Source organism: Loxodonta africana, chromosome 4 (genome assembly GCF_030014295.1).
Source record: "Loxodonta africana isolate mLoxAfr1 chromosome 4, mLoxAfr1.hap2, whole genome shotgun sequence".
Classification (NCBI taxonomy): Eukaryota; Metazoa; Chordata; class Mammalia; order Proboscidea; family Elephantidae; genus Loxodonta; species Loxodonta africana.
Window position 1 is genome coordinate 66895668 of NC_087345.1, and position 72089 is coordinate 66967756.

General features: G+C 39.5%; 4 protein-coding genes across 5 annotated transcripts; 1 reads left to right on the forward strand and 3 right to left on the reverse strand.

Moving 5' to 3' along the window:
* Window positions 1-7389: 7389 nt before the first annotated feature.
* Window positions 7390-16204, forward strand: LOC111753014 (pre-B lymphocyte protein 3-like). The gene is given in 2 exon segments (XM_064283902.1): window positions 7390-12926; window positions 12928-16204. Coding segments are annotated over 2 exon segments (402 nt in total). The 5' UTR covers window positions 7390-12602; the 3' UTR covers window positions 13006-16204.
* Window positions 16118-25272, reverse strand: LOC100666797 (lysozyme C-like). The gene is made up of 5 exons (XM_064283899.1): window positions 23526-25272; window positions 21241-21699; window positions 19149-19313; window positions 17459-17537; window positions 16118-16895 (listed from the first exon to the last, which is right to left on the reverse strand). Exons 2-5 carry the CDS (start codon window positions 21434-21436, stop codon window positions 16829-16831), a joined length of 507 nt encoding a protein of 168 aa, XP_064139969.1. The 5' UTR covers window positions 21437-21699; window positions 23526-25272; the 3' UTR covers window positions 16118-16828.
* A 121-nt stretch (window positions 25273-25393) lies between these two features.
* LOC111753013 (uncharacterized) lies at window positions 25394-37664 on the reverse strand. Its single transcript, XM_023558759.2, has 3 exons — window positions 29266-37664; window positions 28856-28974; window positions 25394-25663 (listed from the first exon to the last, which is right to left on the reverse strand). Exon 1 carries the CDS (start codon window positions 31910-31912, stop codon window positions 31274-31276), a length of 639 nt encoding a protein of 212 aa, XP_023414527.1. The 5' UTR covers window positions 31913-37664; the 3' UTR covers window positions 25394-25663; window positions 28856-28974; window positions 29266-31273.
* A 119-nt stretch (window positions 37665-37783) lies between these two features.
* Window positions 37784-42249, reverse strand: LOC135231189 (lysozyme C, kidney isozyme). 2 transcript variants are annotated; one of them, XM_064283900.1, is made up of 4 exons: window positions 42067-42247; window positions 40558-40722; window positions 38847-38925; window positions 37784-38343 (listed from the first exon to the last, which is right to left on the reverse strand). In XM_064283900.1, exons 1-4 carry the CDS (start codon window positions 42200-42202, stop codon window positions 38277-38279), a joined length of 447 nt encoding a protein of 148 aa, XP_064139970.1. In that variant the 5' UTR covers window positions 42203-42247; the 3' UTR covers window positions 37784-38276. The 2 variants fall into 2 exon arrangements, with proteins under 2 accessions (XP_064139970.1, XP_064139971.1); XM_064283901.1 differs by lacking the exon at window positions 38847-38925 and having other exon boundaries at window positions 42067-42249.
* Window positions 42250-72089: the final 29840 nt, after the last annotated feature.

The window sequence follows — 72089 nt, forward strand, 5'->3', positions numbered from 1 at the left end:
TCCTGGAGTCTTGGTTTTGCCAATGCCTTCAGTGCAGCTTGGACTCTTTTAATACCATCGGTCCTTGAACATATGCTACCTCCTGAAATGGTTGAATGTCGACCAATTCTTTTTGGTACAGGGACTCTGTGTATTCCTTCCATCTTCTTTTGATGCTTCCAGTGTTGTTCAATATTTTGCCTATAGAGTCCTTCAAAATTCCAACTCTAGGCTTGAATTTTTCCTTCAGCTCTTTCAGCTTTAGAAATGACTAGCATTTTCTTTTCTTTGGGTTTTCTAACTCCAGGTCTTTGCACATTTCATTATAATACTTTTCTTTGTCTTCTCAAGCCACCCTTTGAAATTTTCTATTCAGCTCTTTTACTTCACCATTTCTTTCATGTGCTTTAGCTACTCTACATTCAAGAGCAAGCTTCAGAGTCTCCTCTGACATCCATTTTGTTCTATTTGTTTCGTTCATGTCTTTTTAATGACCCCTTACTTTCTCCATGTATGATGTCCTTGATGTCATCCCACAACTCATCGGATATTTGGTTATTAGTGTTCAATGCATCAAATCTATTCTTTTTTTTTTTTTTTTGCATCGAATCCATTGTTTAGATGGTCTCCAGATTCAGGTGGAATATATTGAAGGTCATATTTTGGCTCTCATGGACTTGCTTTAATTTTGTTTAGCTTCAGTTAAAACTTGCATATGAGCAATTCATGGTCTGTTCCACAGTTGACCCCTGGCATTGTTCTGAATGATGATATTCAGCTGTTCCATGGTTTCTTTCTACATACGAAAGGAGGACACTATAAGTTAGTGAAGATCTTTCATTTTGTTCCTGGAGGAGAGGGTGAATAGAACTCTCTAAATGCTCAGGTACCTGGCGACAGTTGGCCAGATAGTGGGTTGTGTCACCATGCACCATGCCTTTTTCTAAGCCCATCACTTTGGCAAATAAGTAATATTTCAAATTTAAGAACAAGCTACTTTTGTGTAAACTTTGGCATAACTTTAAGTATGACTTCCTGGGTTAAGACCTGCACAGTAGCCAATGTAAAGATTAGGGATTAATTATTAGCCATGTTCGAACTTAATACCCAGCTCTGGTAGTTATTAGATTTAGCCTCCTGGACAAATTATTTAATCCTTTTAATTTTTAGTGGATATATCCCTCCTGAATTTAAAGGCCATCTTAAGAATAGATTTGATGCATTTAACAGTAATGACTGAGGGCCAGACAAGCTGTGGAATGACATCACGGACACAAGAAATGAAGAGAGCAAGAGGTCATTACAAAGACAGGAAAGAAAAAAAGAACAAAAGGGATGTCAGAAGAGACTTTGAAACATGCTCTTGAATGTAGAGTACCTAAAGCGAAAGGAAGATATGATGAAGTAAAAGAGCTGAACGGAAGATTTCAAAGGATGGCTCAAGAAGACAAAGTATTATAATGACATGTGCAAAGAACTAGAGATAAAAAACTTAAATGGAAGAACACCTTTGGCATTTCTCAAGCTGAAAGAACTGAAGAAAAATTTAAGCCTAGAATTGCAATACTGAAGGATTCCACAGGGAAAATATTAAAAGATGCAGGAGGCATCAAAGGAAGATGGAAGGAATACATAAAGATGCTATATTAAAAAGAATTGGTCGACATTCAACCATTTCAAGAGGTAGCAATGATCAGGAACAGGTGGTACTCAAGGAAGAATTCTAAGCTGCACTGAAGGCATTGGTGAAAGACAAGCCTCCAGGAATTGATGGAATACCAATTGAGGTGTTTCAACAAACAGATGCAGCACTGGAAGTGCTCACTCGTCTATGCCAAGAAATTTGGAAGGCAGCTTCCTGGCCAGTCGACTGGAAGAGATCCATATTTATGCCTATTTCCAAGAAAGGTGATCCAACAGAATGTGGAAATTATCAAACAGTATAATTAATATCACACGCAAGTAAAACTTTGCTGAAGATCATTCAAAAGTGGCGGCAGCAGTATACCGACAGGGAACTGCCAGAAATTCAAGCCAGATTCAGAAAAGAAAGTGGAACCAGGGATATCATGGCTCATGTCCAGTGGATCTACTGTACATAGCATTGCTCTGAGTAAGAATCTACTTGATAGCACCTAATGGCAACAACTTTTAGTTTCCTCAACTGAAAAACGGGATAGCAATAATCATACCTGTTTCTTAGGTTGATGAGAGAGTTCAGTGAGATAGTGTATGGAAAGTGCCTAACAGATTCTGCTATATAGTAAACATTTTATACATGTTCATTGTTATTTTCTGTCCACGTCTTTGCACATTTTTAAGTTCAAGTTAATTTCTTTTTAAATAATTTGTCACACATTTTCCCATATATTAAGGTTAATAGCCCTTCATCTGTGACATATTCGATAAACGTTTTTCCCAGTTTCTCATTTGCCTTTTAGTTTCGTTGATGTTCCTTTTTCAACATACAGTGTAAGTTCATGTCTGTGCGTGTGTTTAAATAAGGACCACATTTTTCCAAAAAAAAACAATCACCTGAGATCACCTTTTAGCTAAATAACAAATTGCTCATAAAATAAAGAATACTACCATTGAGTACTGCACACCAAATGGTCAACAATTACTCTAAAGCAAAGATAAAAGAGTAAGGGACCAGGGAAATTAGATAGCTGGAAACTTAAATAATGTTTTAATCACATGATCATTGACTTAAAATGTTAAGTGAGACAACTAAGATACAAGTCTACATACAGAATGCTCCCGAAGCATACACATACACACAGACTTATATTCACAGCTTGGGCAGAAAAATTTTATTAAAAAAATCAGTGAATTTAAGACTTTAAAAAAATTCATTCAACGTTTTTGCAAAATTTCTGCAACGGGTCAATTTTTAATCAAAAAGTTACTATAAAAGAATATTACAAACATTCTTCAAGCAAAACAAATTATAGCTTTGAAAATAATAGGGAAAAAATGCGTACCCCATTTCTATACTGTTTTACATATACTGTCCACTGATGGGTGTGCCCATCTTCCTCTCTTTTCTTTCCAAAGTATGGAGCAACAGTACTATAAACTATTGGTGTAACAACAGTAACTCCCTAATAGAAAAATAATTCCAAAGACAATAAATATTGTGCCAATACCCAAATCAACAGGATGAGAGCTCTGAAACTGTGTTTTAAGTAATGGATTACCCCCGCACTCTAAGAACCCAGAGTTTGGCTAGGCTGTAAAATAAAGTCAATTTCAGCCACTCATTCTTATTTCATGTTAATACAAATAATACAAGATTAATTAAAATTTCTCCTTTTGAAGATGTCTTTTTAAATTGCCTATGTAAGGTACTTTGAGGAATTTGTAAAAAGAAGCACAAAAGGTCTGTTACTTAAAAACATTAAAGCTAGCCTTTGGAAAAAAATTGCGACTTTGACTGCCATCACCAGCTGGTTATGTCAGTAGTTTGAGGACATTTTAGTCAATCATCTCCTCTTTAATGAGCCTATGGAGTATTTGGAGCCCTGGTGGTACAGTGTTTAAATACTCGGCTGCTAAGGAAAAGCTCAACAGTTCGAATCTACCAGCCACTCCGTGGAAACCCTATGGAGCAATTCTACTCTGTCCTATAGGATCACTATGAGTCGGAATTGATTCGAAGGCAATGGGTTACTGAGTGTTAACCAAAACACTGCCCAAATACCAAATGCAGTTTGTGTGAGGATGTTAGGTAGAACAAAGGCAGTTTTCATTTTAATACTTAATTGGTATTAGAAAGAACATACTACGAATAGTAAATAAAACCCCAAATTTAAAAATCTTAATGCTTAAGGTATTTTTAAAATTAAATTGATTTGAATAAAAATGTTAAAATAATATTATAGTTGGACTGAGATATGGCAAAAAATGGTAAAAGTGGCCCTTAGGTAACTGAAGCTTGGTAAACACTGGCCTATGGTATGCTAGCTTACATTCCGCGCTCAGTTCTGGGATGTAGATTACACATGTTTCTGATTACTTCTAACAAGCACAAAGGCAGTGTTGGGGGATTCTGATGGAAATGAAAAGATAAGAAATTTAAACTGAAAATACAAAATGTTCTACTTAAATCTGGGACAAGTTGTTCAATAGTAAGAATGTACCTGAAGGACAAAGAACAAGTTTTACCACACATGAAAAAGGTTCTGCCCATGTAATCAACAATATGAAATGTGGCAAAATAGTGAACAAAATAGAAAACGTTTTCATTGTGGATGGATATTCAACAACTAAATCTAACACCTGTTAGCCTAAAGTTAGTTTAGAAGAAGGAAACCGTTTGTACAAGAACTTAAATAAAGATAGTATGTGCTATTAATGAAACTTTGGGGGCAACCATAGCTAGGACCTCAGGTTCAAGGCCTGACTGAAGTACAAGGAGCGCTGACCTGACAGTGTGTATGTTACCTTCCATAGTTGCTATGGTATTGCTAAGAATTTGAAGTTTGTTAATGGTAAACAGGGCTCACCAGCCTACAGGTTTTCTACCTGGATGAAATTTACCTAATCCGGAAAAATATGCCTGAAAGAGCACGTAACAATGAGGAAGGAGGAGAAATCAATCTGTAATTTTCAAGCTTTCCAGGACTAACTCACACCCGTTTTTGCTGGAAAAGCATTTGGGGATTCAGGGTTAAACTCAAGTCATTTTGAATAACTTTTAGAACTTAACATGACTACAAGCAGAGAAAATCCCGTAACTTCTCCCTGAAAAATCAATGTTTTAACCCTTTGTTCTGCAGTAGTTCCCTATCAGTCCAAAACCTTCCCATAACTGCATGTATTTATAAAAAGTGTCTAATAATAAGAGATTCTGCTTGGATCTTTTCCCCATTCCATTAAATTTCACTGGTGTTTTAAATTTTAGAATTCCTACTTTACATGTGATATTAAAACACCTCATAAGATAGCTGTATATGTAAAAATGTGACATAGGTAAGGACTCTAAAAAAAAAACAACAACAACTGCAGATTAGCTAGATTGGTGCAATGTGTGATTTCTTTTTAAAGAATTTTCCTTTCACAATCAATAAAAATGAGAATCAACATTAGGGGGAGAGTGAATGGGAGTGTGTAGTGAGGTGTACATAAGGTTATATGTGACAGACTAACTTGATTTGTAAACTTTCACTTAAAGCACAATAAAAATTATTATTTTTAAAAAGTACATGATTAGGACTGTTCATGAAATTTGAAGAGATTAAAAACCAACCCCCCCCCCAAAAAAAACCCAAACTCACTGCCATCGAGTTGGTTCCAACTCAGAGGTGATAGTATTATGGCTCTATTAACTTTGCTATATTTGATAATTACATAGGCTTAAGAAAGTAAACATCCTTGGTCTTCCAAACCTGTTGCCATCAAGTTGATTCTGGCTCATAGCAACCCTATAGGACAGAGTAGAACTGTCCCATAGGATTTCCAAGGGGCAGCTAGTGGATTCAAACTGCCAGCCTTTTAGTTAGCAGCCATAGGTCTTAACCACTGCATCACCAGGACTCTATCCTTGGTTTTAGGAAATCCATATTGAAGTATGAAGAGACAAAGGAGCACAGTGTCTACAACTTATTCTCAAGTAGAAAAAAAGTGTACATATAAAATTTACCTGCCCTTAAAATTTTTTTTTTTTTTGATTTAGCCTGTCCAAAATTAATTCTATTATGAAAACATTCTGCATCCCACTTTGAAGTGTGGCGTCTGGGGTCTTAAATGCTAACAAGGGGCCATCTAAGATGCATCAATTGGTCTCAACCCACCTGGATCAAAGGAGAATGAAGAACACCAAGGTCACACGATAATTATGAGCCCAAGAGATAGAAAGGGCCACAGGAACCAGAGACTTACATCATCCTGAGACCACAAGAACTAGATGGTGCCCGGCCACAACCGATGACTGCCCTGACAGGGAGCACAACAGAGAACCCCTGAGGGAGCAGGAGAGCAGTGGGATGCAGACCCCAAATTCTCATAAAAAGACCAGACTTAACGGTCTGAGCCTAGAAGAATCCCGGCGGTCATGGTCCCCAAATCTGCTGGCCCAGGACAGGAACCATACCCCAAGACAACTCATCAGACATGGAAGGGACTGGACAATGGGTTGGAGAGAGATGCTCATGAAGAGCGAGCTACGTGTATCAGGTGGACACTTGAGACTGTGTTGCCACCTCCTGTCTGGAGAGGAGATGGGAGGGTAGAGAGGGTTAGAAACTAGCAACACGGTCACAAAACGAGAGACTGGAAGAAGGCAGCGGGCTGACTCATTAGGGGGAGAGTAAATGGGAGTATGTAGTAAGGTGGATATAAGCTTATATGTGACAGACTGACTTCATTTGTAAACTTTCACTTAAAGCACAAAAAAATTAAAAAAAAAAATCAGAATCAGTTGCTTCCGCCTTAAAAATTAGTCAACATGCCAGGGTCTGTGGGGAAGTGGAAGCAGAGTTAAGTGTTGCATGCTAGGCTATATCCTAACGTTCACTAAAAACAGCAGAAGTTAACATTTACTCAATGTTCCTTATGTACCAGGCACCGTGTCAGGATAACATGCCTTAATATCCTGGCTGTAGCTTTGTAAACACCATAAACTCGGGCAAGTTTCCAACTTTTCTAGCCCCTCGGTTTTGGCACTTGTAAATACCGCGGGTGATAGTGACTCTATACTGTTGTGGTGAGGATTAAACGAGAGCATCGGGTAGTGTTTAGCCTCTTTGGGCAGACGATAGGCGCTTATCGGGTATTTGCTGCCACTGTTATTATCCTCACAGCCAGGCGGCGGCATCCCCCGTTTGCGGATGACCTGGGCTGGAGCCGGTGAGCACCAAGCCGAGATTCCCCAGCCCGCTAAGTGGCCTGTTTCCTCTGCCACAACCTCCAGGTCATCAGTGATTACGTTTGCTTTTGGCGGGGAAGGGGGCTGTAGTGACGCGGTGACGTCGGCCTCTGACTCCCCGCCCGCCTTCAAGCCGCGATTCAAACCCGAGGAGAGAAGGCGCGAAAGAGAAACAAACCGGCCCACGCCGTGCCCCACCACGCTGGGAGGGGCCAGGCCATGACAGCCACCGCCGGAAGGGAGTCGCGGGCCGGCATTGACCATCACTCTCCCGCCGGAGTCAGGCCCAAATCCGGCCATTCTCTTGAACATTGTCCCACGGATGAAGCCGCCACCGCCGCTGCCGCCAGGGAAAGAGACCGGGGCCGGCGGGGTCGCCGCTCCCCTCAGAGGACCCGCTCCTCCCGCGCGGGCCCAGGCGGAGGGTTTGTGGTGGAGAAAGGCGTGGCACCTATGCCTACTGCAGCGAGTAACCGCCAAGTCTTCTTGGCGGCCGTCGTCCCTGAAGCCCATTCTGTTACGCGCCGGAGAGGATCCGGAAAGATGGAGGGGCGATGGCCACGCCCTGCGCAGGCGCGTTGGGATCACGCGCAGAGCGCGCACGCGCATCGCCCTTGGCCTGGTGCATGGTGGTCCAGGTGGCTGGCACTTGAGGATGGTGAATAATTACGTCACCTACGCAGACGATTTAGCTTCGTAATGATCGCGAAATTGCCGTTTGGAGGGAATACCTTGTCATCGACCAAGTGTTTCCTCAATGATAAAGTCAAAATCATGAAATCTTGCTGACCCAAACCTCCCCCCACAGCTTTTCGTTGTTCTCATCCAGACCTCCACCCCTGACCCCGCTGATTTCTTCCTATCAGCCCCCTTTTTCCTTTCTTGTCCTACTCCGTTGAAATTCCAAGTACTGTAACTTCTCCCAGTGCTCCCTTCCATTGCCCATTGTGCTTCTGTGGCACTATTGTGCTTCTGTGGCACTATTGTGCAGGTGAGTGCTGTACTGAATTTATGTTCTCCAGTTTAATTGAAGTCTTCGTAACCGGTCGTTGGTTCTCTCTTATTTTCTCTTCTCTAGTTATTTTAAAACTTCTGTAGTGTCAACCTCTGACACCAGTTCCCTCATTGTTATCATTTGACGTTGCATCCTACTTCGAAAAGATGTTACCTAATGAGGGTCCCTGCTCTGGAGCAGGGGAGCCAATAAAACATACTCCAAGTCAGAAAGAGTGAGAAAGTTTATTAAGGAGATGTATACATAACTGGGGACCCAGCAGAAACACAGGCTGTCTCTGTGGAATCCCAAAGAGCAGTTTTACATTAGAGCTTGTATAGACTCTTACAAGGGTTACAAGTGTGTTTGTAGTCCCCTGCCAGACATTTCTTTATTAGGCTAAAGATACACATATCTGATACCTGGGCTCCAACTTTCCTGTGGAGGTTGTATGCCACAGGTAGTCTGGACAGAACAAAAGGTTATTTGCATCAGTTTTAAAACAAAGAACAAAGTCATTAACATTGTCAAAACAAGGTCATTAACAGAGGTATGTGAAGAAGGCAGGCAGAGGAAGATCAACTTATAGGTTTATCATGGCCTTAGTTATGTTAAGCTCTGAGCTGCCCATTTTGAAAAAGGAGAAAACATGCTGGGTGGTATTGGGGTCACAAAGATAAAAGACTGTGTCACCAGACTGAAACAGAATCTTTGGCTTGCCCAACAGCCACCCTCCTTCTCTTCTCTTCTGTTAAGAGGAAATCTTTCCGTTTAAAAACAATCCCTTTATCTGTGTTCCCGGGACCCAGATGGCACAGAGATTAAAAGCTTGGCTGCTAAACAATGGGTCATCAGTTGAATCCCCCAGCAGCTACTTGGAAATCCAATTGGACAGTTCTGCTCTATTTTGTAGGGCTAGTGTAACTTGGAATCGACTTGACGTAATGGATTTATCTCTTTTTGACATCTTTTTTTTTTTTTTGCTTTCTCAAGAATTTTGCCCCATCAACCATCGCCACTCTGCCTTGCATTTTCAACTTTTTCTTTTCTTTTGGCTTTTTCTCCCAAGAAGATTCAAACAAGCTTACATCTTTCCTATTTAAAGCTAACCAAGCAAACGTTTAATCCCACGTAGCTGTGTGTTGTCCTTCATGGTTGAACTTAGAAAAGCTGTCAACATTTCCTGTTTCCATACCCTCTTCAATTCGTCACTTCTGACTTTCACCCTCACTGAAACCAAAGATACTGTCATCTGTATCAGTAAAGCCAATGGTATTTCTTTCGCTTGATCTCTTGGCAGTGTCCATGGCCTCCTTTAGAGACACCAGTTTCTTCTGGTTTTCCTCCTACTTCTATGGCATCTCTTCCATTGCCGGGGTAACCAGTTCCTCCACTATGTTCCCATAGTGCCTGAGGGATTGGAACATTTATCATGTTATATTTTAATTATTCACAAACTTCATGAGGGAAATAACATCCATCCAAATGCGGAAATTATCAAATTATATCGTTAATATAAGAGGCAAGTAAAATTTTTCTGAAGATCATTCAAAAGCGGCTGGAGCTGTGTATAAGCAGGGAACTGCCAGAAATTCAAGCCGGATTTAGAAAAGGACGTGGAACCAGCAATATAACTGATGTCAGATGGATGCTGACTGAAAGCAGAGAATCACCTGTGTCTTACTGACTATGCAAAGGCATTCGTCTGTGTGGATCATAACAAATTACGGATAACATTGCAAAGAATGAGAATTCCAGGACACTTAATTGTGCTTGTGAGGAACCTGTACATAGATCAAGAGGCGGTTGTTGAACAGAACAGCAGATACTTAGTGGTTTGAAGTCAGGAAAGCTGTGTATCAGGGTTCTATCCTTTCCCCATAGCTATTCAATGTGTATGCTGAGCATATCCAAGAAGCTGAACTGTATGAAGAAGAATGGGGCATCAGGATTGGAGGAAGACTTATGAACACCCTGCGATATGCAGATGACACAGCCTTGCTTGCTGAAAGTGAAGAGGACTTGAAGCACTTACTGATGAAGGTCAAAGACCACAGTCCTCAGTGTGGATTACACCTCAATATACAGAAAACAAAAAAGCTCAAAACTGGACCAATAAGCAACATCATGATAAACGGAGAAAAAATTGAAGTTGTCAAGGATTTCATTTTACTTGGATCCATAGTCAACACCCAGGGAAGCAGCAGTCAAGAAATCAAAAGACACATAGCATCGGGCAAATCTGCTGTAAAGCTGGTCTTTAAAGTGTTAAAAAGCAAAGTTGTCACCTTGAAGACCAAGGTGGGCCTGACCCAAGCCATGGTTTTTAGGATCACCTCATATGCATGCAAAAGCTGGATGATGAATAAGGAAGACCAAAGAGGAACTGGTGGTGCCTTTTAACTGTGGTGTGGCAAAGAATATTGAATACACCATGGACTGCCAAAAGAAACGAACAAATCTGTCCTGGAAGAAGTACAACAAAAATGCTTTGTTACCGTATTTTTAAGGTAAAATAAAATTTAATAAAATTAAACCAATACATAGAACACATTTGGATCTTTTCAGGAAAGACAATGGATTGAACACACATCTTTAGCTTCTTTCCCAAAGTCCTCTAAAGCAAGGAAAGGAGTTTTATAAAAGGCATCTTACTATCAGGATGGGGAAAATGGGAAAGAAACCAGCAACAAAAATTTGAAGTCTGGTATGCAAATAGCAGGTGGTAAAGGACAGACCTGAGAACTGAGCAGGCAGAGCTAATAACCAAATCAATTTACAGTGCAGCATCTTCCCCCTCTCCAGCCCAAGAGCCATACAGCCAAGCAATTGCCCCTTATCTACTCCAAAGCGAAAAACAGAGTCTATGCTCTGAGGAACACCAGAGTTGAGGTAGGATATTACCCAGAAAACAGATTTACCAAAATGTGCCTACAAGCTGCTGAAACCCTCACTGAGCTCTTTAAAATCCTGGCAATCAGGCCTTTTTTTTCTAGTAGGGTATAGATAGGGAGAGGCTTCTCGGGGGAATCTGACCAGCCTGAGAGGAGAGATCTAAGGATCTCCAGTGAAACTGACCCGACCCAGCTTGATCGTTCTACAGTGAATTATACACATAATGTTGAAATCCGGTTAGGCAGTGGGAACTTTAATTAACATTTAGTTGCCCACTGCTGTATTTAAGTAAGTGACCAAGGATTACCAGGCATCTGAGGAAAGCCTCTAAAATTAAAGAGATAATCCAGCAAGAACTGAACAGGAATGGCAAATTGGAGGAAACAGAGAAAACTAAAACAACACAAATCAAAACTATTATCATTACTCTGATAAAATGTCACAAATATGACAGAAAAACAGGGAAAAAAGAAATCCAGGAAACAAAAAGCTGTTAGAAATTAAAAATATGGTAGTAGAAATGAAACCTTACAAAAAATATTAGAAGCTTAAATTGAAGAAATCTCCCAGATACTAGAACAAAGTACAAAGAGGTGGAAAATAGGACAGGAAAGACAAGAACATCAGAGGATCAGTCTAGGAGTTCCCAAAAGACAGAATGAAGAAAATGGAAGGAAGCAAATCATTAATAAATGATTCAAGAAAGTTTTCCAAAACTAGAGGATATGTTTCTAAACTGAAAGATCCCACCAAGTGCCAGTAGGAAGATGAAAACAGACTTACATCAAGACACATCATTATGAGGTTTCAGAATGGGGGAGGGGATAAAGAGAAAATTTCACAAACGTCTGGGTCATCAAGATTCAGGAATCGTAATAGCTTCAGACTGCTTAATAAGAAGAGCAACGTTGGTTAGCAGTGGGCCCTAGTCCAGTGTGCCTGGCATCCTTGTAAGAGTAGGAAGGACAACTGGAGAGACACAGGGAGAAGGCAGCCACGTGAAGATAAAGGCAGATTGGAGTTATGCTATCACAAGCCAAGGCAAGCCTGGGGCCGCCACAGGATAGAAGAGGTAAGGAAGGATCCTTCCCTAGAGCCTTCAGAGAGACTGTTGGCCCCGTTGACACCTTGTTCTCAGACTTCTGGCCTCCAGAAAGGTGATAGAATAAATTTCTGTTGTTTTAAGTGATCTGTGGTACTTCGTTATGTCAGCCACAGGACACTCATATAGTAAGTATATGTTTAAGGACATTGGTGGTTTGGTGGTAGAATTCTCATCTTCCATGCAGGAGACCCATGTTCAATTCCTGGCCAGTGTACCACATGGCAAGCCACTACCCATCTGTTTTTGTGTACTGCTGTGATGAACAGGTTTTAGCTGAGCTTCCAGACTAAGATGGACTTGGAAGAAAGCACTGCCAATCTATATTCTCAAATCAGCTGGTGAAAACCCTGTGGATGACAAGGGTCTGAGTTGCAGCTGATTATAGGAATGGTGCAGAGCCAGGCAGCATTTTTTTATGTCATGCATGGGGTCACCATGACTTGGGGACTGACTCGCCAGCGGCTAACAATCGGTGCACTGCTTTGGACTTGGAGGCAGAGAGAAGACTGGGGCCTTCAGGCAGTTCTACCAGTGTCACACTGTACCCCGGACAAGCACTTTCCTTTGAAAGGCCTCAGTGTTTCCACTTGTAAAATGAGATGAGGAAACCAAGGCACAGAGAGGGGGAGTAACTTAGCTAAAATCATGCAGTCAGGAAGGGGAGGAGCTAGGATTCAAATCCAAGTTGAAAACCACCGTGGCTCACCTATTAATTCAAATTCTGTCAGTACCCTGCAGCAGCTGGAGCAGGGCCCAGCAGAATGACGCCCATCTGCCCCCTGCCTCTGCCCATGGCCACCCGATGCCTGTTCGTCCTCGTCGGGGCACTCTTGGCAGCCTCCCAGCCAGGTCTAGCCCAGCCAGATGCACTGCTGGTCTTCCCAGGCCAGACGGCCCAGCTCTCCTGCACACACAGCACCCTCCACGCTGCCATCAGGAGCTACGGTGTATCCTGGTACCAGCAGCGGGCAGGTAGCGCCCCCCGGTACCTCCTTTACTACCGCTCAGAGGATGAACGGCACCAGCCTGAAGATGTCCCAGCCCGCTTCTCAGCAACCAGGGATATGGCCCACAATGCCTGCATCCTGACTGACCATCAGCCCTGTGCAGCCCGAGGATGACACAGATTACTACTGCTCTGTGGGCTATGGCTCCAGCCCCTAGGGATGGAGCGTGGAGGAGTGCTCTTGTCTGCCTCCCACTCTGCCCGAACCTCCGGCTAGTCTCGAACTTTCTCTGAGCCTTGCTTTCCCTTCTCTGTAAAATAGGTTAATAAAATTCAACCTGTCAATCAAAAAAAAAAAAAAAGAAGAGCAACATTGGAATCTAGGGAGCAATGAGGTACTAAGTTGGCTAAATTTATAGGCAACTATCAGTCGAATGTGTGATTAGAATAAAGACAATTTTAGACATGCTAAGACTCAAAAACAAACAAAGCCTCTCATGCACCCTTCCTCAGAAAGTTTTGGAGATGTAATCCACCAAAATGAGGGAATAAGCCAAAAAGGAGGAAATCATGAAATACAGGAAGCACAGTAACTGTCAAACACGGAGAGAGAAGAAGAGAATCTCAAGATGACGCTGAAAGAAAGAGCCTAGGATGACAGCTATGTAGTAGGCATACACAGCATCCAGTCTAGATCAGATTTGGTCAGAAATCTTTGTGTGATACTGCTTCAGGAAGATGAAATTGATAAAAGTCCAGCTGTATCTAAGGAAATGAGAGGAGACTTAAATATAAGACTTAGAGTTTGGGAGTTGAATGAATGAGATACGCAGAAATCTAGGCAAAATTTAAAATCATGCATCTATTGACTCTGGGGAAAACAAAACCTTGTGTAAGAACTGTATTTACAGCTATGAAAACCCTGAGTATTGATCTAACAAAAAAAAAAGTATGTAATTGCATTGGAAAGATGGGCTTGGGGCAACAGTGTATGTGTGGTGGGGATGGGACAGGTGGCTAGAGCTTAATTCTTAACATCCATAGTGGGAAGTCAGTGTCCTAAAATGGAAAAATCAAGAAGGAGCAATATAATCCTAGTATTTAAAGTCATGGAGGTAAATATAAGAAGAGCTAAATATAAATAAGCTAAAAGAGGAGAAGGTGGTTGCATCTGAAGAGGGAGAGAAGCTTTGTAGGGTTATTTGTATAAACATTGAGGATTTATAACGTTATTAAAAATAAAAATTAAAAGCCATTTTAAGTGATTTTTATGATAGACATGCATCTAAAATCATTTTTGAAAAATATATTTTCTATTAATGACTACAGCTTCATGTGATTACAATTTTTAGTAATTCCATTGAGCAATTTATAAAAAATATTTTTAAAATGATTCCACTAAGTTGAAGCCTACAAAAACATGCTCAGAGCTTAGTTATAATTAGTGCACATGGAGAGCTCACTCACTGCATAGAATACCTCTCTGAATTTCAAATAGCATCCTGGGGTGAAACTAAGCAACACAGAAAGTGAGTTTCTTTTGACAATGATCAGACGCTGATACTGATTTTTATTCTGTTCTCAGCGTAAGAGTAGAAATTTGGTTTAGGATTTTGATTGTAGTAAAACAACAACAGATATTATCAAAATACATCGCTTTCCATTTTCAGCCAACTTCTGCTGTTTCCTCAGTCAGCCTGGCCTGTCTTAGATAAGTCTCACCTCTGTTTCTTAACTGTCACTCTTCAAGTCTCTATTCCCTACCTTCAAAGATGGTCAGACTATGTCTCACATACTTTGGACGTGTTATCGGCAAGGATCAGTCTCTGGAGGACATCATGCTTGTTATAGTTGAGGGTCATTGAAAAAGGGGAAGGCCGTCAACGGGATGGACTCACACAGTAGCTACAACAACGGGCTCAAGTACGATTGTGATGATAGTGCAGGAGCGGGCAGTGTTTCCTTTTGTTGTAGATAGGGTCACTATTAGTCAAAAAGGACTTGCCGGCAGCGAACAGCAACACCACCACCACCCCTACCTTGACCCATATGTCATACACCTCAGAGAATCCTGTGTCAGCTTCCTGAGTTTATTCATATCAAGATATGCCCAGAGCCTGAAGCTGTACCTGTGTTGGGGCCCTCTGCTGCCAACCCCCCACAGATGATTTATGCACTACATCCACATGGACTTGAGGCTGACTCTTGGGATACCAGAAGTTGTTGTAATGGAATGAAGTGGGCTTAAAACTATGAAGAGCTTTGCAAGACCAACTTTGAGGAACATACTAAAGAATGGACAAGAGGCTCATTGCATCAATCAGGGTTTATTGAGAATGTCCCTTATTCAAAGCAGTATTCTGTGTTTGGGATATGTTGTTGTTAGTTGCCGCTGAGTCAGTCCCGACTCATGGCAACCCAATATATTTGAAAATAGAACTGCTTCATAGAGTTTTCTTGGCTGTAATCTTTATAAAAGCAGTTCACTAAGTTTTTCCGCCATGGAGACACTGAGTGGGTTTGAACCGGCAACCTTTACATTAGAAACTGAAGGCAAACTGCTTGTGCCACCCAGGTGTGAGTGATCAGAATGATAAAAAAATAAGTTTTGCCCTCCTCCCCATGAGGAGAGTGTTTCAGCATGGTGTGTTGGAGCAGGGACACAGTAAGGAGGGGTGCAGGTGTGTGTGGGTGGCAGCCCAATGACAGGTATCAGAGCCTGAGTGGGGTGAAGAAGACAGCTATTCTCTCAGCATAATATGAGGCGAGTGGGGGCTCAGCGAAGTGGAGGACTGGGGGGAGGATACTGGGACTTTGGAGAGAGAGGAGAAGAAGTAAAATAGCAATACTTATTTTAGAGTGGGGACACCACAGGAAGGACTGCAGAGAAATAACTAAGATGGCCAGATAGGTTTGAGTGTTCATTTGAGATTCGTAGCAAAGAATTTAAAGTGAGAACTATCAGGATATTTGTGTGTTTTTCTGCAGCAACATGCAGCAGTTTGGGTGCAAGTGAGGATATAGGAAATATATTAAGAGTGCAAAATCATTTTTTTCAAATTTTTTTTTCTTCAAAGACTCTAGTCTTAAACAAACATACAAGGTACGAGTTGCAAAGCCTTTAATAACCATGTTTGCATTTTTTTTACAATATGCATAATTTCTTAGCTGTTGTTCATTAGCATTTCAGTACTTGCAAACACATCTGCCTTCTGGATTTAGTTTTCATGCATGAATTTACATTAATAAAATTAAAGAATAGCAACAGCTTATCTAATCTTTCCTTATCTTTCCTTCATGATCAGCAAGATGCATGTGACAGTTTTTTAATTAAATTTTTTTTTTTTATTGTGCTTTAAGTGGAAGTTTACAGCTCAAGATAGGACAGGTTTTTAAAGGACTAAAATAGATTGAAATTGTGAGTCTATTTGTAAAGCTGCATAAAAGCAATATTTTTCAGAAAAAATTTCAACCAAAGGTCACACACTTCATGAAAACAAAATTATTCATTCAGGCAATCTCCACTTTAGCCATTTGGCGTTCTGTACCTTTTTAAATTTGAGATTGTCCAACAAAGAGTGGCTGTCTCATTTGGAGATGACTGAACAGTTGGAGGCATTGTATGCCTACGCAGTTGGGATTCTGCCTGAGGTCAGTTTATTTTGAGAGATCTTCTATTACATTTTTATCTAATATTGTGGACTAACTGTATTATCCAGTTTAAGTCGGGGTTATTTCTTTGTTAACGAACTGAATATATCGGAGATGTATTTCTAACCAAGGCTTTAGATTCATTTCTACCAGCATTAGTTCTTTGACGCAAACTGAAAAATGCTGTAGGTGTAAAGTCAAATACCCATAATCAAATAGTACATGTTATTAATCACTAAGCCTTAGGAGAAAGGCAATATTTTGCTCCTGCTTCTGTAAAAAAAGTTCCTTGTTTGAAAGGGAAAGAAAAGTAGTGTGACCTTTTACTTATTTACTACTGCCTTAATATGAAAAGAGACAAAAGCGAGCTGAAGAACGAAAACTCTGCAGTTAAACCCCACAGCCTCGAACATACTGAGTGAGATCACGGTTCTGACAATGTTTTCTCCATGCTACCCTGTAGAGAAAGGTCAAACAAACCATAAAAAGGTTAAACTATCTTCATTGTATATACATACTTCAAATCTTCTGGGGGGAAGAAAGAATTTTACCAATAAATAAACTATAGACTATAGATAGAGTCAGGTATTATTTAATAAATGGAAATATACAAAGCACTCCACTCCTCCCCAAAGCCCCACTAAAGCTCAGAAGGCAGAATACAAACACTGAGTTACGTGCCTTCCACATCAGCAACTACAAAGGGCATCATTACACATTTCTTTGTTCTAAAAATAATTTCAAGATATTAGAAGCACAGCCAGTGTGGAGAATCATAAAAACCCTTAAAAAAAAAAAAAAAAAACAAACCCTGAATTGATGAGGCAGAGATTAAGAGTGTGAATTTAGGTAAGGTAGATTGTTTCTTCAAGAACTATATATTGCTGTACAATGTTCAGCATAAATCTAAAGACACAACTTCTAGTTCTCAGTAGCATACTTCGGCCTTTGAAACCCTGATCTCTGCACAAATCAATACCAGTGTAAAATAGTTTACCCCTTTAATGACTGAAAACATACCATGCTTTAATGCCTTGTGGATCCCTGACAACTCTCTTTGCACAAGCTACAGCTTGAGTGATATCACCTTGCAGTAAATCTGAAAAAAGAGGCAGTAAGGAATGAAAACAGCTTTCATAGAAATCTCGTTATAAGTTTAGGTTTAGCCAGCTTTAACTCTACTAGGCTGAGGAAGGAATACTAGGAAGTTATTTTCCAAGAGTCCATGTATCTGTGAATAGGAGAAAAATTTTCTCTTCATTCCATTCTATTTGGCATGAAACATTTTGTTTATCATTTACCAAGTTGTTGGGAGTTCTGAAATTTTAAACTAATATGGAAACCTTGGTGGTCTAGTGGTTAACAGGTACGGCTGCTAACCAAGAGATTGGCAGTTCAACCCACCAGGCATTCCTTAGAAACCGTATAGGGGCACTATAGTCCTATAGGGTCACTATGAGTCAGAATCAACCTGATGGCAGTGCGTTTGGTTTTAAGGTATTTTATGATCTTACGACCTGTTTGTACTTTCCGTTGTTGTTGTTAGTTGCTGTCCAGTCGATTTCGACTGCCAGCGACCCTATGTACAACAGAACGAAGCACTGCCCGGTCCTGCGCCATCCTCACAATCGTTATGTTTGAGCCCACTGTTGTAGCCACTGTGCCAATTCATCTCGTTGAGGGTGTTCCTCCTTTTCACTGACTCTATACTTTTTTTTTTTTTTTTATACTTTACCAGGGACTGGTCCCTCTTGATAACATGTCTAAAATAAGTGAGACTAAGTCTCACCATGTTTGCTTCTAATGAGCATTCTGGCTGTACTTGGTGGTCGTGTTTGTACTAGGCAATGTAAAAAAAAAAAAAAAAAAATTTGCCTATTAATTTTTTTACTTAGCAATTCCGCTTTTAGGAAATGAACCCAAAGATGTATGTACAAGGTTTTTCATAGTAATTTACAATCGGGAAAAGTGGAAACAACTTATGTGTTTCCAATAGGAGTTGAATCAATAAATTCTGCAATATTCATGTAACGGAATTCTATACGTCCTTTAAAAATGATAATACGGTTTTGTTTGTTGTCGTGGAAATAATTTTAAACAATAAAAAGTCATAAAGTAGTATAGGTAATACAATTTCATTTTTGTAAAAACATACATTGCTTACATGTTTGTATGTGGGTAAATGTGCATGAGATATAGCTTTACATTTGTATACATGATTGATATATAGTCTTGAAAAGTATTTTTCAAAAAGTTAACAATGGTTATAAACTTCTGAGTAGTAAAATTATGGGTGATTTTGTTTCTTAGTATTTTCTAATTTTTATTCAATGACCACAGATTATTATACACAACAAAATATTTTTTAAAGTTACATTAACTGGATTTTAAAAGAAGAATATTCTAAGACTAATCTTATTAGGGATTTAACATTTCAAAATTTAATAATATTAATTTCGCAATACTTATTCTTTTATGCACGAAAGATTCCATATGTTATTTTTATATTTATATGAGCTCAAATACAATATTTGTTTCACCCCAAATAAACAAATCCATAAAATAACTTATTAGGAGTATCTGGAAGTTGAGATGGAGTTTTTACAAGTCCCTGATGAAACTTTCAAAGCTTTTTAAAATTTGTATTGCATCTCTAATAAGTACAACCAGATGGGTCCTGTGCCATCACTTATATGTTATCTCGTCTTACCGTAGCAAGATATGCCACAGGCATTAACTGCGTTTGGGGTTTTGCCATCATTACACCAGTAGCGGCTATTGATCTGAAAAATCCCGTAATCAGTGCTTTTGTCTCCAGGATTATAGTTTGTAGTTCGGGTCTTGTAATTACTCTCATGTTTGGCCAAACACACCCCTGAAAAGTAATAAGTGAGCAACACCAAATCACTTATATTGTAAGTGTAAAGATATATTTGACTTGCAAAGTTATTTTAACATTTTAGTGTTAAAGGGCTCCTAAGAAAGTCCTTTTCACAATGCAAATAATTTTGTAATACTAATGAAACAAGATAACATACTTTTAAAAGTATATACAATATCCTTTTACCCTTCCCCTATACCTCAGGCAACATTCAGCCCAGAATGTTGAGTGGAGTTTTTTAATTCATAGGCGATACAGCAATAAACCAGTTGCCTTCCAGTCGACTGCAATTCATGGTGATCCCATGTGTATCAGAGTAGAACTGTGCTCCATAGGGTTTTCAGTGGAAGATTTTTCCAGAAGTAGATAGCCAGGCCTTTTTTCCAAGGTACCTCTGAGTGCACTCAAACCTCTAAGCTTTTGATTAACAGCTGAGTGCATTAATCCCTTGCACCACCCAGGAATTTCCAGACTGATGGAAAAATGCTTTTGATTAGAGAAAATAAGAATTTTCTGACACACAAAATTTTCTTAAAATCCTTAACAGGGTATTTGAATATAAAGTCAGACTCTGCAAGACAACAGCTATAGAATCGAAAGGAATATTTTTTCCATCAAATCATTCATTTAATTGTTTATTCAAAAATAGTTACTGAGGGGAAATACCTGAATTCAATCTGAAAAGTACAGTACTTATATTAGCAAATATGGACTAAAATAGAAAGTAAGTTTTACTCAGTGCACCTCTTGAATTGTGTGGAAGAAAATGAAAAATAGCCAATCAACCAGGTGAAGAAGAATTAAAACATTATTTCATGGCTGAGTTTCAGGGATTCTTATGTAGCACAGTTACTGAGGAGAAATAGTTTCCTACTGCCCTGGTATTAAGAGTTGAACATAATCTTTTTAATGTTAAAAATCCCACGTTGTGACAGGAGAATCTTTAAAACCATACTGCATCACTCTAGGCTCTCCCGAGTCACGTAAGGAGGAATTGGCAGCAATATCCCAGATCCTCAAATGTATCTTTTAGTCAGCCTACTTGCGCCATTGAGTTGGAGGCAACTGGCAAACCCAGTGGAACTGGAAGAGCACGAACAGGTTCCATTGTACTTAAAATGGTAGGAATTTTGCCCTCTCTTGTTCTAATTCCTGAATCTGGTATCTCTGATTTTAAAGGAACAAATTGGTGTTTTTAATCATTTTAAGTATGCAAACACCAATAAAATTTTAAAAAGTCCACTCTCTCAGAGCCCCTTTTTTTCTTTTGTGTTACTGCATCCCAGCAAATTTTCGTTTTTTAATTTTTATTGTGCTTTAACTGAAAGTTTACATATCAAGTCAGTCTCTCACACAAAAATTTATACACACCTTGCAACATACTCCCAATTGCTCTCCCCTTAAGGAGGCAGCCTGCTCCCTTCCTCCACTCTCTCTTTACATGTCCATTTCACCAGCTTCTAACCCCCTCTACCCTCTCATCTCCCCTCCATGCAGGAGATGCCAACATAGTCTCAAGTGTCCACCTGATCCAAGAAGCTCACACCTCACCAGCATCCCTCTCCAACCCATTGACCAGTCCAATCCCTGTCTGAGCAGTTGGCTTTGGGAATGGTTCCTGTCCTGGGCCAACAGAAGGTCTGGGGGCCATGACCACTGGGGTCCTTCTAGTCTCAGTCAGACCATTAAGTCTGGTCTTTTTAGGAGAATTTGGAGCCTACACCCAACTGCTCTCCTGCTCCCTCAGGCGTTCTCTGTTGTGTTCCTCCCAGGGCAGTCATAGTTTGTAGCCGGGCACCATCTAGTTCTTCTGGTCTCAGTCTGATGTAGTCTCTGGTTTATGTGGCCCTTTCTGTTTCTTGAGCCCCTTCTTATTATCATCCTCCCTGGGGTATCTCTGTGGAAAGGAGAGCAGACTTACAGTTTGCCAGGCTGATTCCCCTGTAGCCATCCAGTCCATGTCGCTTCAGAGTTCGGGCCAACTCGCACCTTTTAAAGACCTTACCGTGGACAGTGCCACAAAGGAAGAGAAGCCCCAGAATAAGGAGAGCCTTCATGTTGACTGGGAAGTCAGATGGCTCAGCTAACCAGGGTGAGCTGGTCCCAGTATTTAACATCTTGTAACTTCCTCCTTCTCCTAGTGGTTTGGTGGCTCCACTCTTTGAACTATGCGGAAAGGAGGAACTGTTTATCCACTGACATTAAAAGGTTTTTTGCTTTTTATGTTTGAACATACAGATCCTGATGACCTAAGAATTATCTATGAAGGAAGTTACATTTTTTAAGACAGGAGGGAACAGGAACACCTGGTTCAGGAAGAACTGAGAAGTTGCATTTGTCCAAAATGGAAATGTCCTCCTTATTTTGAATTTGAGCAACTCTAAAGAAAAAAAAAAAACAAACTAATGAACATTATACATATCTCAAAGTTAGCCCTATTCTTTAATTAACACTCGTTTCCACGAAATCATTTTGTGTACATTCACTATTTCATTTTCATTTAAAATTAACTTATATGTGCTTTTCCACAAATAGACACAAACACATGTGCCTGTCATTTTAGTGGTATATAGGTTTATATCCTGTTGTTCAGCCATTTCCCTATTCTAAACATTTTTTGTTACTATTATACATTTTTTACTATTATAAATCTAATTTTTAATTGTTATAAATAAGGCTGCTGTTAACAACGTTCCCAACTCTTTTTGTACAAGGCCTTGCCTCCATTTCCATGTTAGAGCATAAAGAGTTATTATAAAGCACTGAAACTTTCAAAATCAAATACACCCAAATAGATATATTCAACTAAGTGCTCCCTTTAAAATAATCAGCTCAGGATGTGCACTTTTTTTTTTTAATTGTACATTTTAGATGAAGGTTTATAGAATGAACTAGTTTTTCATTAAACAGTTAGTACAAGTATTGTTTTATGACATTGGTTAACAACCCCCTGACATGTCAAAACTCTCTCATCTTGACCTTGAGTTCGTTATTACCAGCGTTCCTATTCCCTCCTGCCTTCTAGTACTTGCCCCTGGGCTGGTATGTCCCTTCAGTCTCATTTTCTTCCATGGGCCTGTCCACTCTTTGGCTGAAGGGTAAACCTCAGGAGTGACTTCATTACTGAGCTGAACGGGTGTCCGGGGCCATCCTCTTGGGGTTTCTCCAGTCTCTGTCAGGCCAGCAAGTCTGCTCTTTCTTTTTGAATTATAATTTTGTTCTACATTTTTCTCCAGCTCTGTCCTGTACCCTCTATTCTGTGCACATTTTTAAGAACAATGCTGTGTGTGTGTGTGTGTGTGTGTGTGTGTGTGTATATATATATTTATATATATATATATCGGCCATAGCTCAAAAGGAACTGTCCTTCTGGACCTGCCTATGAAGACAAATTCTGAGCCACACAAAATGTCATCACTTTGTAGTACTCCTAATTTTCATCAATGGCAATCTCTCCCTGTTTGTCCTCTAAGATTATTCTCCAGCTTTGTCTCTAAATTACTGGTTGGAGACCTTGTCTAAGAAAATCAAAATAATTCCATTTTTGAAGCTAGGTCTAATTTTGTTAATTCACAATAAATATAGAGACAGATTTTCAGGACTCAAAGAGACAGAAGTGAATGTAAAATGCTAGTCTTTAAAATTAGTCCCCTTTATATTCTCTCCGACTCAATGCTAACGTGCATCTAGTTATTATCCACACTATCTCAGCCTTCTGCTGGCGAGATTAACTTTTCCTTTTAAATATCTGAATAGTTCTGGGCTTCCACTTTCTTGGGATGGGATAAGGAAATATTTGCATGACATCCCAAACCAAAATGATAGCATGATAATGTGAACACTTAAACAGAAGAGATGTTTTGGTCCTTTATCTCTCCTGGGGCAGAAGCGACGATCAGTGATAACATCTTATCAAAACGCTATTATTTCATTTGAGGTGAGTTAGCAAGCTCTTTAAAAATAAAATAAGAAGTAAGCATACTTTTGGGGCACAGATATTTTTCCCCAGAAGTTTTGTACGTATTGCATATTTGGTGCAATGTATGTATTTTATTCTCTTGGGAAAGGTGTCTATAGATTCCAGATTATTTTATTACGTTATAATACCCAGTGTTACTGTTGTTAGGTGCCCTCAAGTCAATTTCAACTCATAGCAACACTATGTGCAACAGAACAAAACACTCTCTGGTCCTGCCACATACTCACAATCATAGCTATGTTTGAGCCCATTGTTGCATCTACTGTGCCCATCCATCTCACTGAGGGTCTTTCTCTTTTTCACTGATGCTCTGCCTTACAAAGCATGATGTCCTTCTCCAGGGACTGATCCCTTCTGATAACATGTTCAAAGCAAGGGAGATGAAGTCGTGCCATCGTTACTTGCAAGGAGCACTCTGGCTGTACTTCTTTCGAGATGGAGTTTTTGCTTTTTTTGGCAGTCCATAGTATATTCAATATTCTTTGCCAACAGCATAATTCAAAGGCATCAATTCTTCTTTGGTCTTCCTTATTCATTGTCCAGCTTTTGCATACATATGAAGCAACTGAAAGTATCATGGCTTGGGTCAGGCGTACCTTAGTCCTCAATGTAACATCTTTACTTCTCAACACTTTAAAGAGGTCTTTTGCAGCAGATTTGTCCAATGCAATATGCCGTTTGATTTCTTGACTGCTGCTTCCATGGGTGTTGGCTGTGGTTCCAAGTAAAATGAAATCCTTGAGAATTTCAATATTTCTTTTCATTTATTATGATGTCGTTTATTGGTCCAGTTGTGAGGATTTTTGTTTTCTTTACGTTGAGATGTTAATGCATAAGGAAGGCTGTAGTCTTTGATCTCCATCAGTAACTGCTTCGAGTCCTCTTTGCTTTCAGCAAGGAAAGTAGTGTCATCTGCATATAGCAGTTGATAATGGGTCTTCCTCCAGTCTTGATGGCTGGTTCTTCTTCATATAGTCCACTCTTGGGTTATTTGCTCAGGATACAGATTGAGTAAGTACGGTGAAAGGATACAACCCTGACGCACACCTATCTTGATTTCAAACCACAGAGTATCCCCTTACTCTGTTCAGATGACTCACTCTTGGTTTACATTCAGGTTCCTCATGAGCACAATTAAGTTTTCTGCAATTCCCCGTCTTCCCAATGTTATCCATAATTTGTTATGATCCACACAGACAAATGACTTTCCATAGTCAATAAAATACAGGTAAACATCTTTCTGGCATTCTCTGCTTTCAGCCAAGATCCATCTGACATCAGCAGTGATACCCCTAATTCCATGTCCTCTTCTGAATTTGGCTTGAATTTCTGGCAGTTCCTTGCTGGTGTACTGCTGCAACTGCTTTGGAATGACTTGCATGTGATATTAATGATATTGTTCAATAATTTCCACCTTCTATTGGATTGCCTTTCTTTGGAATGGGAACAGACATGGATTTCATCCACTTGGTTGACCAGGTAGCTGTATTCCAAATTTTTGGGCATGGACAAGTGAGCACTTCCAGCATTGCATCTGTTTGTTAAAACATCTCCATTGGTGTTCCTTCAATTCCTGGAGTCTTGGTTTTGCCAATGCCTTCAGTGAAGCTTGGACTTCTTGCTTTAATACCATCAGTCCCTGATCATATGCTACCTCCTGAAATGGTTGAATGTCGACCAATTCTTTTTAGTAGAGTGACTGTGTATTCCTTCCACCTTCTTTTGATGCTTCCAGTGTCATTCAATATTTTGCCTATAAAGTCCTTCAAAATTGCAACTCAAGGCTTGAATTTTTCCTTCAGCTTTAGAAATGACCAGTATTTTCTTTTCTAACTCCAGATCTTTGCACATTTCATTATAATACTTTATTTTGTGTTCTCGAGCCACCCTTTGAAATCTTGTGTTCAGCTCTTTTATGTCACCATTTCTTCCATTTGCTATAGTTACTCTACATTTAAGACCTAGTTGCAGAGTCTCTTCTGACATCCATTTTTTTCTTTCCTGTCTTTTTAACGACCCTTTGCTTTCTTCATGTATGATGTCCTTGATGTCATCCCACAACTCTTCAGATATTTGGTTATTAGTGTTCAATGCATTATATCTTCTTTTTTTTTTTTTTGCATCAAATCCATTCTTTAGATGGTCTCCAGATTCGGGTGGAATATATTCAAGGTCATAGTTTGGTTCTCATGGAATGGCTGTAATTTTGTCCAGCTTCAATTTAAACTTGCATATGGGCAACTGATGGTCTGTTCCACAGTCGACCCCGGCAGTGTTCTGAATGATGATACTGAGCTTCTCCATGGACTCTTTCCACAGGTGAAAGAAGGACACTATTACTTGGTGAAGATCTTTCATTTTGTTCCTGAAGGGGAGGGTGAATAGAACTCTGTAAATGTTCAGGTGCCTGGTGACAGTTGGCCTGATAGCGGCTTTAGTCATCATGCACAATGCCTTTTTCTAAGCCTACCACTTTGGCAAATAAGTGACTTTTCAATTTGAAGAACAAGCTACTTTTGTGTAAACTTTGGCATAATTTTAAGTATGACTTCCTGGGTTGGGACCTGCACAGGAGCCAGTGTCAATATTAGCCATGTTCGACCTTAACACTCAGCTCCAGCAGTTATTAGATTTAGACACCTGGGCAAATTATTTAATCCTTTTATGTTTTACTCGATATATCACACCTGAATTGAAAGACCATCTTAAGAGCAGATTTCATGCATTTAACACTAATAACTGAAGGCCAGACAAGTTGTGGAATGACATCACAGACATGAGACATGAAGAGAGCAAGAGGTCGTTAAAAAGACAGGAAAGAAAGAAAAGAACAAAATGGATGTCAGAAGAGACTCTGAAACTTGCTCTTGAATGTAGAGCACCTAAAGTGAAAGGAAGAAATGATAAAGTAGAAGAGCTGAACGGAAGATTTCAAAGGATGGCTCGAGAAGACAAAGTATTATAATGACAGCTGCAAAGACCTGGAGATAGAAAACTAAGAGGGAAGAACGCCCTCGGCATTTCTCAAGCTGAAAGAACTGAAGAAAAGTTTAAGCCTAGAATTGCAATACTGAGGGACTCCACAGGGAAAATATTAAAACATGCAGGAAGCATCAAAAGAAGATGGAAGGAATACACAGAGTCACTATATTAAAAAGAATTGGTCGACATTCAACCATTTCAAGAGGTGGCAATGATCAGGAACCAATGGTACTGAAGGAAGACGTCCAAGCTACACTTAAGGCACTGGTGAAAGACAAATCTCCAGGAATTGACGGAATACCAATTGAGATGTTTCAACAAACAGATGCAACCCTGGAAGTGCTCACTCATCTATGCCAAAAAACTTGGAAGACAGCTTCCTGGCCAACTGACTGGAAGAGATTCATATTTATGCCTATTTCCAAGAAAGGTGATCCAACAGAATGTAGAAATTATCAAACAATATCATCAATATCTTATTCAAGGAAAATGTTGCTGAAAACCATTCAAAAGTGGCTGCAGCAATATATCAACAGGGAACTGCCAGAAATTCAAGCCAGATTCAGAAGAGAACGTGGAACCAGGGGTATCATTGCTCATGCCCAGAGGCTCCTGGGTGAAAGCAGAAAATACCAAAAAGATGCTTGCCTGTGCTTTATTGACTATTCAAAGGCATTCGACTGTATGGATCATAACAAAATATGGATAAGATTGTAAAGATTGGGAATTCCAGAACATTTCCTTGTGGTCATGAGGAGTCAGTACATAGATCAAAAGGCAGTTTGAACAGAACAGGGGATACTGCGTGGTTTAAAGGCAGGAAAGGTGTGCATCATGGTTGTATCTTTTCACCACACTTCTTTAATCTGTATGCCAAGCAAATAATCTGAGAAGCTGGACTATATGAAGAATGGGGCATCAGGATTGGAGGAAGACTTATTAACAACCTGCAATATGCAGATGACACAACCTTGCTTGCTGCAAGTGAAGAGGTCTTGAAGCACTTACTGATGAAGATCAAAGACCATAGCCTTTAGTGTAGATTACACTTCAACATAAAACAGAAATCCTCACAACTGGACCAATAAGCAACATCATAATAAACGGAGAAAAGTTGTCAAGGATTTCATTTTACTTGGATCCACAATCAATAGAGAAGCAACAGTCAAGAAATCAAAAGACGCATTGCATTGGGCAAATCTGCTGCAAAATGCTTCTTTAAAGTGTTAAGAAGCAAAGACGTCACCTCGAAGACTAAGGTGCGCCTGACCCAAGTAAGGGTGTTTATGATTGCCTCATATGCATGTGAAAGCTGGACAATGAATAAAGAAGACCAAAGAAAAATTTACGCTTTTGAACTGTGGTGTTGGTGACGAATATTGAATATACCAGGGACTGCCAAAACAATGAACAAATCTGTCTTGGGAGAAGTACAATCAGAATGCTTCTTAGAGGCAAGATGACATATTTTGGACATTTTATCAGGAGAAAAAATTTTTTTTTTTTTTTTTTTATCAGGAGGGATCAGTCCTTGGAGAAAGACATCCTACTTGGTAAAGGAGAGGCAGAGTGAAAAAGAGGAAGCCCCTCAATGAGATGGATTGACGCAGTGGCTGCATCAATGGGCTCAAGCATAACAACGATTGTGAGAATGGCGCGGGATTAGGCAGTGTTTCGTTCTATTGTACATAGGATCGCTCTGAGTCAGAATCGACTTGATGGCACCTAACAACAACAAGTTTTAGTTTCTTCAACTGAAAAATGGGATAACAATAATAATACCTGTTTCTTAGGTTGATGAGAGAGTTCAGTGAAATAGTGTTTGGATAGTGCCTAACAGATTCTGCTATATAATAAACGTTTTATACATGTTCATTGTTGTTACTCATTTTCTGTCCACGTTTTTGCACATTTTGAAATTCAAGTTAATTTCTTTCTAAATTTGTAACACATTTTCCCGTATATTAAGGGTATTAACCCTTCATCTGTGACACATTCGGTAAATGGTTCTCTTAGTTTCTCATTTGCCTTTTAGTTCTGTTGATGTTCCTTTTTCAACATATAAGTTCATGACTGTGTACGTGTTTAAATAAGGACTGAATTTTTCCAAAAAAAAACCTAACAAAACTATCTCCTGAGAACACCTTTTAGCTAAATAACAGATTTCTCATAAAGTAAAGAATATTACCCTTGAGTACAGCACACCAAATGGTCAATAATTACTCTAAAGCAAAGATGAAAGGGTAAGGGAACAGGGAAATTAGATAGCTGGAAACTTAACATTTAATTACATGATCATTGACTTAAAATGTTAACTGGGACAACTAAGATACAAGTCTATATACAGTATGCTCCCAAAGCATACACACACACAGTTATATTCACAGCTTGGATGGAAAAACTATTAAAAATATTAGTGAAATTTAAGACTTTAAAAAAATTCATTCAACTCTTTTTGCAAAATTACTGTAATGGGTCAATTTTTAATCAGAAAGTTACTATAAAAGAATATTATAATCTTTCTTCAAGCAAAACAAATTATAGCTTTGAAAAATTATAGGGAAAAAATGCCTACCTCATTTCTGTGTGGTTTTACATATACTATCCACTGATGGGTGTGTCCATCTTTCTCTCTTTTCTTTCCAAAGTATCGGCAACATTACCATGAACTATTCGTGTAACAATAGTAACCCCCTAAAAGAAAAATAATTTCAAAGACAACAAATACTGTGTCAATACCCAAATAAACAGAAAGAGAGCTCTGAATGTGTATTTTAAGTAATGGATTACCCCGGCACTCTAAGAACCTAGAGTTTGGCTAGGCTATAAAATAAAATCAATTTCAGCCACTCATTCTTATTTCATGTTAACACAAATAATACCAGATTAATTAAAATTTCCCCTTTTGAAGACCTCTTTTTAAATCACCCATCTAAAGCACTTTGAGGATTTTGTAAAAAGAAGCACAAAAGGTCTGTTACTTACAAACTTTAAAGCTAGCCTTTGGAAAAAATTTTCCAACGTTGACTGCCATCACCAGCTGGTTATGTCAGTAGTTTGAGGACATTAGACAATCATTTCCTCCTTAATCAGCCTGTGGAGTATTCGGAGCCCTGGTGGTGCAGTGTTTAAATGCTCGGCTGCTAACCAAAAGGTCAGCAGTTCAAATCTACCAGCCACGCCTTGGAAACCCTATGGAGCAGTTCTACTCTGTCGTATAGGGTCATTAGGAGTCTGTATCCACTCGAAGGCAACAGGTGATTGAGTGTTGACCAAAACTGTACAAATACCAAACAAAGGCATTTTGTGTGAGGATGTTAGGAGAACAAAGGTAAACAGTTTTCATTTTAATACTTTATCAGTATTAGAAAAAACATACTACAAATAATAAATAAAACCCCAAATTTAAAAATCTTCATGCTTAAGGTATTTTTAAAATTGAATTGATTTAAGTAACAATGTTGAAATGATATTACAGTTGGACTGAGATATGGCAAAAAATGGTAAACTGGCCCTTAGACTGAAGCTTGGTAAACACTGGCCAGTGGCATGCTTGCTTACATTCTGTGCTCAGTTCTGGGATGTACATTCAATATGTTTCTCATCACTTCTAACAAGCATAAACGCAGTGTTTGGGGATTATGATGGAAATGATAAGAAATTTAAACTGAAAATACAAAATGTACATGAATCTGGGACAAACTGTTCAATAGTTAGAATTTGTCTGAAGGACAAACAGCAGGTTGTACCACACGTGAAAAAGGTTGTGCCAATATAACCAGCAATATGAAATGTGGAAAAATAGTGAACAAAATAGAAAACCTTTTCATTCTGGTTGGATAATCAAAAACGAAATCTAATACCTATTAGCCTAAAATTAGTTCAGAAGAAGAGAAACTGTACAAGAACTTAACTAAGCATAGTGTGTGCTATTGATGAAACTTTTGGGGCAACCATAGATGGGACCTCAGGTTCAAGGCCTGACTGAAGAACAAGGATCGCTGATGTGACAGTGTGTGCATAACCTTCCATAGCTGCTATGGTATGCTAAGAATGTGCAGTTTGTTAATGGTAAAAAGGGCTCACCAGCCTACAGGTTTTCTACCTGGATGAAATTTACGAAACCTGGAAAAATATGCCTGAAAGAGCATGTAACAATGAGGAAGGAGAAGAAATCAATCTGTAATTTTCAAGCTTTCCAGGACTAACTCACACCCATTTTTGCTGGAAAAGCATTTGGGGACTGCAGGGTTAAACTCAAGTCATTTTGGACTTAAACTTACAAACTTTTAGAACCAAACATGATTACAAGCAGAGAAAATTCCGTAACTTCTCCCTCAAAAAAATCAATGTTTTAACGCTTTGTTCTGCAGTAGTTCCCTAGCAGTCCATAACTTTCCCATAACTGCATGTATTTATAATGTGTCTAATAATAAGAGATTTTACCTGGATCTTTTTCCCATTCCATTAAATTTCACCGGTGTTTTAAATTTTAGAATGTTACTTTACATGTAATATTGAAACACTTCATAACATAGCTCTATATGTGAAAATGTGACATAGTAAGGTCTATCTAAAAAAAAAAAAAGCAACAACAATTGCAGGTTGACTGGATCGGTGCAATAATGCATGATTTTCTTTTTAAAGAATTTTCCTTTCACAATAAATAAAAATCAGAAGCAATTGGTCCCGCCTTAAAAAAATCGTTAACATGCCAGGGTCTGTGGGGAAGTGGAAGCAAAGTAAATAAGTGTCACACGCTAGGCTGTATCCTAACGTTCACTAAAAACAGCAGAAAAAAAAAATTAACATTTACTCAATGTTCCTTATGTACCAGGCACCGTGTCAGGATAACGTGCCTTGATTAATATCCTGGCCGTAGCTTTGTAAACACCATAAACTCGGGCAAGTTTCCAATTTTCTACTCCTCGGTTTTGGCACTTGTAGATACCGCGGGTGATAGTGACTCTATACTGTTGTGGTGAGGATTAAATCAGAGCATCGGGGAGTGTTTAGCCTCTTTGGGCAGACGATAGGCGCTTAGCCGGTATTTGCTGCCACCGTTATTATCCTCACAGCCAGGCGGCGGCATCCCCCGTTTGCGGATGACCTGGGCTGGAGCCGGTGAGCACCAAGCCAAGATTCCCCAGCCCGCTAAGTGGCCTGTTTCCTCTGCCACAACCTCCAGGTCATCGGTGATTACGTTTGCTTTTGGCGGGGCAGGAGGCTGTAGTGACGCGGTGACGTCGGCCTCTGACTCTCCGCCCGCCTTCAAGCCGCGATTCAAACCCGAGGAGAGAAGGCGCGAAAGAGACACAAACCGGCCCACGCTGCGCCGCACCACGCTGGGAGGGGCCAGGCCGTGACAGCCACCGCCGGAAGGGAGTCGCGGGCCGGCACTGACCGTAACTCTCCGGCCGGTGTCAGGCCCAAATCCGGCCATTCTCTTGAACATATTGTCCCAGGGGGGAAGCCGGCACCGCCGCCGCCGCCAGGGAAAGAGACCGGGGCCGGCGGGGTCGCCGCTCCCCTCAGAGGACCCGCTCCTCCCGCGCGGGCCCAGGCGGAGGGTTTCTGGTCGAGGGAAGGCGTGGCACCTGTGCTCACGGCACCGGGTAATTTTCAGACTCATTCAGTTACGCGCTGGAGAAGATCGGGAAGGAAAGAGAGGCGACGGCGACGTCCTGCTCGGGCGCGGCGGGATCGCGCTCACAGCGCGCATGCGTCTCGCCGCTGCCCCGGTGCAGGGCGGGTTAGGTGGCTGGCACTTGAGGATCCTGAATAATCGTGTCACCTGCCCACACGATTTAGCTTCGGGATGACCGAGAAGTTGCTGTTTGGAGGGAATACCTTGTCATCGACCAAGTGTTTCCTCAATGATGAAGTCAAAATGATGAAATCTTGCTGACACAAACCGCCTCCCACAGCTTTTCGTTGTTCTCATCCAGACCTCCACCCCTGACCCCGCTGATTTCTTCCTATCGGCCCCCTTCTTCCTTTCTTTTCCTGCTCCGTTTAAATTCCAAGTTCTATGACTTCTCACAATGCTCCCTTGTATTGCCCATTGCCCTTCTGTGGCACTCTTGTGAATGTGAGTGCTGTACTAAATTTATGTTCTCCAGTTTAATTGAACTTTTCGTTATTGGTCTTTGGTTCTCTCTTACTTTCTCTTCAGTAATTATTTTGAAATTTCTGTAGTCTCAACTTCTGACACCAATTCCCTCTTTGTTATCAGATGACTTTGCTTCCTACTTCGCGAAGGTAACAGACCCCATGCCGCCAGACTGAAACAATCTTTGCCTTACCCAGCAGCCACCCTCCTTTCCTTCTCTTCTGTTAAGAGGGAAACCTTTCAGTTTAAAAACAATCCCTTTCTCTATGTTCTTGGAACCCAGATGGCGCAGTGATTAATAGCCTGGCTGCTAACCAAAGGGCTGGCAGTTGAATCTACCTGTGGCTACGTGTAAACCCAATGGGACGGTTCTACTCCATCCTGTAAGGTCAATATAAGTCGGAATCGACTTGAGGGTAATGGATTTGTCTGTGTTCTTGATATCTTTTTTTTTTTTTTTTGCTTTCTCAAGAATTTTGCCCAATCAACCATCCTCACTCTGCCTTGTATTTTCAACTTTTTCTTTTGTTTTGGCTTTTTCTCCTAAGAGAGTCAAACAAGCTTACGTCTTTCCTATTTAAAGTTAACCAAGCAAACCTTTAATCCCACGTAGCTCTGTGTTGTCCTTCAAAGTAGAGCTTGGAAAATCTGTCAACATTTCCTGTTTCCATACCCTCTTCAGCCCATCACTTCTGACTTTCACCCTCACTGAAACGAAAGATACTTTCATCTATATCGCTAAATCCAATGTTATTTGCTTCGCTTAACCTCTTGGCAGTATCCACGGGCTCCCTTAGTGACACCAATTTCTTTTGGTTTTCCTCCTACTTCTGTGGTATCTCCTCGATTTCCAGAGTAATCACTCTCTCCTCCACGTTCCCGTAGTGCCTGAGGGATTGAAACATTTACCATATTATACTTTAATGCTTGACAAACTTCATGAGGGCACTAACTGATCCAACCAAATGTGGAAATTATCAAACAATATTATTAGTAACACAGGCAAATAAAGTTTTCCTGAAGAACATTCAAAAGCAGTTGCATCAGTATATCAGCAGGGAATTGCCAGAAATTCAAGCCAGATTCAAAAGAGGATGTGGAACCACGGCTATCGTAACTGATGTCAGATGGGTGCTGGCTGAAAGCAGAGAACACCAGAAAGATGTTTACCTGCATTTTATTCACTATGCAAAGGCATTCGACTGTGTGGATCATAAGAAATTATAGATAACATTGCAAAGAATGGGAATTCCAGAACACTCAGTTGTGCTCATGAGGAACCTGTACATAGATCAAGAAGCAGTTGTTTGAACAGAACAGCAGATACTTCGCGGTTTAAAGTCAGGAAAGGTGTGTGTCAGGACTGTATTCTTTCACCATACCTATTCAATCTGTATGCTGAGCAAATAATCCGAGAAGCTGGACTATATGAAGAAGAATGGGGCATCAGGATTGGAGGAAGACTCGTTAACAACCTGCGATATGCGGATGACACAGCCTTACTTGCTGAGAATGAAGAGGACTTGAAGCACTTACTGATGAAGGTCAAAGACCACAGCCCTCAGCCTGGATTACACCTCAACATAAAGAAAAGAAAAATCCTCACAACTGGACCAATAAGCAACATCATGCTAAATAGAGGAAAGATTGAAGTTGTCAAGGGTGTCATTTTACTTGGATCCACAGTCAAGACCCAGGGAAGTAGCAGTCAAGAAATCAAAAGATGCATCGTATTGGGGAAATCTGGTGTAAAAGAGCTCTTTAAAGTGTTAAAAAGCAAAGATATCACATTGAAAACTAAGGTGCCCCTGACCCAAGCCATGGTGTTTAGGATCACCACATGTGCATGCGAAAGCTGGATGATGAATAAGGAAGACCAAAGAACTGATGCCTTTGTGTTGTCTTGTTGGCAAAGAATATTGAATATACCATGGACTGCCAAAAGAAAATGAACAAATCTGTCCTGAAAGAAGTGCAACAAAAATGCTCCTTAAAAGCAAAGATGGCGAGACTACATCTCACATACTTTGACATGTTATCAGGAGGGACTAGTCCCTGGGGAAGAACATCATGCTTGGTAAAGCAGAGGGTCAGTGAAAAAAGAGGGAGACCCTCAATGGGATGGATTGACACAGTGGCTGCAACAATGGGCTCAGTCATAACAATGATTGTGAGGATGGTGCAAGATCCGGCAGGGTTTTGTTCTGTTGTACACAGGGTGGCTATGAGTAGGAACCGACTGGACAGCACCTAACAACAGCAACGACATTCAGCTTAGTAGCCTCAGCCTCTGGTGATCATTTGCTGTGACTTATAATCATTGTCTGTTCAATAGATGAATTAATGAAGAACAGAGACATCAAGAAAACTTGAGGCTATTCTTCGAAAGGTAATTGAAATCAGTCAGATCTGTTAAAGCAGTCTGTCCTACAAGGTCTTCCACACACAATATAGGGTTTTTCTTCCCGTACCCTTTCGTGACTTTCACTTTTTTCTAAAAGTGCTTTCAGAATTGGATACCTGGACCGCCTTTTTTTGTTGTTGTTGTTGTAATTATTCTCCAGTTTTCCTGATTTTTTCTTCCTCTTTATTTCTACTTGGATTTTGTTTTTTCCTGAAAATGTTACTGTAAGTATTTTTAAGGTAAAATAATATTAAATTAAACAAATACATATAACACATTTGGATCTTTTGGGGAAAGACAATGAATTGAACACACATCTTTTGCTTCTTCCCCAGACTCCTCTAAAGCAAGTAAAGGATTCTTATGAAAGGCAAAATCCTGTTAGAATGGGGAAAATGGGAGAGAAAGCTGCAACAAAAAATTGAAATCTGGTATGCAAATGGAAAGTGGTAAAGGACAGACCTGAGAACTGAGCCGGCAGAGCTAATAACCAACTCAATTTACACTGCAGCATCTCACCCATCTCTGCCCCAAGAGCCATACAGCCAAGCAACTGCCCCTTATCTACTCCAAAGCATAAAACAGGGTCTCTGCACTGAGGAACACCAAACAGAGTTAAGGGAGGATATCATCCAGAAAATGGGTAGATTAACGAAACATTTGCCTATTAGCTGCTGAGACCCTCACTCAGCTCTTTAAAATGCTGGCAATCATACCTTTGTTTTCTAGTAGGCTATAGGGAGAGGCTTCTCTGGGGAATCTGACCAGCCTAAGAGGAGAGATTTAAGGATGTCCAGTGAAACCGACCCAACCCAGCTTGATCACCCTACAGTGAAGTACATAATGTTTAAACCCAGTTAGGGGCTGGGAACTTCAAATTAACATTTAGTTGCCCACTTCTGTATTTAAGTAAATGTCCAAGGATTAGCAGACATCTGAGGAAAGCCTCTATTATGAAAGAGATAATCCAAGAAGAATCAAAGAAAAATGGCAAATTGGAGGAAACAGAAAACTAAAACAACACAAATTAAAACTATGATCACTACTCTGATAAAATAAGATGTCACACGCAAATATGACACAAAAACAGGGAAAAAGGAACATTCAGGAAATAAAAACAAGCTGTTAGAAATTAAAAATATGGTAGTAGAAATGAAAAACTCAATAAAAATATTAGAAGCTTAAACTGAAGAAATCTTCCAGATACGAGAACAAAAGATTAAAAATAGGACAGGAAAGACAAGAACATCAGAGGATCAAAGTAGGAGTTCCAGAAAGACAGAACAAAGAAAATGGAAGGAAGCAAATCATCAATAAATGATTCAAGAAAGTTTTCCAAAACTAGAGGATATGTTTCCAAATTGAAAGATCCCACCAAGTACCAGGAGAAAGATGAAAACAGACCTACAACAAGACACATCATTATGAACTTTCAAAGCGTGGGGATAAAGAGATGATTTCACAAACGTCTGGGTCATAAAGATTCATGTTATCAGGAAGGATCAGTGCCTGGAGAAGGACATCATGCTTGGCATAGTTGAGGGTCATCGAAAAAGAGGAAGACCCTCAACGAGATGGACTCACACAGTGGCTACAACAATGGGCTCAAGCATAACAATGATTGTGATGATGGTGCAGGAGCGGGCCGTGTTTCCTTCTGTTGTAGATAGGGTCACTGTGTGTCAAAAACGACTTGCCGAACAGCAACAACAACATCCCTACGTTGACCCATACGTCGTACACCTCAGAGAATCCCTTGTCAGCTTTCTGAGTATGTTCATATCAAGATAGGCCCAGAGCCTGAAGCTGCACCTGTGCTGGGGCCCTCTGCTGCCCACCCCCAACGGATGCTTTACGCACTACATTCACATAGACCTGAAGCTGATGCTTGGAATATCAGGAGCTGTTGTAATGGGATGAAGTGGGCTTAAAACTGTGAAAAGCTTTGCAAGGACAAACATGGAAGAATATACCAAAGAATGGACAAGAGATTCATTCGGTCAACCAACCAGTGTTTATTGAGAATGTCCCTTAGTCAAAAAGCATTATTCTAAGTGTTTGGGATATGTTGTTAGCTGCTGCTGAGTCAGCCCCGACTCATGGCAACCCCATATGTTACACAATAAAAAAAAAAAAATAGAACTGCTCAATTGGGTTTTCCTGGCTGTAATCTTTATGAAAGCTGTTCACTAGGTTTTTCTTCCGTGGAGCCACTGAGTGGGTTTGAACTGCCAACCTTTACGTGAAAAGTGTACGGTTAAGTGTCTGTGCCAGCCAAGCGCGAGTGAACAAACCCAAACCAAACCACTGCCATCAAGTCAATTCCAACTTATAGCGACCCTATAGTGCAGAGTAGAACTGCACCATAGAGTTTCCAAGGAGCGCCTGGTGGATTCAAAATGCCGACCTCTTGGTTAGCAGCTGTAGTACTTAACCACTACTCCACTAAGGTTTCCGCGAGTGAACAGAAAGGTAAAAAAGAAGTTCTGCCCTCCTTCCTATGAGGAGAGTGGTTCAGCATGGTGTGTCAGAGCAGTAAGGAGGGGTCCAGGTGTGTGTGGGTGGCAGCCCAATGAGAGGTATCAGAGCCTGAGTGAGGTGAAGAAAACAGCTATTCTCTCGGTATAATATGAGGCGAGTTGGGGCTCAGCGAAGTGGAGGACTGGGGGGAGGATACTGGGACTTTGGAGAGAGAGGAGAAGAAGTAAAATAGCAATAGTTATTTTAGAGTGGGGACACCAACAGGGAAGGACTGCAGAGAAATAACTAAGATGGCCAGACAAGTTTGAGGGTTCATTTGAGATTTGTAGTGATGAATTTAAAATGAGAACTATCAGGATGCTTGTGTATTTTTCTGCAGCAACATCCAGCAGTTTGGGTGCAAGTGAGGATATAGGAAATGTATTAAGAGTGTGAAAACATTTTTTTTTCAAAATTTTTTTTTCTTCAAAGACTGTAGATAGTCTTACACAAAAACAGACAAGGCATGAGTTGCGAAGCCTTTAATAACCGTGGTTGCATTTTTTTACAATGCGCATAATTTCTTAGCTGTTGTTCATTAGCATTTCAAAATACTTGCAAACTCATCTGCCTTCTGGATTTAGTTTTGATGCATGAATCTATAGAAATAAAATTAAAGAATAGCAACAGCTTATCTAATCTTTCCTTATGTTTAGCTCATTTCTACCAGCATTAGTTCTTTTAAGCAAACTGAAAAATGTTGTAGGTGTAATATCAAAGAGTACACATGTTATTAATTACTAAGTCTTAAGAGAAAGGCGATCTTTTGCTCCTAAAATATCAGAGTACACACGTTATTAATTACTAAGTCTTAGGAGAAAGGCAATATTTTGCTCCTGCTTCTGTAAAAAAAAGTTCCTTGTTTGAATGGGAAAGAAAAGTAGTGTGACCTTTCACTTATTTACTACTCCCTTATATGAAAAAGAGGCAAAAGCGAGTTGAAGAACAAAAGCTCTGCAGTTAGACTCCACAGCCTTGAATGTACTGAGTGACATCGTGGTTCTGACAATGGTTTCTCCATGCCACCCTGTGGAGAAAGGTCAAAGAAACCATAAAACGGTTAAAATATCTTCATTGTACATACATACTTCAAATCTTTTGGGGGAACAAAGTATTTTACCAATAAATAAACTATAGGCTATAGATAGAGTGAGGTATTATTTATTAAATGGAGCACTCCATTCCTCCCAAAGCCCCACTAGAGCCTTCCACATCAGCAACTACAAAGTGAATTACACGTTTCCAAAAAATAATTTCAAGATATGACAACCATAGACAGTGTGGAGAATCTTAAAAACTCTTAGAAAAAAAAAAAAAAACCCTAAAATAAATTGATGAGGCAGAGAGTAAGATTCTAAATTAGTTAAGGTAGACTGTTTCCTCAAGAACTGAGGTAATACAATGTTCAGCATAAATCTAAAGACACAACTTTTAGTTCTCGGTAGCATACTTTGGCCTTTGAAAACCTGCTCTCAGCGCAAATCCATAGCAGGGTAAAATAGTTTACCCCTTTAACGACCGAAAACATACCATGCTCTAATGCCTTGTGGATCACTGACAACCCTTTTCGCACAAGCTACAGCTTGAGTGATATCATCTTGCAGCAAAGCTGAAAAAGAGGCAGTGAGGAATGACAACAGCTTTCATAGAAACCTGATTGTAAGTTTAGGTTTAGTCAACTTTAACTCTACTAGGACGAGGAAGGAATACTAGGAACTTATTTTCCAAGGGTCCATATATCTGTGAATAGGAGGAAAATTTTCTCTTCATTCCATCCCATTTGGCATGAAACAAAGTATTTTGTTTATCATTTACCAAGTTGTTGGGAGTTCTGAAATTCTTAACTAATATGGAAACCCTGGTGGCCATAGTGGTTAAGAGCTACGGCTGCTAACCAAAAGGTCAGGGGTCAATCCACCAGGCATTCCTTAGAAACTTTATAGGGGCATTATAGCCCTAAAGGGTCACTATGAGTCGGAATCATCTTGATGGCAGTGTGTTTGTTTTTAGGTTTTTTATGATCTTAGTCCTGTTTGTACTTGTTGTTGTCGTTAGCTGCCATCTAGGCATTTCCAACTCCCAGAAACCCTATGTACAACGGAATGGAACACTGCCTGGTTCTGCGCCATCCTCACAATCATTGTTATGTTTGAGCCCATTGTTGTAGCCACTGTGTCAATTCGTCACCCTGAGGGGTCTTCCTCTTTTTCACTGACCCTCTACTTTACCAAGCATGATGTACTTCTCCAGGGACTGGTCCCTCCTGACAGCATGTCCAAAGTATGTGAGACTAAGTAAGTCTCACCATCCTTGCTTCTAATGAGCATTTTTGCTGTACTTCTTCCAAGTATAGGTGGTGGTGTTTGTGCCAGGCAATGTAAAAAAAAAAAAAAAAATGAAATTGCCTAGTAATTTTTTTATCTAGCAAATCCACTTTTAGGAAATGGACCCAAAGATGTATGTATAAGGCTTTTCATAGTAATTCACAAATGGGAAAAGTGGAAACAACTTAACTATTTCCAATAAGGGATGAATCAATAAATTGTGCAATATTCATGTAATGTAATTCTACACATCCTTTAAAAATGATAATACAGATTTGTGTTTGTTGTCATGGAAATAATTTTGAACCATAAAAAGCAAGTTGTAAAGCAGTATCGGTAATACAATTTCATTTTTGTAAAAACATACATCGCTTACGTGTTTGCATGTGGGTAAATGTGCATGAGATATAGCTTTACATTTGTATACACGATTGACATTTAGTCTTGAAAAGCATACATCAAAAGTTAACAACAGTTATAAATTTCTGAGTAGTAAAATTATCGGTGATTTTGTTTCTTAGTATTATCTAATTTTTAGTCAATGACCACAGATTATTATACACTACAAAATTTTTTTTTAAGTTACATTAACTGCATTTTAAAAGAAGAATATTCTAAGACTAATCTTTATTGGGGATTTAACATTTAAAAAATTGAATAACATTAATTTTGCAATACTTATTATTTTATGCATGAAAGATTCCATACATTACTTTTAATTTTATATGAGCTCAACACAATATTTGTTTCACCCCAAATAAATCCACAAAATAACTTATTAGGAGTATCTAGAATTTGAGATGGAGTTCTTACAGGTCCCTGATGAACCTTTCAAGGTTTTTTTATTTGTACTGAATCTCTAGTAAGGACAACCAGATGGGGTCCTGTGCCATCACTTATATGTTATCTCGTCTTACCGTAGCAGGATATGCCACAGGCGTTAACTGCTCTTGGGGTTTTGCCATCATTACACCAGTAGTGGCTATTGATCTGAAAAATCCCGTAATCAGTGCTTTTGTCTCCAGGATTGTAGTTTGTAGCTTGGGTGTTGTAATCACTCTCCCATTTGGTCAAACACACCCCTGAAAAATAATAAGGGAGCAACGCCAAATCACTTATATTGTAAGTATAAAGATATATTCGACTTGCAAAGTATTTTAACATTTTAGTGTTAAAGGGCTCCTAAGAAAGTCCTTTTTACAATGCAAATAATTTTGTAATACTAATGAAACAGCATAATATACTTTTAAAAATATTAAAGTGGGGGTTTCTTCCATTGCTTTTACCCTTCCCCTATTCCTCAGGCAACATTCAGCCCAGAATGTGTGAGTGGAGTTTTTTAATTCATAGGCGATACAGCAATAAACCAGTTGCCTTCCAGTCGACTGCAATTCACGGTGATCCCACGTGTATCAGAGTAGAACTGTGCTCCATAGGGTTTTCAATGGCTGATTTTTCCAGAAGTAGATAGCCAGACCTTTTTTCCAAGGCACCTCTGAGTGCACTCAAACCTCTAACCTTTTGATTAACAGCTGAGTGCATTAATCCCTTGCACCACCAAGGAATTCCTAGACTGATGGAAAAATGCTTTTGATTAGAGAAGATAAGGATTTTCTGACAGACAAAAGTTTATTAAAATCCTTAACGGGGTATTTGAATATAAAGTCAGACTCTGCAAGACAAGAGTGATAGAATAGGAGGGAATATTTTATCCATCAAATCATTCATTTACTTATTTATTCAAAGATAGTTACTGAGGGGAAATATTTGAATTCAATCTGAAAGGTACAGTACTTACATTGGCAAATATGGACTAAAATACAAAGTAAGTTTTACTCAGGGCACATCTTGAATTGTGTGGAAGAAAATGAAAAATAGCCAATCAACCAGGTGAAGAAGAATTAAAAAAACATTATTTCATGGCTGAGTTTCAGGGATTCTTATGTAGCACAGTTACTGAGGAGAAATAGTTTCCTACTGCCCTGGTATTAAGAGTTGAACATAATCTTTTTAACGTTAATGTTAAAAATCCCACGTTGTGACAGGAGAATCTTTAAAACCGTACTGCATCACTCTGGGCTCTCCAGAGTCATGTAAGGAGGAATTGGCAGAGATATCCCAGATCCTCAAATGTATCTTTTAGTCAGCCTATTTGTGCCATTGAGTCAGAGGCAACTGGCAAATCCAGTGGAACTGGAGAGCACAAACAGGTTCCATTGTACTTAGAATGGTAGGAATTTTGCCCTCTCTTGCCATTATTCCTGAATCTGGTATCTCTGATTTTAAAGGAACAAATTGGTGTTTTTAACCATTGTAAGTATGCGAATGCCAATGAAATTTTAAAAAGTCTACTCTTTCAGAGCCCCTTCTTGTTCCTCATCCTCCCCTGGGTAACTCTGTGGAAGTATCAAGGACAGCAGACTTACAGTTTGCCAGGCTGATCCCCCTGAAGCCATCCATTCCATACCGTTTCAGAGTTCTGGCCAACTCGCACCTTTCAAAGACCTTGCCCTGGGCAGTGCCAGAAAGGAAGAGAAGGCCCAGAATAAGGAGAGCCTTCATGTTGACTGGGAAGTCGGACCACTAGGCTGACCAGGGCAAGCTGGTCCCAGTATTTAACATCTTGTAACTTCCTCCTTCTCCTAGTGGTTTGGGGGCTCCACCCTTTGAATTATGTACAAAGCAGGAACTATTTATCTGCTGACATTATAAAGTTTTTTGTTTTTTATGTTTGAAGATACAGATTCTGATGTCCTAAGAAGTACATTGTTTAAACACCAGGCTCAGAAAGAATTGAGAAGTTGCATTGTTTCCAAAATGGAAATGTCCTCCTTTATTATGAATTTGAGCAACTCTAAAGAACAAAAACTAATGAACATTATGCATAGCACAGAGTGAACCATGATCTTCATTTAACATTCATTTCCATGAAATTGTTTTGTCTGCATTCACTATTTTGTATTCATCTTTTTCATTTAAAATTATCTTATATGCACTTTTCCACAAATGGACATGAACACATGTGCCTGTCATTTTAGTGATATATAGCTTAATATCCTGTTGCTCAGCCATTTCCCTATTGTAGACATTTTTTGTTACTACTGTAAATTTTTTATGATTATAAACCCAATTTTTTACTGTTATAAATAAGGCCGCTGTGAACAACTTTCCCAACTCCTGTTGTATATATAATTCCTTGCCTCCATTTCCATGTTAGAGCATAAAGGGTTATTATAAAGCACTGAGACTTTAAAAATCAAATGCACCCAGATAGATATATTCAACTAAGTGCTACCTTTAAAATAATCATCTCAGGATGTGCACATTTTTTTTTTAATTGTACTTTAGATGATGGTTTACAGAACAAACTAGTTTCTCATTGAACAGTACAAATATTGTTTTATGACATTAGTTAATGACGCCCTGACATGTCAACACTCTACCCTGGGTTCCCTGTTACCAGCTTTCTTGTTCCCTCCTGCCTTCCTAGTCCTTGCCCCTAGGCTGGTATGCCCCTTCAGTCTCATTTTGTTTCATTGGCCTGTCCACTCTTTGGCTGAAGGGTAAACCTTAGGAGTGACTTCATTACTGAGCTGAACAGGTGTCCAGGGGCCATACTCTGGGGGTTTCTCCAGTCTCTGTCAGGTCGGCAAGTCTGCTCTTTCTTTTTGAGTTACAATTTTGTCCTACATTTTTCTCCATCTCTGTCCAGGACTCTATATTGTGTGTACATTTTTAAGAACAATGCTGTGTGTATATATATATATTTTAAAAAGCTGCCAGAGTTCAAAAACAACTGTCTTTCTGGACCTGTCTATGAAGACAGATTCTGAGCCACACAAAATGTCATCACTTTGTAGTAACCCTTAATTTTCATTAATGGCAGTCTCTCTCTCTGTTTGTCCTCTGAGATTATTCTCCAGCTTTGTCTCTAAATGACTGGTTGGGGACCTTGTCTAAAAAAATCAGAAATAATTCCATTTTTGAAGCTAGGTCTAATTTTGTTACTTCATAATAAATACAGAGACAGATTTTCAGGACCCAAAGAGACAGAAGCCAGTTTGAAACATTAGTCTTTAGTCCCGTTTATATTCTCTCTGACTCAATTCTAAAGAACATCTAGTTATTACCCATACTGTCTCAGTCTTTTGCTGGTGAGATTAACTGTTCTTTTTAAATATCTGTATAGTTCTGGACTTCCACTTTCCTGGGATGGGATAAGGAAATATTTGCTTGATATCCCAAACCAAAATGATAGCATGATAATGTAAATACTTAAAGAGATGTTTTGGTCCTTTAACTATCTCCCCTGGGGCAGAAGTAATGAGAAGGGATAATATCCTATTAAAACCCTACTATTTCATTTGAGGTGAGTTTAATGAGCAAGCTATTTAAGAAGAAAATAACAAGTAAGCATACTTATTGGGAACAGATTTTTTCCCCAGAAATTGTGTATGTATTGCATGTTTATTTGGTGCGATGTATGTATTTTATCCTTTTGGGAAAGGTGTGTATAGATCCCAGATTATTTTATTAGATTATAATACACAATGTTATTGTTGTTAAGAGCCCTCAGGTCAGTTTTGACTCATAGCAACATTATATATGCAACAGAACAAAATACTGTCTGGTCCTGCGCCATACTCACAATTGTAGCTATCTTTGAGCCCATTATTGCATGCACTGTGTTGATCCATCTCATTGAGGGTCTTTCTCTTTTTCACTGACGCTCTGCCTTACGAAGCATGATGTCCTTCTCCAGGGACTGATCCCTTCTGATAACATGTTCAAAGTAAGTGAGATGAAGTCTTGCCATCCTTACTTTCAAGGAGCACTCTAGCTGTACTTCTTTCAAGATGGACTTGTTGCTTTTTCTGGCAGTCCATGGTATATTCAATATTCTTTGCCAACACCATAATTCAAAGGCATCAATTCTTCTTTGGTCTTCCTTATTCATTGTCCAGCTTTTGCATACATACGAAGCAATTGAAAGTATCATGGCTTGGGTCAGGCACACCTTCTCAAAGTAACATCCTTGCTTTTCTATACTTTAAAGAAGTCTTTTGCAGCAGATTTGCCCAATGCCATATGCCAATAGATTTTCTTTTATTTTATTGTGCTTTAAGTGAAAGTATACAAATCAAGTCAGTCTCTCATACAGAAATTTATATACACCTTGCTGTATACTCCTAATTGCTCTCCCTCTATGAGAGCACACTCCTTCCCTCCATTCTTTCTTTTCGTGTCCATTCCGCTAACTTCTGACCCCCTGTGCCTCTCATCTCCCCTCCGCATAAGAGATGCCAATATAGCCTCAAGTGTCTATTTGATCCAAGAAGCTCATTCTTCACCAGCACCTTTTCCTATCCCATTGTCCAGTCCAATCCCTGTCTGAAGAGTTGGCTTTTGGAATGGTTCCTGTCCTGGGCTAACAGAAGGTCTGGGGGCCATGACCACTGGAGTCCTTCTAGTCTTAATCAGACCGTTAAGTGGGGTCTTTTTATGAGAATTTGGAGTCTGCATCCTACTGCTCTCCTGCTCCCTCAGGGGTTCTCTGCTGTGTTCTCCCCGTCAGGGCAGTCATCGATTGTAGCTGGGCACCATCTAGTTCTTCTGGTCTCAGGATGCTGTAGTCTCTGCTTTATGTGGCCCTTTCTGTCTCTTGGGCTCATAATTACCTTTTGCCCTTGGTGTTCTTCATTCTCCTTTGCTCCAGGTGGGTTGAGACCAATTGATACATCTTAGATGGGCGCTTGCTAGCGTTTAAGACCCCAGACACCACTCTCCAAAGTGGGATGCAGAATGTTTTTTTAATAGATTTTGTTATGCCAATTGACTTAGATGTCCCCTGAAACCATGGTCCCCAAACCCCTGCCCCTGCTACACTGGCCTTTGAAGCATTCAGTTTATTCAGGAAACTTCTTTGGTTTTGGTTTAGTCCAGTTGTGTTGACCTTGCCTGTATTGTGGGTTGTCTTTCCATTCGCCAAAAGTAGTTCTTATCTACTATCTAATTAGTGAATACCCCTCTCCCCCCTCCCGCCTTTCCTCCCCCCTTTGTCTGGTAACCATCAAAGAATATATTCTTCTCTGTTTAAACTATTTCTCGAGTTCTTATAATAGTGGTCTTATACAATATTTGTCCTTTTGCAACTGACTTATTTCACTCAGCATAAGGCCTTACAGATTCCTCCAGGTTATTAAATGTTTCACAGATTCATCACTGTTCTTTATTGATCCATAGTATTCCACTATGTGAATATCCCACAATTTATTTATCCATTCATCTGTTGATGGGCACCTTGGTTGCTTCCATGTTTTTGCTATTGTAAACAGTGCTTCAATGAACATGGGTGTGCATGTATCTGTTCCTGTAAAGGTCTTATTTCTCAAGGACATATTCCAAGGAGTGGGATTGCTGGATCGTATGGTAGTTCTATTGCTAGCTTTTAAGGAAGCGACAAATCGATTTTCAAAGTGGTTGTACCATTTTACATTCCCACCATCCCTGCATACCTGGTATGAATCCCACTTGGTCATGGTGAATTCCTTTTTTGATACGCTGTGGAATTCTATTGGCTAGAATTTTGTTGAGGATTTTGGCATCTAAGTTTATGAGGGATATAGGTCTGTAATTTTCTTGTTTTGTGGTGTCTTTAGCTGGGTTTGGTATCAGGGATATGCTGGCTTCATAGAATGGGTTTGGGAGTATTCCGTTCTTTTCTATGCTCTGAAATACCTTTAGTAGTAGTGGTGTTAACTCTTCTCTGAAAGCTTGGTAGAACTCTGCAGTGAAGCCCTCTGGGCCAGGGATTTTTTTTTTTTTTAATTGGGAGTTTTTTGATTACCTTTTCAATCTCTTCCTTAGTTATGGGTCTATTTAGTTGTTCTACCTCTGCTTGTGTTAGTTTAGGTAGGTAGTTTGTTTCTAGGTATTCATCCATTTCTTCTAGGTTTTCAAATTTGTTAGAGTACACTTCTTCATAGTAATCTGATATGATTCTTTTAATTTCAGTTGGGTCTGTTGTAATACCACCCATCTCATTTCTTATTCGGGTTATTTGCTTCCTCTCCTGTTTTTCTTTTGTCAGTTTGGCCAATGGTTTATCAATTTTGTTAATTTTTTCAAAGAACCAGCTTTTGGTCTTGTTAATTCTTTCAGTTGTTTTTCTGTTTTCTATTTCATTTAGTTCTGCTGTAATTTTTTATTATTTCCTTTCTTCTGGTGCCTGAGGATTTCTTTTGTTGCTCTCTTTCTCTTTGTTCAAGTTGTAGGGAGAATTCTTTGATTTTGGCCCTTTCTTCTTTTGGTATGTGTGCATTTATTGATATAAATTGACCTCAGAGCACTGCTTTCACTGTGTCCCAAAGGTCCTGTTAGGAAGTGTTTTCCTTCTCATTGGATCCTATGAATTTCTTTATTCCATCCTTAATGTCTTCTATAACCCAGTCTTTTTTCAGCAGGTTACTGTTCAGTTTCCAAGTGTTTGATTTCTTGTCCCTGCTTTTTCTGTCATTGATTTCTACTTTTATGGCCTTATGGTCAGAGAAGATGCTTTGTAATATTCCAGTGTTTTGGATTCTGCTAAGGCTTGCTTTATGACCTAGTATGTGGTCTATTCTAGAGAATGTTCCATGTGCACTAGAAAAGAAAGTACACTTGGCTGCTGTTGGGTGGAGTGTTCTGTATATGTCTAGGGGGTCAAGTTGGTTGATTGTGGGATTTAGATCTTCCATGTCTTTATTGAGCTTCTTTCTGGATGTCCCGGCCTTCACCAAAAGTGGTGTTTTGAAGTTTCCTACTATTATTGCAGAGCTGTGTATTTCACTTTTCAATGCTGATGGAGCGTGTTTTATGTATCTTGCAGCCCTGTATCAGGTGCATAAATATTTAATATGGTTATATCTTCTTGGTATATTGTTCCTTTAATCATTATATAGTGTCTTTCCTTACCCTTTGTGATGGATTTAACTTTAAAGCCTATTTTGTGAGAAATTAGTATTGCTACTCCTGCTCATTTTTGATTGTTGTTTGCTTGATATACTTTTTTTCCATCCTTTGAGTTTTAGTTTGTTTGTGTCTCTAAGTCTAAAGTGTGTGTCTTGTAGGCAGCGTATAGACGGATCGTGTTTTTTAATCCCTTTTGCCACTCTCTATCTCTTCATTGGTGCATTTAGTCCATTTACATTCCACATAATTATGGATAGGTATGAATTTAGTGCAATCATTTTGATGTCTTTTTGTGTGTTGTTGACAGTTTCTTTTTCCCACTTTATTATTTTGCTGAGTAGTTTTTCTTACCATATTCTCTTTTCCTCATGTTCATTTGTTGTTGATTTTGTTTCTGCTGAGTCTCTATTTTTTCTCGTATTTTATTTTGATGTGTAGAATAGTTTGTCTCCTTTGTGGTTACCTTAATATTTACCCCTATTTTTCTAAATTTAAACCTAACTTTTATTTCTTTGTATCGCCTTGTCTTCCTCTCCATATGAAAGATCTATGACTACATTTCTTAACCCCTCTTTCTTGTTTTAATGTTGTCTTCTTTTACATAATAACATTGCTGTTTCCCTGTTTTGAGCGTTTATTCATCTTGATTTATTTTTGTGATTTCCCTGTCTCGGTTGACATCTGATTGCTCTGTCCAGTGTTCTAGTCTTGGGTTGATACCTGATATTATTGATTTCCTAACCAAAGAAACCCCTTTAGTATTTCTTGTAGTTTTTGTTTGGTTTTTACGAATTCCCTAAACTTCTCTTTATCTGCAAATGTCCTAATTTCACCTTCATATATGAGAGACAGTTTTGCTGGATATATGATTCTTGGCTGGCACTTTTTTTCCTTCAATACTTTATATAAGTCATCCCGTTGCCTTATTGCCTGCCTGGTTTCTGCAGAGTAGTCCATGCTTATTCTTACTGACTCTCCTTTGTAGGTGACTTTTTGCTTCTTCCTAGCTGCTCTTAAAATTCTGTATCTTTGGTTTTGGTAAGTTTGATTATAATATGTCTTGGTGACTTTCTTTTAAAATTTACCTTATGTGGAGTTCGATGAGCATCCTGGATAGATATCTTCTCATCTTTCACTATATCAGGGGAGTTTTCTGCCAACAAATCTTCAACAATTCTCTCTGTATTTTCTATTATCCCCGCCTGTTCTGGTACTCCAGTCACTCGTAGGTTATTTCTCTTGATAGAGTCTCACATGATTCTTAAGGTTTCTTCATGTTTTTCAATTCCTTTACCTGATTTTTCTTCATATATATTGGTGCCAAGTGCTTTACCTTCAAGTTTACAAATTCTGCATTCCACTTGCTCAATTCCGCTCCTCTGACTTTCTATTGAGTTTGCTACTTCTGGAATTTTATTGTTAATCGTGTGAATTTCTGATTGCTGTCTATCTATACATTTTTCCAGCTTATTAAATTTTCCATTATGTTCCTGAATAACCTTTTTAATTTCTTCAACTGCTTTATCTGTGTGTTTCTTTGCTTGTTCTGCAGATTGCCTGATTTCCTTCCTGATGTTTTGAAGGGTTCTGTATATTAACCTTTTGTATTCTGCATCTGGTAATTCCTGGAATGCATTTTCATCTAGAAGATCCCTTGATTCTTTGTTTTGAGAGCTTGTTGAGGTGATTATGATCTGTTTCTTTATTTGACTTGATATTGAGTGTTGTCCCCAAGACATCTATAAGTCATTGTTTTAGTTTATTTTATGTTTGCTTATTGTATCATAGCTTCTTGCTTTGTTGTGTTTTGATATGCCCACATGGGTTGCTTGAGTGAGCTAGCTTGATTATTTTCACCTTTGGAGCTCTAATGTTTTGTCACCAGATGGCTAGAGCTGTTATCAGGTATAACAGTCTACGAGTCCATTCACTTTTCTTGTATGAATTCAGCTCAGGTGTCCAGGTAGCTGATCCTTAAGTCTGTGGTACAGGCTCTGTCCTACAGTCTTAGATGGGCAGGGGTGATTGATGTAGGTACCGCTATCTGGTTGCAGCAGGGGATTACGCTCTGAAAAAGACAGGGGGCAGAGAATCATCCCCCAAATGTCTCTGAGTATAGCGTGTCCCTGTTCCCTAAAGCGTACAGGTGGGTGGGTTCTGCAGATGGACAATGAGCATGCAATATTTTTGTTGGTACGGACTGGGAGGTACCAGTTATCCTTGGACCACTGTCACATGTGGTTTGGTGTCCCGAGTGGAGCCACCAGTCCTTAGGCCCCTGATGTGGGTAGGTGAGGATCCTGTTTAATAGGCAAAGCTGTGTCAACCATCAAACACTCACCTCTCCACTGCAGAGCTAATGCAGTTGTAGTCTGCCAACAAGGGCCTATTCTCCTGAAATAGGCCAACACAGGTCCATGCAGTGGGAAAAATTACTCAAAGTCCATGGACCTTTATGCCGAGACAGGAGCCACTTCTGTCCTGAGCTCCCCAAGTTACTGGAGCTGGCAAATTTTCTTTTCCCCAATTGTGAATTTATTCCTTCTCCAAGGCCAAGAGGATGTCTCTAGGTGCTTAACAGGTCCTATCTCAGGCCCAGGGAAATCAACAGCCACTGAAGCCAGCTTGGGGGCAGGGGGCATGGTAAAATATAGGCAAATACTTAGCTTTTGCTGAAAGTGCTGTTCTTTCTTGTTTCCGGAGGTGCAAGTAGGCTATGTGACTCGCTGGTTCTCCCTGAGGAAACTGCTCCTGAATGCTAGTATCAGCCTGCTGCGGCTGCTCCCAGGAATGGCTCCTGAGGGCTCCTGATGATTCAGGCCTGGTAACTCCTCTCTGCTTCTGAACTGCCTCTTCCTCCCCCTGTTGTTCAATTAATTTTCTAACTTTGCCTTTGATGTTCAGGGCTCCTAGCTTGATATAAATATACTTGTTTCACTTGTTTTTTTCAGGTGTTGGTTGTAAGAGGGCTCACCAGAAGCATCTGTGTATTCCTCCATTTTGGTTCCACCCTCTCCCATTTGATTTCTTGACTGCTGCTTCCATGGGTTTTGACTGTGGATCCAAGTAAAATGAAATCCTTGACAATTTCAGTATTTTTTTCCTTTATTATGACGTTATTTATTGGTCCAGTTGTGAGGATTTTTGTTTTCTTTATGTTGAGATGTTAGTACTGAAGGCTGTAGTCTTTGATCTTCATCAATAAGTGCTTCAAGTCCTCTTTACTTGCAGCAAGCAAAGCTGTGTCATCTGCATATAGTAGTTCTTAATGGGTCTTCCTCCAATCCTGATGCCCTGTTCTTCTTCATATACTCGAGTCTTGGGTTATTTGCTCAGCATAAAGATTGAATAAGTATGGTGAAAAGATACAACCCTGATGCACACCTATCTTTACTTCAAGCCCACAGTATCCTCTTACTCTGTTCAAACGCCTGCCTCTTGGTTTACATACAGGTTCCTCATGAGCACAATTAGGTGTTCTGGAATTCCCAGTTTTCCCAATGTTATCCATAATTTGTTATGATCCACAGAGAGAAATGACTTTCCGTAGTTAAAAAAACACAGGTAAACATCTTTTTGGCATTCTCTGCTTTCAGCCAAGATCCACTGGACATCAGCAGTGATATCCCTCACTCCACGTCCTCTTCTGATTTTGGCTTGAATTTCTGGCAGTTTCTTGCTGGTGTACTGCTGCAACTGCTTTGGAATGATCTTCAGCAAAATTTACGTGCGTGTGATATTAATGATATTGTTCAATAATTTCCACGTTGTGTTGGATCGCCTTTCTTTGGAATGGGCACAAACATGGATTTCACCCAGTTGGTTGACTGGGTAGTTGTCTTCCAAATTTCTTGGAATGGACAAGTGAGCACTTCCAGCATTGCATCTGTTTGTTGAAAATCTCAATTGGTATTCCTTCAATTCTCGGAGTCTTGGTTTTGCCAATGCCTTCAGTGCAGCTTGGACTTCTTCCTTTGATACCATCGGTCCTTGATCATATGCTACCTCCTGAAATGGCTGAATGTCGACCAATTGTCTTTGGTACGGTGACTCTGTGTATTCCTTCCACCTTCTTTTGATGCTTCCAGTGTTGTTCAATATTTTGGCTATACCAATAATCCTTCAAAATTGAAACGCAAGGCTTGCATTTTTCCTTCAGCTCTTTCACCTTTAGAAATGACTAGTATTTTCTTTTCTTTTGGTTTTCTAACTCCAGGTCTTTGCACATTTCATTATTATACTTTTCTTTGTCTTCTTGAGACACCCTTTGAAGTCTTCTATTCAGCTCTTTTACTTCGCCATTTCTTCCATTCGCTTTAGCTACTCTACATTCAAGAGCAAGTTTCAGAGTCTATTCTGGTATCTATTATGTTCTTTTCTTTCCTTCCTGTCTTTTTTATGACCCCTTGCTTTCTTCATGTATAATGTCCCTGATGTCATCCCACAATTCATTGGATATTTGGGTATTAGTGTTCAATGCATCAAATCTATTCTTTTTTGCATCATATCCATTCTTGAGATGGTCTCCAGAGTCAGGTAGAATATATTCAATGTCATATTTTGGTTCCCATGGACTTATTTTAATTTTCTTCAGCTTCAATTTAAACTTGCATATGAGCAATTGATGGTCCGTTCCACAGTCAACCCCTGACTTTGTTCTGAATGATGATATTGAGCTTTTCCATGGTCTCTTTCCACAGATGAAAGGAGGACACTATAACTTGGTAAAGATCTTTCATTTTGTTCTTGAAGGAGAGGGTGAATAGAAATCTGTAAATGTTCAGGTGCCTGGTGACAGTTGGCCTGATAGTGGCTTGAGTCATCATGCACCATGCCTTTTTATAAGCCCACCACTTTGGCAAATAAGTAAGTTTTCAATTTGAAGACCAAGCTAAATTTGCGAAAACTTTGGCATAATTTTAAGTATGACTTCCTGGGTTAAGACCTGCACAGGAGCCAATGTCAAGATTAGGGATTAATTATTAGCCATGTTTGAACTTAACGCCCAGCTCTGGCAGTTATTAGATTTAGGCTCTTGGCTAAATTATTTAATCCTTTTGAGTTTTAGTGGATATATCCCACCTGAATTTAAAGACCATGTTAAGGATAGGTTTGATGCCTTTAACTCTAATGCCTGAAGACTAGACAAGTTATGGAATGACATCATGGACATCAGACATGAAGAGATCAAAAGGTCATTAAAAAGACAGGAAAGAAAGAAAATAAAATGGATTTCAGAAGAGACTCTGAAACTTGCTCTTGAATGTATAGTACCTAAAACGAAAGGAAGAAATGATGAAGTAAAAGAGCTGAACAGGAGATTTCAAAGGATGGCTTGAGAAGACAAAGTATTATAATGACACCTGCAAAGACCTGGAGATAGAAAACCAAAAGGGAAGTACACCCTCGGCATTTCTCAAGCTGAAAAAACTGAAGAAAAATTTAAGCATAGAATTGCAATACTGAAGGATTCCACAGGGACGATATTAAAAGATGCAGGAAGCATCAGTAAAGATGGAAGGAAAACACAGAGTCAATAGATCAAAAAGAATTGTTGACATTCAACCATTTCAAGAGATAGCATATGATCTGGTACTGATGGTAGTGAAGGAAGAAGTCCAAGCTCCACTGAAGGCATTGGTGAGAGGCAAGTCTCCAGGAATTGACGGAATACCCACTGAGATGTTTCAATGAATGGATTTAGTGCTGGAAGCGCTCACTCGTCTATGCCAAGGCATTTGGAAGACAGCTCCCTGGCCAACCGACTGCAAGAGATCCATACTTTTGCCTATTTCCAAGAAAGGTGATCTAACAGAATGTGAAAATTATCAGACAATGTCATCAATATCACGTGCAAGTAAAACTTTGCTAAAGATCATTCAAAAGTGGCTGCAGCAGTATATTGACAGGGAGCTGCCAGAAATTCAAGCTGGATTCAGAAGAGAACGTGGAACCAGGGATATCATTGCTCATGCCTAGCAGATCCTGGATGAGAGGAGAGAATACGAAAAAGATGCTTACCTGCATTTTATTGACTATGCAAAGGCATTTGACTGTATGGATCATAACAAATTATGGATAACATTGGAAAGAGTGAGAATTCTAGAACATTTCATTGTGCTCATGAGGAGCCTCTACCTAGATTAAAAGGCAGTCATTTGAACAGAACAGGGGATACTGCACGGTTTAAAGTCAAGAAAGGTGTGCATCATGATTGTATCTTTTCACCATACTTCTTTAATCTGTATGGTGAACAAATAATCTGAGAAGCTGGGATATATGAAGAACGGGACATCCGGATTGGAGGAAGACTCATTAACAACCTATGGTATGCAGATATACAACCTTGCTTGCTGAAAGTGAAGAGGACTTGAACCGCTAACTGATTAGGATCAAAAACTTTAGTGTAGATTACACCTCAATATAAAGAAAACAAAAATCCTCACAACTGGACCAATAAGCAACATTGTGATAAACGGTGAAAAGTTTGACATTGTCAAGGATTTCATTTTACTTGGATCCATAATCAATACCCAGGGAAGCAGCAGTCAAGAAATTAAAAGACCCCTTGCACTGGGCAAATCTGCTGCAAAATGCCTCTTTAAAGTATTAAGAGGCAAAGATGTCACCTTGAAGACTAACGTGTGCCTGACCCAAGCCAGGGTGTTTACAATTGCCTCATATGCATGGAAAGCTGGATGATGAATAAAGAAGACTAAAGAAAAATTTACGCTTTTGAACTGTGGTGTTGGTGAAGAATATTGAACATACCAGGGGCTGCCAAAACAATGAACAAATCTGTCTTGGAAGAAGTACAATCAGAATGCTCCTTAGAGGCAAGAGGACATATTTTGGACATGTTACCAGGAGGGATCATTCCCTGGAGAAGGACATCATACTCGGTAAAGGAGATGCTAAGTGAAAAAGAGGAAGACCGTCAACAAGATAGATTGACACAGTGGCTGCATCAATGGGCTCAAGCGTAACGATTGTGAGGATGGCGCAGGATTGCACAGTTTCATTCTCTTGTACATAGGATCACTATGAGTCAGAATGGACTTGATGGCACCTAACAACAACAAGTTTTAGTTTCCTCTACTGAAAAATGGGATAACAATAATAATACCTGTTTGTTAGGTTGATGAGAGAGTTCAGTGAAGATACTGTATGGAAAGTGCCAAACACATTCTGCTGTATAATAAACACTTTATACATGTTCATTTTTATTACTTATTTTCTGTCCACGTCTTTGCCCATTTTTAAGTTCAAGTTAATTTCTTTTAAATAATTTGTAGGAAATTTACCCATTTATTAAGGGTATTAACCCTTCATCTGTGACAAATTTGGTATTTCTCCCAGTTTCTCACTTGCCTTTTAGTTCTGTTGATGTTCCTTTTTCAACATATAATGCAAATTATGTCTCTGTTTGTGTTTATATAAGGATCGAATTTTTCCAAAAAACAAACCAAACTATCTCCTGAGGTCTCCTTTTAGCTAACTAACAGATTGCTCATAAAATAAAGAATATTACCCTTGAGTGGTGCACACTGAATGGTCAACAATTACTCTAAAACAATGATGAAAGCATAAGGGAACAGGGAAATTAGATAGCTGGAAACGAAACATACACAATCGACAATGTTGACACAGTATGAAAAATGTAGTCAATGTCATTGAACAATTTATGTAGTAATTGTTAAATGGGAACGTAATTTGCTGTGTAATCTTTCACCAAAAACACAATAAAATACTATTTTAAAAAGCCATAAGAAGGCGGAGCCAAGATGGAGTAGTCAGAAGCTTCCTGTAGTCCCTCTTACAACAAATAACCCAAAAAACTAAGTGAACCGATGATATATGACAAGACAGGAGCCCTGAACATCAAAGGCAATGTTGAGGAATCGGACTGAGTGGCAGGGGCAGGGGGAAATGGTTCAGAAGCAGTGAGGAGTTGCCAGGCCTGATCTGACAGGAACCAGCACCCTGTAGGCCTATTCCAATGGCACAAGCACTGTGAGGCAAGCAGTGGCATTTGGGACACGTTTTCTACGCCCGTAGAGAACAAGCGGTGGAGAGTCTGCTCAACCCTCCAGAAAAGTGAGAATCAGCAAATAGATAAGCACCTACATTTAACCTACCTCACAGATCCAAAAAAAACCCTTTAGGAAAAAGCTCTTTCCCACTTACCTGCTCCGTTCTTGCTTCACACTGGGTCCCAGCTGGCTACATTGCCTGGGCCATGAGAAGGACCCTGCATTTGCCCTGAGCCATTCTCCTGGCCTTAGACAGGGAACAAATGAACAAACAGGGGAAAAAATAATCTGCTGTCTCTCCTAAAGCCAGAAACTGAGGGCAGAAACAGCTCTTCTGCCTAGGCACAGGCATAAGGGGTTCATGGATTTTGAATGCCTTTCACCCCTCCATAGAACTGTGCGGGCCCATTTCAATAGTGTAGGCCCTCAGTAGCAAAGTACGACAGGGTATATACCCAAAGTCTAACTTAAACTGTTTCAGTGTCATAGTGTAGAGGTTGGTTCTTGACATTTGACATGGCTCTGCTTTTTAAGCAGGGTCCTTACCTACCCACGACAGGGGCCTGAGGACTGTTGGCTCCACCACCGACACCTAGCCACCCACAACAAGGGTCCAAGAATAAGTTGTGCCACCCAGTCCTTACAGCCAACAGCATTGGGTGCCCATTGTCTGGCTGCAAAACCCACCTACCTATGCACTCTAGGGAACAGGGACACACTTTCCTCACAGACATTCAGGGGCAGCTGTCAGCCCCCTGCCTTGCTCAGTCAGTGACCCCCTACTGCACTCAGATACCTGTGCCTACACCAATCAGCCCTGCTCATCTAGCACTATAGGTGAGAGCCTGCACCACACAGTTGGTGACTGACTACCTGAACACCTGAGCTGAATCCATGCAAGAAAAGTAAATGGACTCCTGTGCTCACATACCTAGTAACAGCTCTAACCACCTGGTGACAGGACATTAGAAATTCAAAGGTCCCAATAATCAAACTAGCTCATTTGAGCAGCCTATTTGGGAATATCAAAACAAAACAAGATGCTATGACACAGTAAGCAAACATAAAATAAATAAATATTGGTGGGTAATAACTTATTGATGGTTCAGAGACAACAGTTAATATTAAATCACATTAACAGGCAGACCACGATGGCTTCAGCAAGCTCCCAAAACAAAGAATCGAGAAATCTTCTGGATTTAAGAGAATTTCCTGGAATTATTGGAGGTATAATACAAAAGATTAATATACAGAACTCTTCAAGAGATCAGAAAGGGGATCAGCCAAAACACTGAACAAGCCAAGCAAAACACAGACAAAGCATTAGAGGAACTTAAGAAGATTAGACAAGAGCACAATGACAAATTTAATAGGCTGCAAGAATCCATACAGAGAAAGCAAATAGAAATTCAGAAGATTAACAATAAAATTTCAGAATTTGACAATTCGATAGAAAGTCATAAGGACAGAACTGAGGTAATAAAAGTCAAAATTAGTGAGACTGAAGATAAAGCACTTGGCATCAACATATTTGAGGAAAAATCAGATAAAAGGATTTTAAAAAATGAAGAAATCTTAAGAATTTTGTGGGACTCTATAATAAAGAGGAATAACCTATGAGTGATTCGAGTACCGGGGCAGGTAACAGAAAATAGAGAATTGTTGAAGATTTGTTGGCAGAAAACTTCCCTGATATCGTGAATGATAAGTAGATATCTACTTAAGATGCTCATCAAACCCCACACAAGGCAGATAGCAAAACAAAGTCACCAAGACATATTATAATCAAATTTGCCAAAACCAAAGATAAAGAGAGAATTTTAAGAGCAGCTAGGGATAAATGAAAAGTCATCTACAAAGGAGAGACAGTAAGACTACGCTCGGACTACTCAGCAGAAACCACACAATGGGATGACTTATATAAAGCCTTGAAGGAAAAACATTCGCCAGCCAAGAATTATATATCCAGCAAAACTGTCTCTCAAATATGATGGTGAAATTACGACATTTCCAGACAAACAGAAGTTTAGGGCGTTTTCAAAAACCAAGCCAAAATTATAAGAAATACTAAAAAAAGTCCTCCAGTTAGAAAGGCAATAACATCAGATAACAACCCAAAACTAGGACACAGGACAGAGCAACCAGATATCAACACAGATAGCGAAATCACAAAAATAAATCAAAGCTAAAACATTCAAAACAGGGAAGCAAAGATGTTATTATGTAAAAGATGACAACATTAAAACAAAAAAGCGGGACTAAAAAATGCAGTCATAGATCTTTCATATGGAGAGGAAGTTAAGGCAATATAAAGAAATAAAAGATTGGTTTAAACTTAGAAAAATAGGGGTAAATATTAAAGTAACCACAAAGGAAACTAACAATCCTAAACATCAAAATAAGAAACAAGAAAAACATAAAGACTCAGCAAATATAAAATCAACAACAATGAAAAAGAGGAAAAGAAAACATATAAAGAAAAATGACTCAGCACAGAATATTAAGTGGAACAAAGAAACTGTCAACAACACACAAAAAAAGACAACAAAATGACAGCACTAAACTCATACCTATCAATAACTATGCTGAATGCAAATGGACTAAATGCATCCATAAAGAGACAGAGAGTGGCAGAATGGATTAAAAAAAAAAAAACCCTACCATCTGTCTATATGCTGCCTGCAAGAGGCACACCTTAGACTTAAAGACACAGACAAATTAAAACTCAAAAGAAGGAAAAAAACATATCAAGCAAACAACAATCAAAAAAGAGCAAGAAACCCCTGAGGGAGCAGGAGAGCAGTGGGATGAAGACACCAAATTCTTGTAAAAAGACCAGGCTTAAGGGTCTGACTGAGACTAGAAGCACCCCGGTGGTCATGGTCCCCAGACCTTCTGTTAGCCCAAGACAGGAACTATTTCCAAAGCCAACTCTTCAGACAGGGATTGGACTGGATAATGGGATAGATAATGATACTGGTGAAGAATGAGCTTCTTGGATCAAGTAGAGGCTTGAGACTATGTTGGCATCTTCTGTCTGGAGGGGAGATGAGAGGGCAGAGGGGGTCAGAAGCTGACTGAATGGACACAAAAAGAGAGAGTGGAGGGAAGGTGTGTGCTGTCTCATCAGGGAGAGAACAATTAGGAGTATACAGCAAGGTGTATATAAATTTTTGTATGAGAGACTGACTTGATTTATAAACTTTCAGTTAAAGCACAAAAAAATTAAAAAAAAAAGAGGAGGAGTGGCAATATTAATCTCTGACAAAATAGACTTTAAAGCAAAATCCACCATAAAAGACAAGGAAGGACACTATATTAAGGGGTCAATATACCAGGAGGACATAATTATAAAATATATTTATGCGCCCAATGACAAGGCTCCAAAATACGTAAAAGAAACTCTAACAGCATTGAAAAGAGAAATAGCTCCACGATAATAATAGGAGACTTCTACAACATTTAGAAAGAAGCTCGGTGAAGGCACAGAAAATCTAAATGCCACAATCAAACAACTTGACCTCATAGACATATACAGAACACTCCAACTAACTGTAGCCAAGTATACTTCCTTTTCCAATGCACATGGAACATTCTCTAGATGAGACCACATATTAGGCCATAAAGCAAGTCTTGGCAGAATTCAGGAAACCCTGGTGGTGTAGTGGTAAAGCGCTACGGCTGCTAACCAAAAGGTTGGCAGTTTGAATCCACCAGGCACTCCTTGGAAACGCCATAGCAGAGTTCTACTCTGCCCTATAGGGTGGCTATGAGTTTGAATTGACTTGATGGCAACGAGTTTGGTTTTGGGGACAGAATCCAAAATATTGAAATATTAGAAAGCATCTTTTCTGACCATAAAGCCGTAAAAGTAGAAATCAATAACAGAAAAAGCAAGGAAAAAAATCAAACACATGGAGACTGAACAACACCTTGCTAAAAAACTATTGGGTTATAGAAGAAATTAAGGACAGAATAAAGAAATTCATAGACTCAAATGACAGTGAAAACACATCCTACCAGAACGTTTGGGACACACTAAAAACAGTGCTCGGAGGTCACTTTATAGCAATAAATGCACATATCCAAAAAGAAGAAAGGTCCAAAATCAAAGAATTGACCCTACAACTCAAGAAAATAGAAAGCAAACAGCAAAAGAAGACCTTGGCCACCAGAAGAAAGTAAATAATAAAAATTAGAGCAGAATTAAATGAAATACGGAATAGAAAAACAATCAAAAGAGTTAACAAAACCAAAACTGGTTCTTTGAAAACATGAATAAAAATCAATAAACCACTGGCCAAATGGACAAAACAAAAACAGGAAAGGAAGCAAATAACCCGAATAAGAAATGAGATGGGCAATATCACAACAGACCCAACTGAAATTAAAAGAATCATACAGAATATTACAAAAAATTGTACTCTAACAAATTTAAAAACCTAGAGGAATGGACAAATTTCTAGAAATACACTACCTACCTAAAGTAACACAAACAGAGGTAGAACAACTAAGTAAACTCATAACAAAAAAAGAGATTGAAAAGGTAATTAAAAAACTCCCAACAAAAGAAAAGCCCAGGCCCTAAAGGCTTCACTGGAGGATTCTACCAAACTTTCAGAGAAGAGTTCATACCACTTCTACTAAAAGTATTGCAGAGTATAGAAAAGGATCGAATACTCCCAAACTCATTCTATGAAGCTAGCATAACCGTGATACCAAAACCAGGAGAAGACACCACAAAGAAAAGAAAATTACAGACCTATTTCCCTCATGAACTTAGATGCAAAAATCCTCAACAAAATTCCACCCAATAGAATTCAACAACATATCAAAAAAAAAAAAATTCACCATGACCAAGTGGGATTCTTACCAGGTATGTACGGATGGTTGGTTTAACATTACAAAAACAATCAATGTAATCTGTCACATAAATAAAACAGAAGTCAAGAACCACATGATCTTATTAATTGATACAGAAAAGCTATTTGACAAAGTCCAACACCCATTCATGATTAAAACTCTCAGCAAAATAGGAAGAGAAGGGAAATATCTCTACATAATAAGGGGCATTTATACAAAGCCAACAGCCAACATCATCCTAAATGGAGAGAATCTGAAAGTATTCCCAATGAGAATGGGACCCAGACATGGATGACCTTTATTGCTACTGTTATTCAGCATTGTGCTGGAGGCCCTAGCCAGAGCAATTAGGCTAGAAAAAGAAATAAAAGGCATCCAAATTGGTAAGGAAGAAGTAAAAGTATCTTTATTTGCAGATGATATGATCCTATACACAGAAAACCCTAAAATTCACAAGACTATTACTGGAACTAATAGAAGAGTTCAGCGGGGCATCAGGATACAAGATAAACACACAAAAATCTGTTGGATTCCTCTACACCAACAAAAATAACATCGAAGAGGAAATCACCAAATCAATACCGTTTACAGTAGCCCCCAAGAAGATAAAATACATAGGAATAAATCTAACCAGAGATGAAAAGGCCTACACAAGGAAAACTACAAGATACTACTGCAAGAAACCAAAAGAGACTTACATAAGTGGAAAAAACATACCTTGTGCATGGATAAGAAGACTCAACATTATAAAAATGTCTCTTCTACCCAAAGCGATCTACAGATACAATGCAATCCCAAACCAAATTCCAATGGTGTTTTTTAATGAGATGGAGAAACAAATCACCAAATTCATATGGAAAGAGAAGAGGCCCCAGACAAGGAAAGCATTACTGAAAAAGAACAAAGTGGGAGGCCTCACACTACCTAATTTTAGAACCTATTATACCACCAAGGCAGTCAAAACAGCTTGGTACTAGTACAACAGATACATAGACCAATTGAACAGAATTGAGAATCCAGACATAAATTCATCCACCTATGAGCAGCTGATATTTGACAAAGGCCCAAAGTCCATTAAATTGGGAAAAGATAGTCTCTTTAACAAATGGTGCTGACATATCTAGATATCCATCTGCAAAAAAATGAAACAAGACCCATAACTAACACCATGCACAAAAACTAACTCAAAATGGATCAAAAGCCTAAATATAAAATCTAAAAACAATAAAGATCATGGAAGTAAAAACAGAGACAACACTAGGAGCACTTATACATGGCGTAAGCAGTATACAAAATATTACTATGAATGCACAAACACCAGAAGAGAAACTAGATAACTGGGAGCTCCTAAAAATCAAACACTTATGCTCATCCAAAGTCTTCACCAAAAGAGTAAAAAGACAACCTATAGACTGGGAAAAAGTTTTTGGCTACAACAAATCTGATCAATGATTGATCTCTAAAATCTACAGGATATTGCAAAAGCTCAACAACAAAAAGACAACCCAATTAAAAAATGGGTAAAGGACATAAACGCTTCAGCAAAGAAGACATTCATGTGGCTAACAGATAGATGAGGAAATGCTCACGATCATTAGCCATTAGAGAAATGCAAATCAAAACTACAATGAGATTCCATCTTACTCCAACAACAAAAAAAGAGGCTAGCATTAATCCAAAAAACACAAAATAATAAATGTTGGAGAGGTTGTGGAGGGACTGGAACACTTATACACTGCTGGTGGGAATGTAAAATGGAACAACCACTTTGGAAATTGATTTGGCACCTCCTTAAAAAGTTAGAAATAGAACTACCATATGATCCAGCAACTCCACTCCTTGGAATATATCCTACAGAAATTAGAGCCTTCACATGAATAGATATATGTATACCCATGTTCATTGCACCACTATTTACAATACCAAAAAGATGGAAACAACCAAGATGCCCATCAACGGATGAATGGATAAACAAATGATAGTATATTCACGCAATGGAGTACTACGGAACAATAAAGAACAACGATGGATCCGTGAAGATCTCATAACGTGGAGAAATCTGGAAGGCATTATGCTGAGCGAAAAGTAGTCAGTTGCAAAAGGGCAATATTTATGAGATCACTATTATAAGAACTGAAGAAAAGGTTTAAACCCAGAAGAAAACATTCTTTGGTAGTTACGAAGGTGGTGAGGGAGGGAGGGAGAGAGAGGGGTATGCATTAATTAGGTAGTAGACAAGAATTATTTTAGGTGAAGGGAAGGACAACACACAATACAGGGAAGTCAGCACAACTGGACTAATCCAAAAGCTAAGAAGTTTCCTGAATACAACCAAATATTTCAAGAGACTGAGTAGCAGGGGTGAGGGTCTGGGGACCATGGTTATAGGGGAGATCTAGGTCAATTGGGATAACAAAGTGTATTAAGAAAACATTCTGTATCCCACTTTTGGTGAGTGGTGTCTGGGGTCTTAAAAACTAGTAAGCGGCCATCTAAGATGCATCAATTGGTTTAACCCACTGGGAGCAAAGGAGAATGAAGAATACCAAAGAGACAGGGTCAATATGAGGCCGAGACACAGAAAGGGCCACATAAACCAGAGACTCCATCAGCCTGAGACCGGAAGAACTAGACAGTGCCCGGCTATCACCGATGACTGCCTTGACAGGAAACACAACAGAGAATCCCTGATGGAGCAGGAGAACAGTGAGATGCAGATCTCAAATTCTTGTAAAAAAACCAGACTTAATGGTCTGACTGAGACTGGAGGGACCCCAGAGGTCATGGCCCCTGGGCCCTCTGTTAGCCCAAGGCTGGAACCATTCCCGAAGCCAACTCTTCAGACAGGGATTGGACTATAAGTCAGAAAATGATACCAGTGAGGAGTGAGCTTCTTGGCTCAAGTAGACACATGAGACTATGTGTGCAGCTCCTGTCTGGAGGTGAGATAAGGAGGCAGAGGGGGACAGGCGCTGGTTGAATAGACACAGGAAATACAGGGTGGTGAGAAGGAGAGCACTGTCACATTGTAGGGAGAGCAACTAGGGTCTCGTAAAAATGTTTGTAACTTGAATTGTAAACTTTCACTTAAAGCACAATAAAAAAAAAACTGTATTAATGAAAGAAAGCACTGGCATGGATTTTGTCAAAGGGTGTAAATAGTCCACTTGCATAAGTGAAGTCATGCATGCTGCTTCCTTGAAGCCACTGAGAGCCTTGGAATAGCATAGTCAGGGCAGCTGCACTCCCCTGACTACTCGGCTGATCTTGTTCTTTTGGAGTTTGGCTGAGGTTGTGCAGAGGATGTAATCTCATCTCAGCTGAGGCAGCAAGGCTGTGAGGAAAGTACGACGGAGGTGGGGGAGTTGGGGTGGGAACTCTGTCAGGTTCTCTGATGGAGCCCAGGTGCTGAAAGTTTTAGGTAAATGAGTTCCCTTTCAAGTGGGGCTGCCCTTCTACTGCATAACAGCCTTGTGAAACAGGACCAGCACTCTTAGCAGCTGCTCCCTGCAAGCCCAGCAGCCTGGCTATAGGTCAAAGCGGCTTCCTGTGGGGACAGCCCCTGCCTGATGAGCAGGGCCTGGCCCTTATGCCGTTGTGGCATTTTGTTGGCCCCTGAAATGCAAAAGTCTCTGGAAAATGGTAAATAGCTTGGGCTTGACTAATTTGGACCAGTTTAATTTTTCCTCTCTCAATTATTACTGATCACTTTCTGTTCTCTTAGCTCTCAATACCCCTGTAATATAAAACCTGCCTTTGTAAAATAGATTAAGCAGAGAAAAAAATTTCTTTTCCTGGGTCTCCTGCCTCTATCCAAACTCCAGACATCATCTACTTTTGCACTTAATTTACTCTATGATCTTGTTGCTTTTTTGAGTCAGGCAACTGGTTAATACAGGGAGGAAATGATATTATTCAAAATGTATCTGGGGACTGGGTAATAGAAGTTATTTCTTCTCTAGTGCCAATACCGTGTAACAAGAGTCTCTAGCAAGAGCCACATGTTACTGTGGTTGAAACCCATCAACTGATCGCTAAACCTAACAAATAGCATAACTTACTAAGATCATGCCATGAACTTCATCTCCAGCCACAGAGGGGAATTCACCATTTTTGGTATTTGTTGTGCACGCACTCTCTTCTCTGCCTTAACTCCCCAATCTGGTATGCGGTATGCTCTCCCCCTACCTACCCTGCCTATGGAAACCTTACTTATTTTCTATTTATTTTAATAGCATTTTCAGCAAGTCTCTACTACGTTTAGTTGGTTACGTATTTGCTTATCCGACTAGACTAGAAGTTCCTCTTACTTATATCCATCTTCCATGGCACCTAGCCATGTATTTTTGATATGTTGTTGTTGTTAGGTGCCCTCGAGTCAGTTTCTACTCATAGCAACCCCATGTACCACAGAACGAAACACTGCCTAGTCCTGCGCCATGCTCGCAATCCATGTTATTCTTGAGTCTATTGATGCGGCCACTGTGTCAACCCATCTTGTTGAGGGTCTTTCTCTTTTCGGCTGACCCTGTACTTTACCAAGCATGATGTCCTTCTCCAGGTACTGATCCCTCCTGACAACATGTCCAAAGTATGTAAGACACAGTCTCGCCATCCTTGTTTCTGAGGAGCATTCTGGTTGTACTTCTTCCAAGATAGATTTGTTCATTCTTTTGGCAGTCCATGGTATATTCAATATTCTTCACCAACACCACAATTCAAGGCTTCAATTCTTCTTCTGTCTTCCTTATTCATTGTCCAGCTTTCACACACATACGAATGTGACTGAAAATACCATGGTTTGGGTCTTGAACACTTTAGTCTTCAAGGGGACATCTTTGCTCTTCAGTGCCTTAAAGGGTCCATTGCAGCAGATTTGCCAAATGCAATGCATCTTTTGATTTCTTGACTGCTGCTTCCATGGGTGTTGATTGTGGATCCAAGTAAAATGAAATCATTGACAACTTCAATATTTTCTCCATTTATCTTGATGTCGCTTTTTGATCCAGTTGTGAGGATTTTTGTTTTCTTTACGTTGAGGTGTAATTCATACTGAAGGCTGTGGTCTTTGATCTTCATCAGTAAGTGCTTCAAGTCCTCTTCATTTTCAGCAAGCAAAGTGGTGTCATCTGCATAACACAGGTTGTTGATGAGTCTTCCTCCAATCCTGATGCTCAGTTCTTCATATAGTCCAGCTTCTTGGATTATTTGCTCAGCATATAGATTGAATAGGTATGGTGAAAGGATACAACCCTGACACACACCTTTTCTAACTTTAAACCAAGCTATATCCCCTTGTTCTGTTCCAACAATTGCCTCTTGATCTATGTACAGGTTCTTCATGAGCACAATTAAGTATTCTGGAATTCCCATTCTTTGCAATGTTATCCATCATTTGTTATGATCCACACAGTTGAATGCCTTTGCATAGTCAATAAAACCCAGGTAAACATTCTTCTGGTATTCTCTGCTTTCAGCCAGTATCTATTGAGCATCAGCAATGATATCCCTGGTTCCACATCGTCTTCTGAATCTGGCCTGAATTTCTGCCAGTTCCTTGTCAATATACTGCTGCAGCTGCTTTTGAATGATCTTCAGAAAAATTTCACTTGTGTGTAATAGTAATGGCATTGTTTGGTAACTTCCACATTCTGCTGGATCACTTTTCTTGGCAATAAGAATATATATGGATCTCTTCCAGTAGGTTGGCCAGATAGCTGTTTTCCAAATTTCTTGGCATAGACAAGTGAGCACTTCCAGTGCTGCATCCATTTGTTGAAATATCTCAATTGTTATTCAGTCAATTCCTGGAGACTTGTCTTTCACCAATGCCTTCAATGCAGCTTGGACTTCTTTTTCAGTACCATCGGTTCCTGATCCTACGCTACCTCTTGAAATGGTTGAACGTTGACCAATTCTTTTTGGTATAATGACTCTGTGTATTCCTTCTGTCTTCTTTTGACGCTTTCTGCGTCATTAATATTTTCCCCATAGAATCCTTCACTACTGCAACTCGAGACTTGAATTTTTCTTCAGTTTTTTCAGCTTAAGAAATGCTAAGCATGTTCTTCACTTTTAGTTTTCTATCTCCAGCTCTTTGCACATGTCATTATAACACTTTATTTTGTCTTCTTGAGCCACCTTTTGAAATCTTCTGTTCAGTTCTTTTAATTCATAATTTCTTCCTTTTGCTTTAGCTACTCGACATTTAAGAACAAGTTTCAGAGTCTCTTCTGACATCCATTTTGTTTTCTCTCTTTCTTGTCTTTTTAATGGCTTCTTGCTTCTTCATGTATGATGTCCTTGATGTCATTCCTCAACTCATCTGGTCTTCAGTCATTAGTGTTTGACACGTCAAATCTTTTCTTGCGATGGTCTCTAAATTCAGGTGGAATACACTCAAGGTTGTACATTGGCCCTGGTTCTAATTTTCTTCAGTTTCAACTTTAACTTGCTTATGAGCAATTGATGTTCTGTTCCACAGTCAGCCTCTGGTCTTTTTCTGACTAATTATATTGAGTTTTCCATCATCTCTTTCCACAGATGTAGTCACTTTGATTCCTGTGTATTTCATCTGGCGAGATTCACATGTATAGTCGCCATTCGTGTTGTTGAAAAAAATGTATTTGCAATGAAGAAGCCATTGGTCTTGCAAAACTCTATCATGTGATCTCTGGCATTGTTTCTATCACCAAGGCCATATTTTCAAACCACAAATCCTTCTTCGTTTCCAACTTACGCATTTCAATTGCCAGCAATTATCAATGCATCCTGACTTCACATTCAATGAATTTCAGACTGCACAAACTCATAAAAATCTTCAGTTTCTTTATCTTTGACCTTAGCGGTTGGTGCATAAATTTAAATAGTAGTCGTATTAACTGGTCTTCCTTGTTGGCCTATGAATATGATCCTATCACTGACAGCATTGTACTTCAGGATAGATCTTGAAATGTTCTTTTTGACGATGAATGCAACACCATTCTTCTTCAATTTGTCGTTACTGGCATAGTAAACTATATGATTGTCCAATTCAAAATGGCCAATACGAGTCCATTTCACCTCACTAAGGCCTAGGATATCAATGTTTATGCATTCCATTTCATTTCTGACGATTTCCAATTTTAGATTCATACTTCGTACATTCCAGATTCCAATTATTAATGGATGTTTGCAGCTGTTTCTTCTCATATTGAGTCATGCCACATCAGCAAATGAAGGTTCTGAAAGCTTGAGTCCATCCACGTCATTAAGGTCAACTTTAGTTTGAGGACACAGCTCTTCCCCAGTTGTGTTCCAACCTGGGGGGCTCATCTTCTGGCACTATGTCAGACAATGTTCCACTGCTATTCCTAAGGTTTTCACTGGCTAATTCTTTTCAGAGGTAGACTGCTGGGTGCTTCTCCCTCGTCTGTCTTAGCATGGAAGCTCAGCTGAAATCTCTCGGTCGTGGATGACCCTGCTGGTATCTGAATACTGGTGGCATAGCTTCCAGCATCACAGCAACACCCAAGCCCCTACAGTACGAAAAACTGACAGTCATGTGGGGAATTTGGCATATAGTAGGCCCATAATAGGAGCCCTGGTGGAGCAGCAGTTAAGCACTCAGCTCTTACCAGAAAGGTTGGCAGTTCGAACCCACCCGGTGGCTCCGGAGGAGAAAGCCCTGGCAATCTGGTCCTGTAAAGATTAAAAAAAGAAAAACCATTGCCACAGAGTCGATTCCGACTCATAGAAACTATATAAGGCAGTTCTACTCTGTCACATGGGGTCACTACGAGTCAGAAACAACTCAACAGCACCTAACAAAAACAGGCCTGCAATGATAATCACTTATTAGAGATACCTGCATTGTAGATGCCAAGGAGATTTCTGCTATGTATAAGGCTCTAACACATCTAAAATCACAGGTCTTATTTTAATCATCAGAGCACAAATCCCTTAACAGGAAAGGCTCGGTGTTTCATTACTGCTGAATTCATTCACTTACCAAACAAAAACTGAGCACCTCCTGGGCCACTTTGTGCTAGGTGCTGGGGATTCTAAGACAATAAAGTCTGGAGAAGAGGGGCAGTCAGGAAAGCCTTCCCAGGTGAGGAGAGTGAGGCTAACTTGAGTCTTAAAGAAGCACAAGCCAGTCAGGGAACTGGTGGGGCTTGAGTGTGGGTGGGCAGCGTTGTAGATAGAGGAAGCAGTATGAGCAAAGGCAGGGAGCAGAGGGAGCAGGCCGCGTGTGGCAGAATTCCCCCAAATCATTCTAAAGTTAAGAACATTTCTGTAAAAGAGATGTTTAAAGTTAAGAGACTTATAGAGGTACATTGAATGTTTTAAAACACTTTTGTAAAAGGCATCCTGGCTTTTAAGCTAAGTGGCTTTTAACATACTTCTTATAGTTGCTCTCTTTGCCCATTTGTCATACTGCCATGCTCTCAAGGGGAAATATTAATTTGTTCAACAGTGTTTGCATCCAGTAGCAACTACTTGCTAGGCAAGTACTGTGCTGGGAACTACCCTTGTAGAGTTTGCAGAATAGCAGGTCATGTTGATTTTAAGCAAGTAATTTGAAGTGTTATGAGTACTACAGAAACGAAGTATATGGCCTGTGAAAGAACTTAGCAGGGACGATGAATTTTTATCCAGATGTTCTAATAGAGGCCTGAAGGATGAGTTGAAGTTATCCAAATGCGGGAGATGGGTAAATGAGTGCCGCTGAAAAAGCATGTTTTAAGACCCAGAGGCAAGAAGCAAGAGTTGCTGATTTAAACACTGAAAGACAGTGCTGGCATATTTGCTGAGAAATCATCAAAGAGAAATGAGGTTGGAAGGGGGAGCAGAGCCAGACCTGGGCACTAAAAATCAGGTTAGAGGATTGCAACCAACGTCACAGAATAATTTGTGTACAAGTCTTTGAAAGAGAAACGAATTTGCACTGTAAATTTTCACCTAAAGCACAATAAAATTAAAAAAAAACAAAAAAACCCTGTGGAGCACAGTCCTACTCTGACACACATGGAGTTGCCATAAGTCAAGGTCGACTCCATGTCAACTGGTTAGTTGCATTGTGCCAAGCTCTGCTAGTGCCTGGCACACACTGATGAGACTGCAAATCAGATGGGTCCTCTGACCTCATGGAGTTTTCAGTCTATACAAATGAAAGGTTAGTTACAAAATGAGGTGAGCGCTTTGCAGTGGTGCATCAAGAGTGGGTGGTGGGAGCAGCCTCGAGCAGGCAATGAGGGTGTATTGTCTGTAGAGAATATAAAAACAATAAAAAAAACTGACTGGAAGTCATCTAAACCATGTCAGTGATAATAAAATCTTCCTCTCTGGAAAAAAAAAAAAGTTAAAATTTAGGGCTTAACTCCAAAGACAATGAGAAATCATCTGTTAATACTAGACAGGAAGATAACAGTATTAAATTTAACAACAACAACAAAACACCACTCTAGCTACATTGGATGTAGGGACTACTGTTAGAGAACTGGCCGATAATCCAGAAGGCAGATGATGGTGGGGCATGGAGAGAACTGAGACGGTTCAAGAGATATTTCCTACAGGCAGATATTTCCTATTTTATAGATGAATCATATGCATCACAGAGGGGTAAAGTAACTTGCCCAAGGAAATACTGTCAGTAAGTGGCAGAGCTGGGATTTGAATCCAGGTTAGTTTCAGCCTCTTTTCAGGCTACCACACAACCTTGTAAAAAGTTGCAGTAGAAAGGGAGTTCTATTGAGACACAGTTTTCACCTCTTGACACACTTTGTCTACTCCATTTCTGATTTCAGTTCCCAATACAGTTGTGCAAACCCATTTTATATATTTATTTTGAAGTCTGAGTTTTCTCTAAGGAGTTGGTCTAACCCCAGGTAATGCTATTGAACACATAGTAACTACTTTTAAAATGAACGTTCTTGGTATTGAGCAACGGATAAAAGTAATTCTGGAGGACTTTTAGATCTCTTTGTGAATACTTTGTGAATATTCTACTATTTCTGTTATGTTCAAGCTTCCAAGGTCAAAGGAATTAGAATGCTGGCTGGATCTCATTTCCCTTTTTTACATAATGAACAAATACTTTTATTTCCCATTTTGGTCAGGTTACAAAAATCCTTTCTCAATTTATGTGATATTTGGCCATTCAACATTGAGCAATTATAAGGAGGTAGTTAACTGATTGTTCAAGCATGTGTGAATGTAGTCTTGTTTGCACAGAGATGGAATTGTTCCTATTTTTGATTTTTCTCTTTCCAGAAGAGTATTCTAATTTCACTTCTGTGTTAAGTAGGATCTTTGGGTTTAATGTTCTATATAATCTTCTCATTTGTGTCAGCATAGCTGCGTGATTGTTAAATTTCCTTTCATGAACCAGAAATCTCTGATTTTAACTGTAAATGAGTTATGATAACATCACAAGATGTTGGGGGAGGGAGGAAGAAATTGTTGCAAATAGGGGAATGAGATCAAATAGTTGGCTTTTTCCCCCTCTTGACAAACAAGTATTTTATTGTTGCCCTGGACACTCAAATAAGATAATGTGCTTAACTTCTTATTAACAACAATTAATATATACATGTTTAATTGGAGGTGATGCTTTTCTCCCTTTTGGTATCATTCCAAGTTGTTTTGGATGCAGCCACACTGTCTTAGTACCCTCCACTCCACATCAATAACATGCCTCTGTGAGGTGGCCGCTTGTTGCAATGGACACAGTCTACTTCCAACTCAGTCAAGTGGGATCTGAACCCACAAACAGCGCCATTTATTCAAGTGTCTTGCAGTAAAGTGACCCTGACCCAAAGATGATGAGGGCTGATATCAATGTCTCACACATTCATTTTGGAAAATAGTCTTCTTGACTGCTGATTCAAAATGATGCTCAGCTAGAGAATAAACCAAAAACCAAACCCGTTGCCACTGAGTCAATTCCAACTCATAGATACACCATGGGACACAGCAGAACTGTCCCATAGGGTTTCCAAGGTTGTAAATCTTTATGGGAGCAGACTGCCACCTCTTTCTCCCACTGAGCAGGTGCTGGGTTTGAACCACCAACCTTTCAGTTAGCAGCCGAGGGCTTAATCACTGCACCAAGAATAATTTAGTAAATTAGTAATGTTGTTATACAAATAATAAGATGGTAAACTCTAACCGGCTAAAAACAAACAAACGAACAAACAAAACGAGCGGGTGTTTTAATGTCTAGGAAGTAAGGATATTTAAAATTTTCTCTATCAGTGTACTATTCTCTAAAATACAAAAGTTTATACACAAGACACATTCGCACATATGACTACTAATTTTTGTGAAAAATAATGGGAATAAAATAAACCTAAATAGAGACAAAACCACATTTTAAGTACCGTCCTTATGTAAGGAATTCAATCACACAATTCAATTCCTTATTTAAGGAATTTGTGTTAAATCAAGTATGCTCCCTGTCCTGTGGCATGTGGAATATGGTTCAGACCTGAATTTCATGACTGAGCAACTGACATGTTTTTCTAACTAGTCTACTTAACTCCAATTTCTTTCCTCTTCTGCACACCCTGCACCCAGATCATGCCAGCCTTGAACTCAAGAGGGAAACTCAAGAGGAAAAA

Coding starts and splice junctions, on each gene's coding strand:
- LOC100666797 (XM_064283899.1), bottom strand. CDS start 21,436: ATGTTAAATACTGGGACCAGCTCACCCTGGTTAGCTGAGCCATCTGAC. Junction 17,538..19,148: donor CTGTGGCATATCTTGCTACG/GTAAGACGAGAT, acceptor CTCTTTTTTCAG/ATTTACTGCAAGGTGATATC. Junction 16,896..17,458: donor CCACAAGGCATTAAAGCATG/GTATGTTTTCAG, acceptor CTTTCTCTACAG/GGTAGCATGGAGAAAACATT.
- LOC111753013 (XM_023558759.2), bottom strand. CDS start 31,912: ATGAGTCTGAAAATTACCCGGTGCCGTGAGCACAGGTGCCACGCCTTC.
- LOC135231189 (XM_064283900.1), bottom strand. CDS start 42,202: ATGAAGGCTCTCCTTATTCTGGGCCTTCTCTTCCTTTCTGGCACTGCC. Junction 40,723..42,066: donor GGGGATCAGCCTGGCAAACT/GTAAGTCTGCTG, acceptor ATTATTTTTCAG/GGGTGTGTTTGACCAAATGG. Junction 38,344..38,846: donor CCACAAGGCATTAGAGCATG/GTATGTTTTCGG, acceptor CTTTCTCCACAG/GGTGGCATGGAGAAACCATT.